Source organism: Pituophis catenifer, unplaced genomic scaffold (assembly GCF_029215685.1).
Source record: "Pituophis catenifer annectens isolate HBS135680 unplaced genomic scaffold, rPitCat1.0.hap2 SCAF_54, whole genome shotgun sequence".
NCBI classification, from domain to species: Eukaryota; Metazoa; Chordata; class Lepidosauria; order Squamata; family Colubridae; genus Pituophis; species Pituophis catenifer.
In genome coordinates, this window is record NW_027256934.1 from 118,505 (window position 1) to 190,593 (window position 72,089).

A 72,089-nucleotide genomic window follows, 5' to 3' on the forward strand; every position below is an offset into this window, starting at 1 on the left:
AATCTCCATTCCCACCCACTCCAGGGAAAGGATACTGCAAAATCCCCATTTCCCGATCAGCTGGGACTTGGGAGGCAGAGAATAGATGGGGGCAGGGCCAGTCAGAATTTTTACTACCGGTTCTCCAAACTACTCAAAATTTCTGCTACCGGTTCTCCAGAACTGGTCAGAACCTGCTGAAACCCATCTCTGGTTGTCCCCCTCTTCTCTGTGACAGCCCCTTAAGTACTGGAAGGCTGCTATCATGTCACCTCTAGTTCCTTCTCTTTCTTAGACCAGGCATACCTGGTTCCCTCAATTGTTCATTGTATGGATTTTTGGGAAGTGACTAGACATTTTTTAGGCTAAATATACAGTAGTGGCCAAAATTGTGGAAAACTTTTGGGGAAAAGTGTATTTTCTAACACTAGCTAATAACACAACTTTTTTGGGGGGGAGTAGTACCATAAAATTATACATCAATGGCAAGATAATTTAATCAAGAATGCAATGCAATAACTTTTATGAAGGATTTGCTATTAGAATAGCAGTTATAAAGAAGTGAAATGAGATATACATAAATTATCACCACAGGAAAAAAATGAGATATACAAAAATTATCTCCAAGTCAGTGAATACTTAGTTGGGTAACCTTTAGCATGAATTACGGCCTTACAACGTCTTCCCATGGAGGGAACCGAGTCCTTTAGTTCTGCAGCTGTTATAATGTGAAACCAAGATTGAATGATGGCTTCTATTAACCAGGTTTTATTGCTGGGTCGCTTCTGACTAACAAGTTTCTTTAGTCGGCTCCATAGATTTTCAATTGGGTTAAGGTCTGGGCTACTCCCAGGCCATTCCAGCAGTGGAATAGGATTATCTTGAAACTCCCCCCAAAAAAGTGGTGTTATTAGCCACCAAACCTCAAAATTACACTTTCCCCAGGTTTCCACAATTTTGGCCACTACTGTAGACAAGCTTTAACAAAGAAACAGGAAACCAACCATGGCTGCTGTGATGACCAGGTCTTCACTGATGGTCACAAAATTGACCACCTGTTCATCACTCACTGAAGGGTTTCCAGCAGTAATGGTAGTGTTTTGAGTTATTGTGTGCGACGTCAAAGCTGTGTTAGATAGTTCATCTATGACAATGTTGTGGCCTGTCAGCGCCTGTGCGGCTAGTAGCTGATTCTGACAGCGAGGAGGCTGGTGTGGTGCTGCGCCAGCAGCCTGTGCAGCTGGCACTTGAGTCAGACAATGAGGAGGCTGGAGAAGATGTGGTGCCAGAGGCAGGGATTCAGCCAGGGCCTTCAGAACCTCCAGAAGCTCCCATAATTGAAGAGGAAGAAGAGGAGGAGCCTCTTCTCGATGCATGAGTGCGCAGAGCTGCCAAAAGGCAGGAGTGGCTCCTCAGGAGAAGGTCTCCTTGAGAGTACGGCTTGGGGCTAATTGGCCACTCCCTTAGCCTATTTAAAGAAGGACAACGACTGAGGCAATTTGCAGGGAGCAACTTCGTTCACTCTCCTTTGCGTCCTGATCTTAGTTCTCTGCAAATTGCTTCTGGGCTTTCTGCCAACCATAGTAAGATTACGATTATTTAGTCTTTGGATTCTTGTAGGCTGTTAAGAAAGTTAATTAACGGCCTTTGTTTGAAAAAGACTGATTTAATTTAGTAAACTAAGGTTTGTACAGACTTTGTGTGTGCTGCGTTCTTTGGGGTCCGTAGCTGGGGCAGAACAGACAAGCAGATTTACTCCCGCAAGCTACTGCAACATTGCAACCATCAAGCAATGACCAAAATAATAATAATAATAATAATAATAATAATAATAATAATAATAATAATAATAATACCTAAGAAAGATTTCACATTTTTAATCAACAAACGATAGGTTGGCTAGACAATATTTATACCTCATTTATACCAAAGATTTTACACCAGCTTGAATATGTGGTCGAGTGCATGGTGATGGTTGGCTTCTTCAGTGCTTTATAAAGGAATGGTATAAAGTTATGTTTAGCCCTTCTTTAAATAAATTAATACTGTAAGAAGTGGAGAGAACGGATAGCACAAATCTTGAGGTCAGATCTGGTGTCTAAATACAAGATCAAAACACTCCATAAAGCGAGGGTCTTTCACTGAGCAAGTCAAAACAAAAAAAAAACCTTCCTGCATCCTGCAAAAATTGTTGCTTTCCATTTTCTTTTTTCTTTTAATATTCCAAGACCATCTCGGAATTGCAGTCCAGATCCAGGAGAAAATGAAACTCCTCATCTCTTCAAGATCCTTAGCTCCCTCTTTTCACAGTGGAAAGACGAGGATTCAAGTTTTGCCATGTGCTTTTGCTGCTTGTGAAAAAAAAAAACCACACAAAAAAACAATAATAGATCTTCACGAAATTGCTTTTTCCTGCAAAAGGAGGAAAAGAAGTCAAATCTGCAAGAAGAGACGAGCAAGACATTCTTTTGCCACAGTTTCTGGGCAATTATGAGAAAGTTTTTTGTGATAACCCAAAGGTTATACGTCGCCGTCGGAAGGCCCATGTGAAGATTTACTCTCCTGGAGATCAGAGGTGCCATTTTCGGAGACAGCCGAGCTGCTGTGGAGAGATTCTGGGGAAGGGGCTTTGTAGAGCATGCAGGCCAGTAGGAAGAAACACGAGCCCATCACCTGTAAGACATCCAAATTTTGGGTTTTAATCTTTCAGCAAGAACGCCGTTCCTACGTGTCCCCAGTTTCTCAGAATACAAAAAACAAACAAACAAAAAGATTTATTTATTTATTTATTTATTGGTTCGATTTATATGCCGCCCTCCTCTGGAGACTCAGGGCGGCTTACAATGCGTTAAGCAATAGCCTTCATACTTTTGTATATACCTGCTTAGTAGGGCTTTCGCCCCCCGCCCCCCAAGCGGTGTTCTTTTTTATACAAAGTCAGCTTATTTCCCCCACAATCCGGGTCCTCATAGATAATAGGAGCTGGAACTGATTGTCTCCTTGGATGAACTAAGCGAGTCTAAAACATTAGCACGATGCTTCCCCAGATTTCAAAGTACAGTTAGTCCTCAACATGAGTGGTCCTTGGTGCTCTCTGAGCTTGCTTGTTTTCTTGCAGATGTTTTATTACCAACTAGGTAACATCATCAATGCTAGTATTAGCTAGCTAGATGATAGATAGATAGATAGATAGATAGATAGATAGATAGATAGATAGATAGATAATGATACAGAAATATATAGCTAGACATAGCTAGATAATTAGATGATTATACAGATAGATGATAGATGGTTAAATAGATGATAGATAGATATGATATATATATAGATGATAGATAGATGATAGATAGAAGATAGATGATACAGAAATATATAGCTAGACATAGCTAGATAATTAGATTATAATTAGATAATTAGACAGATAGATGATAGATGATTAAATAGATGATAGATATGATATATATATAGATGATAGATAGATGATAGATAGAAGGTAGAGATAGATAGATGATACAGAAAAATATAGCTAGACATAGCTAGATAATTAGATGATTAGATGGATAGATGATTAAATAGATGATAGATAGATATGATATATGTATAGATGATAGATAGATGATAGATAGAAGGTAGAGATAGATAGATGATACAGAAATATATAGCTAGACATAGCTAGATAATTAGATGATTAGACAGACAGACAGACAGATAGACAGATAGATATGAAGGATTCTTGGTGCTCTCTGAGCGTGCTTGATTTCTTGCAGACATTTCATTACCCAACTAGGTAACATCATCAGCGCTAGTGCTAGCTAGCTAGATGATAGATAGATAGACAGACAGACAGACAGACAGACAGACAGACAGACAGACAGACAGATAGACAGACAGATAGATATGAAGGGTCTTTGGTGCTCTCTGAGCTTGCTTGTTTTGTTGCAGACATTTCATTACCCAACTAGGTAACATCATCAGGGCTAGTAGGGAGTGCTGTTTGCTGTCAGTTTGCTTGAAGGTCACCAAGGTCCCTTCCAGCTCTCTTCTGATTGACCGAACTACAGGTAGTCTTTGACTTGCAACCACAACTGAGTCCAAACTTTCCGCTGCTAAACACGACAGCTTTTAAGTGAGTTTTGCCCCATTGTACGACCTTTCTTGCCACAGTTCTTAAGTGAATCACTCCTGTTTGCTACCTTAGTAACACGGTTGTTAAATGAACCGGGCTTCCCCCATTGACTTTGCTTGTCGGGTTGCAAAAGGTGATGGATGACAAGACACTGCAACTGTCATAAGTATGTGCCAGCTGCCATGTCTCCGAATTTTGATCATGTGACTGTTGCAACGGTCATAAGTGAAACATGCTCATAAGCTGCTTCCCCCCCCCAGTGCTGTTCTAACTTCAAATGGTCACTAAATGAATGGTTGCAAGTCGAGGACTACCCTTTAGAAGAGTTCTGTATGGTGGACTTGCCGAGAGGCAATGAAATTTTGGAAGAGTATTCTGAAGTGGCTCCATGAAATGTTGGGGCAACATATACAATTGCGTCCTGAGGTATTTTTATTAGGGATAAGACCCGAAAATGTTAATAGAACGACATGGTACCTGCTGCTGCATATAACAACAGCTGCAAGATTGGCATGGGCTCAATACTGGAAGATGGATGTTAGCCCACCCGAACAAGTAGTAATTCAAAAAATAATGAATTGTGCGGAATCAGATCGACTTACTATGTTACTGAAAGGACAGGGGGGACACAGTTTACTATATATCTTGGAGTCAATGGTATAATTGGATGTCAAATCGAGCTATAAATAGAGATATTGGATAAGCATGTCAATTGGTATATGTAATAGACTTTTGTACATTATCCTATATATGTAATGGGACAAGTTTATTTCCTTCTCGCGTTGTGATGTAGACCGCTATAGATTTAATGTTTGTTGGATGTATAAGATAAAAAAAAAAGAAAAAGAAGAAGAGTTTTGTATCGAGGTCTCCCTAAATGAGCCGCCATAATCTACATGGCAGCTCAGTTTAAGGGACATTTTATTTAACGTTAATTAAGCTATAGTGATATATGAGCAGAATTAGAATCCGTGGTGGTTAGAATGCAGTATTGCAGGCTAACTTCTGCCTGCAGCCAGGAATACGATCCTGACTGGCTCAAGATTAACTCAGCCTTCCATGGTCGGTAAAATGAGGACCCAGATTGTTGGGAGAAATATGATGACTCTGTAAAACAGTCGAGAGGGTGTTGAAGCAGGGGTGCCCAACATGTGGGCCATGGGACATTATCAGGCCGTGGCCTATTCACAACCAGGCATGAGTGGAGGGCCCCTCTTTCTCCCCAGCCAGGCTGCCAACCAACAAAAGTTAGGGACCCCTTTTGTAAAGCACTAAGGTAAAGGTAAAGATTCCCCTCGCACATATGTGCTAGTCGTTCCCGACTCTAGGGGGCGGTGCTCATCTCCGTTTCAAAGCCGAAGAGCCAGCGCTGTCCAAAGATGTCTCTGTGTTCATGTGGCCAGCAGGACTAAATGCCAAAGGTGCACGGAACGCTGTTACCTTCCCACCAAAGGTGGTCCCTATTTTTCTACTTGCATTTTCTTTTACGTGCTTTCGAACTGCTAGGTTGGCAGAAGCTGGGACAAGTAACAAGAGCTCACCCCATTACGTGATGCTAGGGATTCGAACCGCTAAACTGCTGACCTTTCGATCGACAAGCTTAGCCACTGAGCCACCGTGTCTCATTTGTAAAGCACTATGAAGTGGTATATAAATCTATACAGTAGAAGTCTGCTATTGTTGCTATAATCCAGAATTACCTTAAATATCAGACCAGCGATCAGGGTATATCGACTCATGGAGGAGTTTTGATAGACATAACAAGATCCTTGTTCACCACATTGACTCTGCCACAGAAGACACGACTTGTCAATCATCGACCCAAAAGCAATGGGGCCGGGGATGCTCCCTATCAAAGGACAAGAAACGAGAGGTGTCGTATACGTCAAGCATTTCATATTACACAAATTACTTCTGGAATAGCTGGAGTGTTTGATTCTGTGGTGTCAATTGTATTTCATCTTGTCTTTGTTGGAACCAGATTTATTTTGAAAGTCTCCACTGGCCAATTTCATAAATGGGAAAAAATTACTCCAAAAGAATAAGCGGTAAGACAATATTAACTCAGAAAGGTTCACAACCTCTTTCAAAAAAAATACCAGTTCCAAGATCAACCTTATATGTGATCCCAGTGATAGCATAACAGCAAAAGTGTCATTCTACACAAAATGAGCATTTCTAGCTCGGCGTCTATACAGGCAGTCCTCGACTTATGACCACAACGGAGCTCCAAATTTCCACTGCAAAGTAAGTGAGTTATGCCCCATTTTACTACCTTTTGGCCACAGTTCTGAAGCGAATCACAGCAGGTGTTATATGAATAACGCAGGCGTTCAGTGAACCTGGTTTCCCCTACTGACTTTGCTTGTCAGAAACTGGTTGGGAAGGTCAGTAATGGTGATCACATGATCCCCGGATATGGCAGCCGTCATAAATACATGCCAGTTGCCAAGCATCCAAATTTTGACCACCTGACCATAAGGATGCTGCAATGGCCATACGTGTGAAAAATGGTCGTAGTCACAGTGTCGTCTCAACTTCAAATGGTCACTAAACGAATGGTGGTAAGTCAAGGACTACCTGGACCATATTCTGACATGCCAAAATTTCAGCAGTTTAGAGCAGGGGTCCCCAACTCCAGGTCTGTGGACTGGCACCAGTCCGTGGCATGCCAGCAACTGGGCTGTGCAAACAAGCCTCATCCGTGGGAGGCAGGCAGCACAGTAAACCACGTCCCCGCAGGTCCATGGAAAAACCTTTCTCCATGGAACTGGTCCTTGGTGCCCAAAAAGTTGGGAGCCATTGGTTTAGAGCAGAGGTGTCAAACTCCAGGCCCGCGGGCTGGATGTGGCCTGCTGTGGGAATGCAGTGGCCATAGTACATGTATAGACCAGTTTAACTGGTTGGACACGTGTATGGAGCTTAGCACCGAAATAAGCACTATGAAAAGCGGGTTCATATGGATACTCTCTGAAGGGCCCTATTCATTCTCTCTTTGTTCTTAACATAGACTGTATTAGCAAAGCCAGAAATATCTCTTCCTGCTACATTCCTGAGGGTTGAGGTAATCTCTGATAGCGGGGAGACGAGGAGATGGGCCTCTCGCCTGGTAGTAACTGGTACCAAATAGCCAGAGTTAAGTTTCGTTTTTTGCACCTTTAGTATCGCTTTCCTATCTCTTGTATGTAATATGAGATGTGTAGCCATAATAACGCCTTCTGATGACGCTGTATTTGGATAACTAATAAAAGAGATTGTAGCCTTTTGTTTGCTGCTCTCTCATCCCGAGAAAACGCTTGTCCTGTGTTTTCCTAAACTGGACCTCCCATGAGAAGCCCGCCAGAATGAATGCAATACCTGCGGGGTGCTTAGATCTGGCCTGCAGGGCCGACCTGGAAACAGCAAAGGACCGGCCCACGGTGTCAGGGTTCCAACAGATACCCTAATTAAATCATGAGCCCCGAGCCAAGCTTCAAAACAAATCCAGTTATTTATTAGGAGGTTCATGTCTGCACGTTCCCAAGTGAAGCCAGCTCTGACTCTACGTAATTTACACCCCAATCATGACCCTGTTTCTCCCCTCCTCCCAGGGTATGTCATTAATCACAATCTCCAACGGAGCAATTTTGCAGGTGGTAGAGACCACTCCTCTCTGGCCGCTGTGGGTAACCCTGGGATACAACCTTGAGAGAGATAAGTCTGGACTGTGCATCTGTCTTTGCCTGCCGTGCCGTTTAATCCCCCCTTGCTTATGGCAAATTGAGAGCAGGCCAGGGATGCTTTGCGAGTTGACACATGGTGCCTCTGCCAGTGAAAATGTCCCTCCCAAGCCCTAGTTTTGCTGGCAGAGGGTTGCAGGAGGCCGTCGCAGCAGAAAACACAGCTTGCAAGGGCTCCGTTTTCACTGGCAGAGGGTTGCAAGAAGAGGTTGCAGCCGAAAATGCAGTTCGGGACCTCGTTTTTTGCTGGCAGAGCGCTCGGGCCACCACAGGCGCCCCCGACACAAGTGATCACTGGCCATGCCCACCCTGGCCACGCCCACCTCAGCCCCCTGAGGTCAAACACAACCCTAACGCGGCCCTCAATGAAATTGAGTTTGACACAGGGTGAAATGCTCCCGGTTCAGACCGGTTCAGCCAATCCCGTAGCGATGGCAGCCAGTGGTTCAGAGAACCGGTAGCGATAGCGGCACGAGGCTCCGCCCACCCACCCGGTCGTCGTTACTTCCTGGTTTTAACCAGGAAGTAACCTGTTTTTTACCCTCTGCGCATGCGTAGATGGTCCAAGTGCGCACATGATGTGCATGCGCGCGCGAGCGAAGGGTGGCACGTGCACTTCCAAAATGGTTGGGAAGGTAAGTAGATTTCACCCCTGGTTTGACACCCCTGGTTTAGAGTATCCTAATTAAGACAAAACATGGAGAAGGCTACAGATTTTGTCTGGATACTATACCTAGCGTTCTCACAACAATCCATTGGATTCCTAGTGCAAACGACCGCTGTCTGTCGGAAACACACCTAGGAGACATAAAACCAACATTTAGAAACAAAGGCAAGCAGGATCAGTTAAAGAGTGATTCCAACACAGCCATTCTGTATTTTCCCCCATAACATTAAGTGTGAGAGTGAATTAACTATACAAAGGATGAGTAAAACCAGGGGTGAAATGCTCCCGGTTCGGACCGGATCGCCCGATCCGGTAGCGATGGAGGCGGGTGGTTCGGAGAACCGGTAGCAAAAATCCCTGCCCCCCCCCACATGCCCAGCTGAACCGTGCGATCATCAGAGGCTTTTTTTTTTTTACTTTTAAAAGCATTTTCTCTACAACCTCTTCGGCAGAGCGAAGAGGTTGTAAAAAAATGCTTTCAAACGGCTCTGACGATCCCAGCTGAGTTGCCTAATTGGCAGAGGTTTTTTTTTTTCTTTTAAATGAAATTCTTTTTCTTTTAAAATTCTTTTTCTTTTAAAATTCTTTTTCTTTTAAAATTCTTTTTCTTTTAAAATTCTTTTTCTTTTAAAATTCTTTTTCTTTTAAATGAAGAGGTCGCCGAAGAGGTTGTAGAAAAAATGGTTTTAAATGTAAAAAAAAAAAAAATTGGCCACGCCCACCCAGTCACATTACCCCCACCACCACCACCACCAAGCCATGCCCACAGAACCGATAGTAACAAATTTTAGATTTCACCACTGAGTAAAACGTGCTGGACAAAAGCCAGTCATCTCTTGGAGAGGGGACAAGCAGAAAATGACAAATGTGTGTTGTAATGCAAATGCCATTTCTTATGTACAGGTAGTCCTCGACTTAAAGCAGTTCATTTAGTGACAGTTCGAAGTTACAATGGCACTGAAAAAAGTGACCATTTTTCACACTTACAACCGTTGCAGCAGCCCGATGGGCACATGATCAAAATTCAGACATTTGGCAACTGACTCACATTTATGACGGTTGCAATGTCCCGGGGGGTCACGTGATCCCCCTTTGCAACCTTCTGACAAGCCAAGTCAATGGGGGAAGCCAGATTCACTTAACAACCGTGTTACTAACTTAACAACTAAATGATTCACTTAACAACTGTGGCAAGCAAGGTTGTAAAACAGGGCAAAACTCACTTAACAGTTGTCTCACTTAGCAATGGACATTTCGGACTCAATTGTGGTCTTAAGTCAAAGCGTACCTGCACTTGTGCACACAGATAGTCCTCTACCTATGGCCATAATGGAAACAGCTCATTATAGTAGTTTGCCATAACGGTTGTAAAACAGGTTGGTCACAGGACTGTAAGTTAACAGTAACAAAGTTGGAAGGGACCTTAGAGGACATCTAGTCCAAACCCCTGCTCACGCAGGAGACCTGTACAAGGGATTTGAACTGCCGAACTGCCGACCTTTCTGATCAACAAGCTCAGTGTCTCAGCCACTGAGCCACCTAGTCAGGGTGACTGACCCCATTTTGCAATGTTTTTGCAGCAGTCATTAAGCGAAGGCCATGGTTGTTAAGCGAACCAGTGGCTCACCATGGGTAGAGTTTTGCTGAAAAGCAGAACTGCCAGTTTTGGGCCAAACTGTCATAGAACGTGGTCACATGACGGTGGGACATTGCAAATGGCTGTGAATGTGGCTGTGTGGCCAAGCGCCTGAAATTTGGTCACAGGACAATGGAGGGGATCCAACTGCTGGAACTTTGAAAACTTCATAAGTCCCCTTTTTCAGCTCGGTTATTATTTCAAATGATGGCTGAGCTACCAGTCGTAAATCGAGGACTACGTGTACAAGCAGGAAAGGGTCTATCCTGAATTATGACATGATTATGCAGGTTCCATCCTTTAGAATAGGGGTCCCAAACCTGTGGGCTGCAGCCCACTAGCGGTCCGCAGCCTACCATGTTTTCCCGAAAATATGACCTACTCCAAAAGTAAGACCCAGCTTGATTTTTACACATGCACCAGTGGTGAAATGTAAAATTTGTTACTACCGGTTCTGTGGATGTGGCTTGGTGTGTGTGTGTGTGTGGGGGTAATATGACTGAGTGGGCGTGGCCAACTTTTTTTTTTTAACTTTTAAAACCATTTTTTCTACAACCTCTTCGGCTGAACCAAACTGAAACTATAACCAAAGTTTTTTGCCCATGGTATCATTGTTTCTTAGCCATGCAGGCTGGGGAATTCTGGGAGTTGAAGTCCCCAAGTCTTAAAGTGGCCACGTTTGGAGACCCCTGATTTAGATGGCTTAAAAAACATCCTTTTTGGCTCAGCTTTGAGAAAATAAGTCTGATTTCCCTGTAGCTTACCGCAATGTAGCTGTTAACGCAGGAATGCTACTTAGGAATGTGAAGAGAATGATAACAAACATGAAAACCAAGAGAAGAGTCCTTCTTTCACATGAAGATGTACACTTCCCTGCCATAGCCAGGCTGGAGACCGGAGTGTTGGGTCCAATAATGCAGCTGCATTCATGATAAACCTTGGGAAACAAGGAGACTAGTCAGTGGTGAAATCTGAACTGGTTTCCTACTGGTTTGCTGCTTGCGCATGTGCGCTGTGCACCAAGCGCACACTGTGTGCACACACGCAGTGTGTGCCAAACGCACGCTGCATGCGCCTGCACACTACACGCCAAAAGGAGGCTTGGGTAAGTAGAACAGTGAGAGGGGGATCAGTTGTGCTGCGCGATTTAGCTTCGCTAGAAAGCAAGATTTCCTGCTGTCTAGCAAAGCTAAACCGCATGGCACAGCTGATCGTTGGAAGTACCGGTTCGTCTGAACCGGTAGCTTTTTTAAACTACTGATTCGCCCAAACCGGTAGTTTTTATCACTACCGGTTCACCCGAACCGGAATGAACCGGTAGCATTTCACCCGATAGTAGTTTAGAACAGCCACTACACACTGTAACACAGTGGTGTCTATTTCTTTTGTCTGGCCAATGTTACTCAGGGGAAACAAACCACAGGTGAGCGGTACAGCTCATATTTTGCATGCAAATATTCCAAAATTCAGTCCACAATATCCGGTTGTACGTGTACAGCATCTGGTCTGTACATGACTGAAGGAACTGTTATGTCTAATCCAGGGGTAGGCAACCTTAAATACTCAAAGAGCCACAAAGGTCCTAACCAGGAGCCCCCCCGTTCAATTCTGGAGCCGACCAGAAATCCGGTTCCTCCATCATAGAGTCTCCTCCTAGAGCAGCATCCTTTTTCCTCTACTTGTCCTAACCGAAAGCCCTATCAATTGTGGAGCTGACCGGTGACAGGGAGCCACAGCAGAGGGATGAAAGAGCCACATGCGGCTCCAGAGCCACAGGTTGCTGACCCCTGGTCTAGTCTAATGAAGAGAAAGACTAGGGATGATCTATCAATCAATCAATCAATCAATCAATCAATCAGAAGAGAGCTGGAAGGGACCTTAGAGATCTTCTAGTGCAGACCCCTGCTCAAGCAGGAGACCCTATGCCATTTCAGACAAGTGGCAGTCCAGCCCCTTCTTAAAAATTCATTAAATTCATTAAATTCATTCTTTTGTTATAATGCATCCTAATTTACAATTTACATATTCATCCTAATATTCACACCATCTCATCTCTCTCCCTTATTCGGTTATCAATCCATCTATACCAAAGTTCCCACACCGTAGAGTATTCCGAGTCCTCTTTCTCGTTCTGCTCTAGAGTCAGTTTATTCAAAGTCAGTTTATTTTGTCTTCTGCAACAAAACAGAGGTTGTGTACAAACGGGGAAGAAATCCCATCCGTCACAAAGTCTTTTTGTTTTTTTTTTTTAAAAAATCTTTGTCAAGGACAAATCTGCCTATTTGGTTTTGCTATCATAACTGCAAGTGAAACTATGTCAAACAAATCGGGCACTGCAATAACACCCATTTTCCCACGAAGGACTATCTCTTCCCAGCAAACCAGTCTGGCTGCGTTAGATCCCATGCAGAAAGTCCAAAAGATGCTTTATCAAGTGTTTTTTCAAAGGTGCTTTTGCAAGCGTTTTTGAATTCCGTTCAGTTCAGAATAGAGTTGGAAGGGACCTTGGAGGCTTTCTAATCCAACCCCCTGATCAAGCAGGAGACCAGACAAGTGGCTGTCCAGTCTCTTTTTACAAACCTCCAGTGATGAAGCACCCACAACTTCTGAAGGCAAGTTGTTCCACCGGTTAAATTGTCCTCACTGTTAGGAAGTTTCTCCTTAATTCCAGGTTGCTTATGGCAGTGTTCCAGTATTTAAGGGGCTGCCACAAAGAAAAGTGGGGGTGGGAGTGGGGGGTCAACCTATTTTCCAAAGCACCCGAGGGCAGGACAAGAAGCAATAGATGGAAACTAATCAAGGAGAGAAGCAACTTAGAACTAAGGAGAAACTTCCTGACAGTTAGAACAATTAATCAGTGGAACGACTTGCCTCCAAAAGTTGTGAATGCTGTAACACTGGAAGTTTTTAAGAAGATGTTGGATAACCATTTGTCTAAAATGGTGTAGGGTTTCCTGCCTAAGCAAGGGGTTGGACTATAAGACCTCCAAGGTCCCTTCCAAGTTCTAGTTCTAGTTCTAGTTCTAGTTCTAGTTCTAGTTCTAGTTCTAGTTCTAGTTCTAGTTCTAGTTCTAGTTCTATCCTATCCTATCCTATCCTATCCTATCCTATCCTATCCTATCCTATCCTATCCTATCCTATCCTATCCTATCCTATCCTATCTCCATAGACATAAACACAGAGAGTCAACCTCAGTTCTTTGGTTAAACATCAACAGGGTTTGGATATGAGAAGGACTTGGAGAACAAGCGAAGGCTGACATCCCACACGCACCTTTTCCCCGCTATCGTGGTTTATTGATGCTTTCTTGCAACCAGCATGGCAGGGCGAGTAATAAGTGATGCCATCGTTCCCACACACGGGATTGTAGGTCTCACGCAGGCAATGGCAGTCCATGTTGCAGGGGTCAGACAAGTTGAGGTGACCTTGCGGGAGGATGCTAAACAAAACAGATCATTGGTCAATGTCTTTTCTTTCTAGCATCATCAGTTGGGGGACGCTTGAAAACAACATGCAAGGCAAGAAGGAGATTTACCCAGCGAAGGGTTACTGATATATCTCAATAGTCATTCAATGCTAGTTTGAGACCAGCAAGAAGTGGCATTCTTGAGCTGTGGTGGTGCAGTGGTTAGAATGCAGTATTGCAGGCTGACTCTGCCCACTGCCAGCAGTTCGATCCTGACCGACTCAAGGTTGACTCAGCCTTCCATCCTTCTGAGGTTGGTAAAATGAGGACCCAGATTGTTGGGGGGAAATATGCTGACTCTGTAAACCGCTTAGAGAGGGCTGTAAAGCACTATGAAGCGGTATGTAAGTCTACTCATGTCAGTCATGAGTGTACAGCATCCTTGGGCACCTACTGTATCAAAGTCTCATACCTCAACTGTAATATCTGTCCTGCCCCCTCCCCCTTCCCATACATTTATTTTAGTGGTCAGAATTGAGCATAAGGCAGTGTCTGTATACTTCCAAAATACCTCTCTGGAAGACTGTAAGGAAAATCCAAATATTATAGTATTTGTGGATTATTTATTAAAAATCTAATGTCTGTTACACAGTTGATCTTCTCTGGCTGCCACTCTTCCATAGAACAGGAGATGGATGGATGGATAAATGGAAAGTTTGATAAAGTAGATGATAGGGAGTAGGTGATGGATAGATATAGTACCGTATATGCAATAGATGATAAAGGATAGCTAGATAGACAGACAGACAGACAACAATGATAGATGGACATAGATATTGTGGATAGGATGGATGGATGGATGGATGGATGGATGGATGGATGGATGGACAGATAGATATGGGTAATATCTATATCCAGCACAGCTAGCTTGGTGGCACAGCAGACTAAAGTGCTGTTAAATAGCACCAGCTGCCTGCAATTACTGCAAGTTCGAATCTCACCAGGCTCAAGGTTGACTCAGCCTTCCATCCTTTCAAGGTAGGTAAAATGAGGACCCAGATTGTGGGGGCAATAAGATGACTTTGTATAAAAAAGAAAACTGCTTAGGGGGCCCCAAAAGCCCTACTAAGCAGGTATATACAAAAGTATGAAGGCTATTGCTTAACGCATTGTAAGCCACCCTGAGTCTCCGGAGAAGGGCGGCATATAAATCAAACCAATAAATAAATAAATAAATAAATATACCGTAGTTACAGCAGGTTAAGACAAATGATAGAAAAACAGATAGATGACTGATGGATACAGACAGACAACACAGATATATGGACATAGATACTGTAGATAGGGCAGGGATGGGTGAGTGGATACTATGGATGAATGGATAGATAGATGTATGGATACTATGGATGGGATGAATAGATGGATACTGTGGATGGATGGATGGAGAGAAAGATACAGATAACACAGCTAGATAGATATAATTTTAGTAGATAAGGTGATAGATGATAGACCGACCGACCGACCGACAGGCAATGTGATATTATTCTTTTGTAGATTTTTTTTGGAGTAGCCTCCTTTGCAAAGAGATTGTTCTTCCCCAGCTTACCTTCCGTCATGCATCTGGGTTACTCCAGCCATGGGCATATTGGGGCAATCAATAAAAAAGATGAAAATTGCCAGCAGACTCGACATGGTGCACATGAAACAAAACTTGATGATCCCTGAGCAGCGCAGCTTAAACTTGTTCACGATGAACCCTCCGAGGAAAGTGCCTCCTCCTCCTGCCGGAACCACAAGGTAGCCTTCCAAGGGAGAGGAAACAGGTCTGTCGTTTTTCCAATCTAATTCTTTGTGATTTAAATCATATTCAATTTCCTTTAGAAGCTTATTATTAAATTAAAATTTAAGCCATCGTATTAACCTGCCATTCATTGGGATCCCAGTCAAAACGCAAGGATGGTTAAGAACTGCAAAGAATTGCAGACAAGTCTCTACAGGTAGTCCTCGACTTACAACAGTTCACTTAGTGACCGTTCAGAGTTACAACAGCACTGAGAAAAGTGACTTGATTTAGGACTATTTTTCACATTGATGACTGTTGCGGCATCCCCATGGCCACGTGATTTAACATTCAGATGATTGACAACTGACTCAATTTATGACTTCAATTGCACCCCAAATTTCTGTTGCTAAGCAGGATAGTTGTTAAGTGGGTTTTGCCCCATTGTACGACCTTTCTTGCCACAGTCATTGAGTGAATCACTGCAGTTGCTAACTTAACAACATTATTTTAATTAGATATGGGCCAAATTATTTAATATTTCTTAAATTGTTTTTTAAATTTTATATCTGTGTGTTTTATTTTGGCTGTACACCGCCCTGAGTCATTCTGGGAGAAGGGCGGTATATAAATTAAATAAATAAATAAATAAATAAATAAATAAATAAACAAACAAACAAACAAACAAACAAACAAACAAACATGGTTGCTAAGTGAATCTGGCTCCCCCATTGACATTGCTTGTCAGAAGGTCGCAAATGGGGATCCCATGACCCCGGGACACTGCAACCGTCATAAGTAGGAGTCAGTTGTCAAGCATCTGAATTTTGATCATGTGGCCATAGGGTTGCTGCAATGGCTGTAAGTGTGAAAAAAATGGTCATAAGTCCCTTTTTACTGTTGTGCTGTTGTCACTTCGAACGTCACTAAATGAACTGTTGTAAGTCGAGGACTACCTGTACTTGGCCTGACAGTACTTAGAACCTTCTGGGGGAAAAATATTTTAAGAGTTCAACAGTGCTGAATAAATGAACAATCGACACTTTCAGCAGGGGGCAGCATCTGGCCAGCTGTGAGTCGGCTAAGTTGAATCTGGTTAGTATTGGGAGGGAACCAGGAAGCCAAGACTCTGGACTAAATTTGTAAATTGAAAAGAGCTTATTAGAAAATTTGCAATAGCAAACCAATATACGGGGGCAGTTTTGGGGGCCCCCAAGAATGGCCCCTTTAACACCACTTCTCCGTGACCTGCATTGGTTGTGGGTCTGCTTCCAGGTGCAATTCAAGGTATTAGTAATCACCTTTAATGCCCTTGGTGGCATGGGTCCAGATCAGTGGTGGGTTGCCCCCAGTTCGGACCAGTTCGCAAGAACCAGTAGTAAAAGTGAGGGGAGGCTCTGCCCACTGACCTGGACATCATCAGATGTGATCTGCGCATGCAGCTGGCACTCGAGTCAGACAATGAGGAGGCTGGAGAAGATGTGGTGCCAGAGGCGGGGATTCAGCCAAGGCCTTCAGAACCTCCAGAAGCTCCCATAAATGAAGAGGAAGAAGAGGAGGAGCCTCTTCTCGATGCAGGACGCGCAGAGCTGCCAAAAGGCAGGAGTGGCTCCTCAGGAGGAGGTCTCCTTATGAGTAAGGTTTGGGGCTAATTGGCCACTCCGTTAGCCTATTTAAGAAAAATGACGACTGAGGCAATTTGCAGGAAACAACTTCGTTCACTCTCCTTCGTATCCTGATCTTCGTTCTCTTATCAATTTCCTGCAAATTGCTTCTGGGCTTTCTGCCAACCATAGTAAGATTACGATTATTTATTCTTTGGATTCTTGTAGGCTGTTAAGAAAGTTAATTAACAGCCTTTACAGTTGCAAGAAAAAGTATGCGAACCCCTTGGGATTACATGAATTTGTACAACACTGGAAAAATGAGGAAACTCTTACAGATGAAAATATAATTTAAAAGATATTAGACTGTGGAAATGGATAGGTTAACATTAAAGATAAAGAAGACACAGAATATGTTTTAACATGGGATTTGTTTTACCAATGGTTAGATAATAGAGGTAGAAATTAGAAGCTGGAAGAATACCACTATGTACAAGTAAATAATATTATTATTACTATTATTATGTATAAGTAAATTGACCCAGACAATACAGTGTTTACTAAGCACTTATGTATGTTAAGAGAAAATGTATAAATATTTTTTTTCCAAAAAAAGAAGTTGTGGGAGCTTCACCACTGGAAGCTTTCAAGAAGAGACTGTGCTGCCATCTGTCAGAAATGGTGTGGGGTCTCCTACTTGGGCAGGCGGGGTTGGACTAGATGACCTACGAGGTCCCTTCCAACTCTGTTAATCTGTAATCCCACCTCCCTCTACTCCATCCCCATCCTCCCCACTTGTCATCAGATTTTAATGTTTTCATTTTAATTTATTTATGTTTTAATGTACTGCATAAATACATTTTTGCAACCGAAAGCCTCCCAGAGTTACCCTGTGGTAAAATGGGCGGCCAATAAATTTTATAAATCAATTTTAGTGCCTAGGAAACGACAGGTAGTCCTCGACTTACAGCAATTCCTTTAGTGATCATTCAAAGTTACAACGGAACTGAAAAAAAGTGACTGATGACCATTTTTCGCAGTGACAACCATTGCAGCATCCCTGTGGTCAAAATTCAGACGCTTGGCAACTGGCATGTACTTATGACGGTTGCAGTGTCCTAGGGTTAGGTGATTCCCTTCTGACAAGCAAAGTCGGTGGGGGAGACAGATTCACTGAACAATCAGGTTAGTAGCTTATCAACGGCAGTGATTCATTTAACAATGGTGAGAAAGGTTGTAAAATGGGGCAAAATTCACCTAACAAATGTCTCACTTAACAACAGATATTTTGGGCTCAATGGTACTCATAAGTCGAGGACTAGCTGCAGTGGTGGGATTCAAATAATTTAACAACTGGTTCTCTACCCTAATGACTGGCTGGGTGGGCGTGGGCGTGGCCATGGTGGGTGTGGCCAGGGGGTGTGACAGGCAGCATTCAGCCTTCTATACCCCCTTGGAAGCGAAAACAGGTCGTGGGGGGACATGCCGCCCCCCACCCGTGCCCCATTGTGGGCCTAGTAGGCCTCCCTGCATCCTCCTGGGAGTGAAAACAGGCTGGGGGGGGCATGCCACTCTCCCCGTGCCTCGTTTTGGGCCTAGTAGGTCTCCCTGCACTTACTTGGGAGCCAAAATGGGGCATGTGGGGGCTCCTGGAAGGGGTGGGGCGGGGCCTGTGGTGGGATTCAGCCAGTTCGCACCACTTCAGGAGAACCGGTTGTTAACTTTCTGAGCAGTTTGGTGAACTGGTTGTTGGAAGAAATCCATTAAGGCAGAGAACCGGTTGTTAAATTATTTGAATCCCACCACTGGGTGGGGCCACCCAGCAATTTAACTACCGGTTAAATTCAGGGCCGAACCAGCTGAATCCCACCACTGACTAGGTGTATATGGATGTGACCATGAAGCTGAGCTCAGCTAATGGGGATTAAACCCCCCCTAATAAAGCTTTATTCAACAATTTCTTTTTTTTTTCTTACCAAACAAAGTTGCTGCTTCAGAGGCACTTAGGCTGAATTGGGATTCAAGGAATTTGGGCCCAAAAGTTGACATCCCAGCAATCAAGGTAGCTTCTGTAGCTCCAGCTAAGCAAAGGAAGATGAAAGTTGGGTTCTTCAGTAGCAGCCAAAGTGACCTTTAGGATCCCAAAAAACAAAAGCGAACAAATTATTTAGTGTAGATCCTATGTTCCAACCCAGGTGTGCAAGCATTAATAAGGTGATTTCTTTTTATTTTAGTTAATTCTTTTTCCTTTTTTTAACAAGGTTTTCCTGAGGATTATAATCCCATATCCCTCATGGCATGTTCTCCCAATTTCTTCTAATTAAAGAGAAATGATTGTTATCTTTCAAAAGATTGTTATCTCTCCACTGTGATTAATTTTTCTCTGTATTTATTTATTTATTCCGTTATATTATGTAGTGTATATTGGAGGTGGTGACCCTTTGAGAGCTTATGCCACGAAATTTCACTTTAATGTATGCCGATTAGTGTACATTCAAAGTGACAATAAAGTTATTATTCTAGTATTCTATTCTATTCTAGCTGGACATGAATAGCTAGTACAGGGATGGTCAACCTTGGCCACTTGAAGACTTGTGGACTTCAACTCCCAGAATTCCCCAGCCATCATCATGGCTGGCTGTGGAATTCTGGAAATTGAAGCCCTCAAATCATAAACTTGCTAAGGTTGGACAACCCTGTTCTAAAAGAATATTAGGACAAAGAATGAAATAGAATTCAGGCAAAGTAGGACAGATTTTCACAACTTTCGAGTCAAGATTACAAAATTTAAGAGTTAACAAAATTTCATTGAGAAGCCTAAAAATTGCAGTCCCAAAATATTTATGATTGCCCAATTGGAAAGCACTGATAGGAGGCAGGAAGGAATTCTGAAAGAGATGGAGAGCAAACGAAATTCCAACAAATCTCACATCTGGGAATTATTTGTGCATATTCTAGGTCCGTGATGGCGAACCTATGGCATGTGTGCCACAGGTAGCACGTGGAGCCATATCAGTGGGCACGTGAGCGTTGCCCTAGCTCAGCTCCAGCACATATGTGCACGCCAGCCAGCTGATTTTCGGGCCTTCTGGGCCCACTGGAAGTCGGAAAACAGGCTGTTTTTGGCCTCCGGAGGGTCTCCGGTGGGATAGGGAAGGCTGTTTTTGCCCTTCCCAGGCTCCAAGAAAGCCTCTGGAGCCTGGGGAGGGTGAAAAAACGGGCCTACCGGCCCATCATGTGCTAAAAGTGGGGGAAGTGCGGGGGCGGGGTCATGCGCGCAGGGGTGTGTGTGGCTGGCCAGCTGGTCTTTGGGTCTCTGCCGTGCATGCGCGGGGGCACATATGGGGGACTCATGAGGGCAAGCCTGGTGGGCGGGGCGCATACGCGGGGGCACTCGCATTGCATTTTGGGGGTTTGTGCATGCATGCCCCCCTGCACCCCATTTTGGGCCTGGAAAGCCTCCTGCACCAACCTGGAAGCCAAAATAGGGCGCGCAGGGGCCGGGGCACATGTGCAGTGGAAGCATGCACATGTGTGGGATGGGGCACATGCACGGGGGGCACTTGCCTTGCATTTGGGGGGTTCGGGCACGCATGCGTGCATTCGCATGCGCACACGCGCACTTTGGGCACTTGGCACCAAAAAGGTTAACCATCACTGTCCTAGGGAGTTGCAAACATCGAAGCTTAATAATGGATGTATTTGCTTGAACATAGTACAGCTGTCAACTTGCAAAGCTTTCAAGTTGCCATGAGCAGGAGGGAGGGAGAACTGAAGTGAATTCCATACATTCTTTCTGACCGCAATCAGAAGGAAGGTTTCACAGCCAGCCAAAGTGGATAATTGGAGAATGTGATTTATGACATGGCCAGGGAGGAGGGGAGAGACAGGGTCATAGGGGGACGTAAATCTGCGTGGGGTCAGTCCTGACTGCATCCCAGTATTGCCGGAATGGTGCTCCTAATAAATCACTATATTTCCTTTGAAGTTTGGATCATGGCTCATGAATTAATTAGGGCATCTTTCGGAAACTTGACAACAGCAACTGTATTTTAGTTTGTGTGTTGTACAAAATCAATCTCTTTTTTTTACGAAAGTGTATTATTGTGCCTCCTCCTCCTCCTTCTCCTCCTCCTCATCCATCAAAAATCATTAGCTCCAAGAAAAATCCCTAAATCCAAGAAAAATGCCCCTCCAAAAATCATCTTTGGATGAGGTGGACTGTACAATCAAAAACTACCTAACTACCTAACAAACTAACTGAATGAAGGAAGGAAGGAAGGAAGGAAGGAAGGAAGGAAGGAAGGAAGGAAAGAAAGAAAGAAAGAAAGAAAGAAAGAAAGAAAGAAAGAAAGAAAGAAAGAAAAATAGTCTTTATTATTGAAGTGTTAAGGGAAAAAAACACAGTCCTGGGAACAGAGAAATGTCCCTAACAGAAAATTGGTTCCTAAAAAAAAAATCTATTAGAGACAATAATTTGAATTCCCTTGTGATATACTGTAGCAGCTGCTCAGCAATGTTTTCTCACAGAGGCACTTTCCCAGAAGTGAGAATGACCTAGGAACTCACCAGTTAGTAAGGTATCTATATTTCTAGACAGTTAAATCTGGTGAAGAAGGGGGAAAAAAAAACAACTAATCTAAAATGCAATTTGTGGTAATTTCTTCTGCTTTACTTATGGTTCCCCGCCCCCGTTCACTACCAGGAAATTAGAAAGGGAACAAAATTAACCAGACAATGTATGTCACACAATAGCTCTTTCTGTTTGAATAGTCAAGGGTATCAGGAAAGGGAGAATTTTAACTGAGGGGTATTTTTGGTGCTCTCTGAGCTTGTTTTTTTTTTTTTTCTTTCTTTCTTGCAGACGTTTTATTACCCAAACTAGGTAACTTTTTCAGTGCTAGAATGTGAGCTATTAGTAGGAAACGTGGTTGAGTTCATGCCAGCTAAACCTATTTTGTGTATATTCGATACTAGCGGGATGCCCTACGAAACTATGTGATCGGGCGTGATAAATTGACACTTAAAGCCTGAAACTTAATGTAGAATAAGGCAACTGGCAGTTGGAACAGAGGGGGAGAGGGAGTAGACTGTCCCAGCCCGCAGGATGGATGAGTCACGTGCTGGCCACACCCACACCCAGTTTAGTGAAGGGGTAGCATCAGAGCATGTTAATATGTCAACTGGCAGTTGGAACAGAGTTCTTTTCAGGTGGGGAGGGGGAGTAGAATGTCTAGCTCCTTAGCATCAGAGCATGTAAATATAATACTGTATATGAAATACTAATGATCTGATGGTCGTTTTGAAAAATCCTTTCTTAGCGAGCACCTAGAAGTCAAGAGGAACATACGTGCCAAATTTCAAGTTTGTAGGCTTTACCGTTCTGGAGATTTCGTGATGAGTGAGTGGTATTTGGCTTTTATATACAGGTGAAACTTGAAAAATTAGAATATCATGCAAAAGTTCATTTATTTCAGTAATGCAACTTAAAAGGTGAAACTAATATATGAGATAGACTCATTACATGCAAAGCGAGATAGTTGTAATGAGTATATCTCATATATTAGTTTCACCTTTTAAGTTGCATTACTGAAATTAAAGAACTTTTGCACAATACTCTAATTTTTCGATTTTCACCTGTATATGGATTGTGGGAAACAAGCAACTATCTTAGCATCTTGTGTGGATCAGGCCATATTAAACCACAATGAGGTATATTTGTTTATGGACATCATGTGAAAGGAATAAAACTGTATATAGTTAAGATTAAACATGATGTATAAACCCAACTGCATAGTTAGTATTGGCATAAGGAAATAATTTAGAGTGGTTTTGCAGATGGTTTCTTAATGCAAAGATCTCAGTTTCATCCATTCAATAAAAGTTGGGTTAATATTTGGAGGAAAAGGAAGTTAAAGTCACAACATAGTTTAAACTTCTGCTTTTATTTCATTTTTGTTCGCTGAGTTGGTCACACTTTGCCTGGCTTTTAAATGTTATTTCTGAATGTAATTGTCTTATGCAGAATAACTGTGTCATGGTCTTGAAAAGTGGCATATGGTCAATTTTTTTTTTTACTTTCCATATATATTTTACTGTTAACAGTTCTTAGATTAACAATGGCTGCTGTGTACTTGCTTTTATCAAGAGACCTCAGAGAAAATGCCATTTTCTTTGCAAAGATGGGTTCAGAACAATTAAAACTCGGACCATACATTTTCTGAATAGTTTTTAATCCCAGAGCTCTAATTGCACTCAACAATGAACTAAAGGGCCACCATCAGTGAGCTGTTGGACAGCATTACTTGGTCTGTTGTGTGGATGTTTGGGTGGTTTAGGGGTGGGGAATTTGTGGTGGGTGGGAGTGTGTTTGGGGATTGTTATGTGTGTTGGGCCTGGTCTTTGGGTGTTATGTGAATTTCATTGTATGGGTATACTGTGTATACACGTACAATGACAATAAAGTTATGCTATATATACTATTGTAAGTATAATAGATTCAACTTCACGATTCCCAACAGGTTAACCCTAGCATTAACCAAACTACTGTTCCTCCTCTAAAGTTTATGTTTCTGAGTTTAGATCAGTACATATTTCTGGGGTAGCCTATTTTGCCCCTCCAAAAATTAAAATACTGTTGATTCTCTGTCTTTAGGAACGGCAGCTAACAATTTGTGTACAATGAAGATACAGCACTGCATTATATCAGTCTGTTTTGAAGGCAGCACAAGGGCCTCCGAAATGAAGGGTGCATTTGTTTGGATCCTCTTTAGAAGACAATTCAAGAACTGTTTTCAGTTTGGTAGCAGACTCATCAAAGGAATAAAACAACAAATGAGACTAGACTAAAGAGACGTCAAAGAGGGACGTGGTGGCTCAGTGGCTAAGACGCTTAGCTTGTCGATCGAAAGGTCGGCAGTTCAGCGGTTCGAATCCCTACCGCCGCGTAACGGGGTGAGCTCCCGTTCCTTGTCCCAGCTTCTGCCAACTTCGCAGTTCAAAAGCACATAAAAAATGCAAGTAGAAAAATAGGGACCACCTTTGGTGGGAAGGTAACAGTGTTCCGTGCGCCTTTGGCGTTGAGTCATGCCAGACACATGACCACAGAGACGTCTTCAGACAGCGCTGGCTCTTTGGCTTTGAAATGGAGATGAGCACCGCCCCCTAGAGTCGGGAACGACTAGCACATATGTGCAAGGGGGAACCTTTACCTTTACCTTTAAAGGGACATCATAACTCAGCATGTTGAAGGAACCCAACCACTGGCTATGCTTATACAACTGTAGACGTTCAATAAATGAATAAACTTGTCACCCTACACTTTTTGGGGTTTTTTTAAGAAGGGACTGATTCCTATCAGATCAGTCGAGTTTACTTGTCAATAAGCTACTGTACATTTGTTCATGATTTAAACTAATCGGTGTCAGCATAGCAATAGCAATTAGACTTATATACCGCTTCATGGTGCTTTACAGCCCTCTCTAAGCAGTTTACAGAGTCAGCCTATGGCCCCCCCAATAATCTGGGTCCTCATTTTACCGACCTCGGAAGGATGGAAGGCTGAGTCAACCTTGAGCCTGTCAGGATCGAACTGCTGGCAGTTGGCAGATTTAGACAGCAATACTGCATTCTAACCACTACACCACTACGGCTCTTGGTCGCACAACATGTTGTATTCCTGCTACCTCTGGTTTGTAAGTGATCTGCGAGACCGCCTTCTGCTACCAATAGCCTCTCACCGACTAGTACGCTCCCATAGAAAGGGGCTTCTCAGGGTGCCATCGGCCAAACAGTGTCGACTGGCGGCCCCCAGGGGGAGAGCCTTCTCTGTGGGGGCACCTACCATCTGGAACGAGCTCCCCCCAGAGATACGGAGGATCCTGGATCTGCACACGTTTCGTCGTGCTCTCAAAACATTTTTATTTCAGCAGGCTGGCCTGGCCTAACTCTCCCTTTTAAATTTTTAAATCGTTTAATCTGTTTTATAAATTGGGTGTTTTAAATTTGTTTTCAGCCAAAATATTTAATAATTTTAATGGACTTTTAATGTTTGTATTATCTGTATTTTATCTGGGCTGTTCACCGCCCTGAGTCCTCCGGGAGTAGGGCGGTATAGAAATTTGATAAATAAATAAAATAAATAAATAAATCTGGCTAAACATTTTATAGTCATAACAACTGGAAATCAAGGTTATTAACATAAACTCTGTGATTTATTCTGGGAACATAATATATCACGGGTTGTCTGAATACCGTATCTGGCTTATGAATACACTTGCTTAAAGGAACAAAGACAGCGTTGGAGTAATTTTCCTCACACCCCAAAGTCACATTCAATTCAAATGTTTATAAATGATTAAAAAGGGAAGTTCTTACTGCGGCAGATCTTTGACTGTCTTTCCAAAATCAGGATCCGAGGCTGTTTTATGGCTGCCATCTTTTGATTGATGGGTTTCCGAAACTCGCATGACTATGTAACGCTGTGATCCTAGGACAGGAAATGCTTCAATAAGATCATTGATTCGTGACTTATCAGTTGGATCATCTGAACATATCACTGCTCCCATCAACAAACAATGTCCTATGCCTTCTCTTAAAATAAGGTTGTCAACTCTTTAACAATGATTCTTTATTTCTTATTATTTGGATTTCTTAGCTAAACTTCGACTTTAATCATTTAAGAGTAATCCCTTTGAAAGAGCTATATCAGTAAGATATAGCTCTTTCAAAGGTGGTGGACGTGTCCAGAAAGAGCTTGTTTCTGGACACGTCCACCACATATGATAATACGATCCTTAGAACATGGCTAGAGGAAATGATACAACAACGTATTGATTTAAAACCTGAACTGTTCCTATTGGGTAATTTACCAGAGAAATATAGTAAAGAGAATAATATTTGATTATACATATTGTAACTGCAGTGAGAATTGAATTTGTGCAAAATTGGAAAGCAGAGAAAATCCCTTTAGAGAGAGAAGTAATTAAGAAAATATTGGAATGTGCAGAAATGAATAGATTAACATTGGTAATTAAAAAAAAGGAAGAATCGGAGAATTTTAAAGTATGGGGGCAATTATATCAATGGTTAGAGAAGAGATATATATATAAAAATTTAGATAATTGATGAATTAATATAAACATAAGAAATTTGGGAAGAATGATGTAACAATCTAAATGAAAATATAAAGGTATGATAGAAATATAATATGAAAATGATGGAGGAGGGAGTAGGAGACACAAAATATGTACTCAGATGAAACACTGAATGATTAAGGATGTATTGTCTGTATGTTTGTTTGTTTTAATGAAAATAAAAAAACTTATTTTAAAAAAAAGAAAAAAAAAAGAGCTATATCAGTATTTGGACTTTAGCCAGTCACAATTTACCAACAGTCAAACACCCCAAGTATTTTGTGTAGTTTGTCTTAGCAGATTACGAGTTAAGCTAATGTGCTTTGTAAAATTTGATTTTTAGTGTCAGCTTTGGAAGCCATATTAGGCCGGAAGCTTCCATGCTGCCACCTTTTCATGTGTGGGAAAGTAGGAGGGGGGATTTAGTAGAGGGGTTGTCTGTAGACATAATAGCATTCTTCCTGTCGGTCAAGGTCAGGGCGATCCTGCATCTGGAGAAGGAGTGGTCGGAGTGATGTCTCGAGATGGAACGGGTGGTGATTGGAGCATGTGATCGACTGAGGAGTGAGGGGATGGGTTTGGGGTTTTGATTTAATGAGGGAAAATCCGGACCTCTCAGATTCTGGTTTTTCCAGATGTGCCAGTTTACCTATTCTAGTAAATAGAACTTTGAAAATGCTTGCTTCAGAGTCTTTACTTGAAGAGGATTTTTTTCTGGAACACTGCCATATAGCTTATTATGCTCAGTAAATAAAACTTTTCTCTGGTGATATATTCAGCAAATTATGCTTGTAATTAGAACTATTTATTGCAACCTGTATACTCTGACTTGGTCTATGTTGCATTCTGATGCACAAAGGATTTAGCAAAGTGAGCTATATACCATCTGTTTCTACTCAGGGTACTATTTGATAGGCTGATCATTTGTAAGGGTACTATACTCCTGCAAACTTATGCCATCATTGTCCCCCTAAGGTAGTCCAGCTATAAATATTTATACTTTTTCCAATCTTATCATCTTGAGAACTTTTAACTGAAGAGCTCAGGAACAAACTTACAATCCTTGGCAAGCAAAAGTAATAATCTTGTGTAGCAGTCCTTTTTTGAACGTTATACTCAATTTTGAACAAAAATGTTAATTAATTTTACACTTGCAATAGAGATAGTCCTCGACCTACTGTATGACCACTGCAAAAAAATAGAATGGAATGGAATGCTTTGGATTGGAACAGAACAGAATAGAATAGAGTAACATAGTTGGAAGGGACCTTGGAAGTCCTAGTCCAACTCTCTGCTCAAGCAGGAGACCTCATACCCATGATGGCGAACCTATGGCACAGGTGGCACGTAGAGCCGTGTCTGTGGGCACGCAAGCGTTGCCCTAGCTCAGCTCCAGCGGGCACGTGCGTGCCGGCCAGCTGATTTTCGGGCCTTCTGGGCCCACCAGAATTCAGGAAATGGGCCGTTTCCGGTCTCCAGAAGGCCTTCGGGGGTGGAGGAGTGGGGAAGGACGTTTTTCGCCCTCCCCAGGCTCCTAGAAAGCCTCTGGAGGCTGGGGGGGGGTGTGAAAAACGGGCCTACCTGGCCCACTGTGCCATTGCATGCCAAAAGTGTGGGGAGCATGGGGGGGTCGTGCATGCACGGGGGGGAAACGCATTGAATTATGGGTGTGGGTACACACGAGAGAGACCATCCCACACTCCCCACGCTTCTGGCATGCGATGGCAAAAAGGTTAGCCATCACTGCCTTATACCATTCCAGACAAATGGCTATCCAATCTCTTCTTAAAAACTGCCAATGATGGAGCATCCACAACTTCTGGAGGCAAGTTGTCCCACTGACTAATTGTTCTCACTGTCAGGAAATTTCTCCTTAATTCTAAGTTGCTTCTCTCCTTGATTAGTTTCCACCCATTGTTTCTTGTTCTGTTTTCAGATGCTTTGGAGAATAAAATAGAATAGAATAGAATAGAATAGAATAGAATAGAATAGAATAGAATAGAATAGAATAGAATAGAATAGAATAGAGCGGGAAGGGAGGCCTTCTTGTCCAACCTCTTGCTCAACAGGAGACCCTTTACCATTTTTTTAAAAAATTTGATTTATATGCCGCCCTTCTCCGGAGACTCAGGGCGGCTTACAATGCGTTAAGCAATAGCCTTCATTCTTTTGTATATTTTATACAAAGTCAGCTTATTGCCCCCACAAACTGGGTCCTCATTTCACCTACCTTAGAAAGGATGGAAGGCTGAGTCAACCTTGAGCCTTGGAAAGATTCGAACCAGCAGAAATTGCAGGCAGTTGTGTTAATAACAGGGTGCACTAAACCACTGTACTATCAAGGCTCTTTCAGACAAGTGTCTTCCAATCTCTTTTTAAAAACTCCAGATGGAGCACCCATCGTTCAAAGGTTGTGATGGTGCTGAAAAAAGTGTCTTATGATCGATGCTCAGGATTACGACTGTCTCGGTGTCCCCACGGACACATGATCCAAATCCAAGAGCTTGGCAACTAGCATGTATTTACAATGATTGCAACATCCCTGGGTCATATGATTGTCATTTGTGACCTTCCCAGCTGGCTTCTAACAGGCATGGAAAAAGGATGTGAAATCAAGGAGAAATTAAAGTTAGCGACCACATTATTTGGTGATGGAAGTTTCAGTCTTAATTGTGGTCGTAAGTTGAGGAACATCTGTATTAACATCCTTAAAATACAATTGATAGAATTATTTTCTTCTTCTTCTCCTCCTCCTCTTCCTCCCCCCTTCTTCTTCTCCTCCTCCTCCTCCTCCATCTCTTCTCCTTCTCCTCCTCCTCCTCCTCCTCCTCCTCCTCCTCCCCTCCTCCTCCTCCTCCATACTCTAACCTTTCTAAATAACAGAATGTCCATAAGGTTTAACTCCATTACATAAATAGTATTGCATTAAAATCTGCATTGAATACTATAACGCATCAAGATTCAAAACACTGCAATTTTAAATAAAGGAAAATTATTATAGTGCCTTGTACCCTTGATGGGAAGTCAACAGAGGAGAAGCAGCTACTTTGGCAGGTTTCCAAAATCCTGAAAAGAAGCTCAAAGAATTTGGTTGGGATTCAGTTCACGTACCTGGGAGACGATGAGGGTACCCCAAAATGGGTACCGAAATCAAGAGGGAACCGGCGCCAGCGCCTAAGAATCCAATCCACCATGCTCCGACCCACAGGGAATTATCGGGTATAAGATCAATTCTGGGAATAAAACCAGGAAAAAAAGCTGTAAACTTTCAGAAATCTAATCAAATCGGTCTCTCTGGCTTTTGAGACAACGCTAATTCACACAAGCGTGAAATGTAGCTGTTTTTTCCTTCAAAGATATATTACTTCCTTAATTGCTTGGGAGAAATTTTTCAAGAGGGACATGCTTTTGTAAGGGTAACAAACCAGGCACCACCAGAAAAAATAAATCAGTCATTGTGCTTTGCTTTAGGCAGGGTTAAAGGATAATGACAATAACAACAATAAAGCGTGCACACACACATGCACACAAACAAAATGAGTCTCAGAGTAGCTTTTCCCACCCAGTCTGAGACTTTCTGGTTTGTTGGGACTGCATTTGACAAACTGAGACAGAAATAACAATCATGTTAATGATAACCACAGTTCCAAGGATAAGCAAAAAAGAGAACTAGCTGTGTAAAGTTTCCAGATGGACATCTAGGGCTCCCTTAATTTGGCGTAGAGTCAGGGTGACTGGATGGAACTGAGCATTTACTGGCTGGATGCCCTTCCCGATGCCTATGTGGAGTTCACAGCAGATATTTTTTCTTTGTGCCCAAAGAGAGAAAAATCTGCCGCCACCTAGGATTGAACTCTCAACCTTCGAGTGGGAAGCGAGTGTCTTCACCACTAGGCTACCATGCCGCTCAGATGGGCATCTAGAACTAAACTGATCATTGTAAAGATCTTCTTGCTGGATCTTAAGCTACTCATCAAGTGGGAGAAACAGATGAGATCTTTAAATGGCATCCAATAAACAACTCAAGTGGCTACTCTGTAGGGAAGTGAGAGCGACAAAGTACAAAAAGAAAGGAAAATGAAAGATGACAAACAGGGAAAGCTCCTAAGGCTAATTGGAGAACTTTAAATTTACAGGTAATCCTCAAATTACGACCATTTGTTTAATGACTGTTTGAAGTTACACCCGCACTGAAAAAAAGTGACTTATAACCAGTCCTTGCACTTTATGATCATTGCACTGCTCCCCAAAATTTGGGGGCTTGGCAACTGGCATGTATTTATGACAGCTGAGGTATCCTGGGGTCAGGTAATTGCCATTTGTGATTTTCCTAGCCAGCCTCTGACAAGCAAAGTCAGTGGGAAACAGATTCAGTTAACAGCCCTGTAATTCACTTAACATCTGTAGTGATTCGTTTAACGGATGCAGCAAAAAGGACAATGAGATTGGTGTTCTGTCCCCGTCTCACACACACACACAAACAGACAGCCGGGGGTTAAATAAACTGGCAGACATCCAATTCTTCCGATAAGACGCTTGGCAGCAACCCAGTAGCTGCTTGCCAAGAACTTTTACTCAATAAACAAAATACCCACAGTCAAGAATTGTCCAGTTCGTAAAATAAATCCAAGGCCGATAATGTTGTTTCCAAAGATGCAATGTGACTCGATAGTAGTTAGTTTTGTCCGTCAGAGTCTGAATGGCCACCTCACCCCCTTTTATACCGTGAGGTGTGGTCCAGTGACTCAGCCTAATCTCTGGCACGCCTTTTCTTCTGTTGTGCGCGTTTATCTCTGCGACGCTGCCGAGGATCCAGCCAAGACTCATCTCCCTCATCACTGTCCACCTGTGGCTGTGTGGACGTGCTTGGCCCCGGCCCTATCTCTTGCCCTTCGGCGGACACCGAAGGCATTGCCAGAGAGGAGGGTCCTGGAGAGGGAGGCCTTGCCAACTCCTCCCCTTCACTCTCGGAGTCCTCTCCTGACGATGACACAGGCTCCGGTAACGGAGCCACAACAATTGGGCGTGACTCATTTCCCAACTGCCTCGCTTAGCAACAGAAGTTCTGGTCTGAATTGCAGTCGTAAGTCGAGGACTAGTGTCATGAATGAATGAATGTCATTCTATATAACGCTGCATAAATGCCAACAGAGTTCTAACCAGTGAATCGGCTGAAGAATTGAATGGAGTGGTTTAGCTCTCTTGTAACATTCTGCTGACTCACATCACCATAGGATACCTTTATTGTATTCTAAATTAAACCTTGCTCAGGAGTTATTACCATAGTTACCATCATAGTTCAAATGGTGCCCTTTTCCTTTTAACAAAACTATCCACCTGGTGATGAAAACTTAATAACAAGGCTACAAATTTCTCATGGCAACAACAGTAATAGGGAGGGACCAAGTCAGAAGTGGACATGCTTTTTAAAAAATATATAAAAGAATGAGGCCTGGAGAATTATGGGTTCCCCCCCCAAAAAAATTATATTTTAACTAAAAATTGAGTGTAGAATTTTAGGAGCTCAAAGGTGCTCTAAATTGGGGATGAGTGAGTTGCTGCAGGGAGTGAAATGTAAAATTTGTTACTACCGGTTCTGTGGGCGTGGCTTGGTGGTGGTGGGGTAATGTGACTGGGTGGGCGTGGCCAACTTTTTTTTTTTTTAACTTTTCAAAGCATTTTTTCTAATGCTTTGAAAAGCCTCTGCCGATCAGGCAACTCAGCTGGAATCATCAGAGACTTTTCAAAGCATTTTTTTTAACCACCTCTTCAGCCAAGAGGTTGCAGAAAAAAATACTTTGAAAAGCCTCTGACAATCCCAGCTGAGCCGCACGATCATCAGAGGCTTTTTTTTTTAACTTTTAAAAGCATTTTTTCGTCGGAAGAGGTTGTAGATAAAATGCTTTTAAAAGTTTTTTTTAAAAAAGCCTCTGAGATTGTGTGGCTCAGTTGGGCATGGTGGGGGGGGGCGCAGGGATTTTTGCTACTGGTTCTCCGAAGCACCTGCCACCATCGCTACCGGATCGGGCAATCCGGTCCGAACCGGGAGCATTTCACCCCTGAGTTGCTGCCAACTGCCATCCCCAGATTGGTGTTTTTCCCTTGACAACTGAATTCTAGATGAGTGGACTTCAACTCCCAGGATTCTCTAGCCAACCCTGCTGGTTAGGAATTTCTGGGAGTTGAAGTCCACTCATCTTCAAATGTTAGTGTTGAGAAACACTGCCTAGAACTGTGATAGCGAACCTATGGCACGCGTGCCAGAAGTAGCACGCAGAGTCCTCTCTGTGGGCACAAGCACCATCACCAGCTGCTCTTCTGATTTTCGGCCAGCTATTCTTTGTGGGTGCCGGAGCACCGGCAAACAGCCCAAAAGCAGGCATGCACATGCCAGCCAGCTAGTCTCCGGGTTTCTGGTGCTCTGGCACGTGCAAAGCCCAGCTGGCAGGTGCATATGTGCATGCCGGAAACCCGAAGACCAGCTGGCATGTGCACCAGCCAGCTGGTCTTCGGGTTTATGGCACTCCAGTGCGCGCGCATGCATGTGGTTTGGGCACTTGGTGTTGAAAAGGTTCGCTATCACTGGCCTAGAACCATGATGGTGAACCTATGGCACGCGTGCCCGAAGTGGCATGCAGAGCCATGTTGCCTGGCATGTGTAGCATCACCAGTTCCTCTTCCATGTTTCTGGCTCATATACAAATGCAACAATCAGCTGGTCTTTGTGTGTGCGGCAGTGCTGGAAACAGGAAGAGCTGGTCTTCCATTTTCCGGTGTGAGCATGCACGATGGCCAGCTGATAGGCATGTGCACATGCGTGGCAGTAACCAGAAGACTTGTTGGCCGGCGCACATGCGTGCTCCGGAAACCAGAAGTACTTTATCCGGCGTGCGCATGCCTTCTGGGCAGCTCCTCTTCCTGGTCGCAGTCCTAACAAGTTCACCAGTGGTGGGTTGCTTCTGGTTCAGACCGGTTCGCAAGAACTTGGTAGTACAGTGGTCTAAGGCACCCTGTTATTAAGCTGGTTATTAAGACCAGCTGCCTGCAATTACTGCAGGTTCGAATCTCGCCAAGGCTCAAGGTTGACTCAGCCTTCCATCCTTTCTAAGGTAGGTGAAATGAGGACCCAGTTGTGGGGGCAATAAGCTGACTTTGTATAAATATACAAAAAGGATGAAGGCTATTGCTGAGCACATTGTAAGCCGCCCTGAGTCTCCGGAGAAGGGCGGCATATAAATCAAATTAAAAAAAAAAAAACTGGTAGTAAAACCGGCGGGAAGCTCCGCCCACTGACCCCGATCTCATCAGGAAGCTTCTGTGCAGCCCCGTTGCAAACTGGTAGTAAAGGTAAATAGAACCCACCCTTGAAGTGGACATGCGTGCGCAAAGCGTGCTCTCTTTTCGGCACTCGGTGCCGTAAAGGTTGCCATCGCTGGCCTAGAAGATGCTTGAACTTGCATAATGAATGTCCGGATATCCAGATTTACATTGAAATATCTCACTTGAAATACCTGTCTGAAAACACTGACATTTATTGAAGCTAAATCCCTGTTGATACTGACTTTGGTTCTACCTGATGGAAGTATTTTTTTTTTTAAATTTGATTTTATATGCCGCCCTTCTCCGGAGACTCAGGGCGGCTTACAATGCTTTTATTTATTTATTTATTTATTTATTTATTTATTTATTTATTTATTTATTTATTTATTTATTTATTTATTTATATGCCGCCCTTCTCTGGAGACTCAGGGTGGCTTACAATGCTTTTATTTATTTATTTATTTATTTATTTATTTATTTATTTATATGCCGCCCTTCTCTGGAGACTCAGGGCGGCTTACAATGCTTTTATTTATTTATTTATTTATTTATTTATTTATTTATTTATTTATTTATTTATTTATTTATTTATATATATGCCGCCCTTCTCTGGAGACTCAGGGCGGCTTACAATGCGTTAAGCAATAGCCTTCATACTTTTGTATATTTATACAAAGTCAGCTTATTGCCCCCAAAAACTGGGTCCTCAATTTACCTACCTTAGAAAGGATGGAAGGCTGAGTCAGCCTTGAGCCTGGGGAGATTCGAACCTGCAGTAATTGTAGGCAGCTGGTCTTAATAACAGGGTGCTTTAGACCACTGTACTACCAAGGCTCATATTGAAATGGGGGCAGAAGGTTCCCTGGGAATTTTGGAAGGGCTGACGGAAGGAAAGAGAAAGTGGGCCAGGAACTTACTGTCTCCCAATTTCAGTGTAAATATTGAGAAAGATGCCTCCAACCAAGTAGCCAGCTGCTGGGCCCAATATGGCAGCGGTGTAGAAAACAGCTGGAAAGAGAAAGACACAACTATGATATTGGGCAAACTTCAACATGGAAGATTTTGGCATTTGCTTAGGCTCAAATTAGGACAAAGAAGGCCACCGCAGGAGCCTATAACCTTCTCCAAGTTTCGTTCAGTCATTAAGTTGAAAGGGATTCAACTGGTCCTCTACTCCAGGAGTCTCCAAACCTGGCAACTTTAAGACTTGTGGACTTCAACTCCCAGAATTCTCCAGCCATCATGGCTGACTGGGGATTTCTGGGAATTGAAGTCCACAAGTCTGAAAGTTGCCAGGTTTGGAGACCTTTGCTCTAATCCAGTGTTTCTCAACCTTGGCCGCTGGACAATGTGTGGACTTCAACTCCCAGAATTCTCCAGCCATCATGGCTGACTGGGGATTTCTGGGAATTGAAGTCCACAAGTCTGAAAGTTGCCAGGTTTGGAGATCTTTGCTCTAATCCAGTGTTTCTCAACCTTGGCCGCTGGACGATGTGTGGACTTCAACTCCCAGAATTCTCCAGCCATCATGGCTGACTGGGGATTTCTGGGAATTGAAGTCCACAAGTCTGAAAGTTGCCAGGTTTGGAGATCTTTGCTCTAATCCAGTGTTTCTCAACCTTGGCCGCTGGACAATGTGTGGACTTCAACTCCCAGAATTCTCCAGCCATCATGGCTGACTGGGGATTTCTGGGAATTGAAGTCCACAAGTCTGAAAGTTGCCAGGTTTGGAGATCTTTGCTCTAATCCAGTGTTTCTCAACCTTGGCCGCTGGACGATGTGTGGACTTCAACTCCCAGAATTCTCCAGCCATCATGGCTGACTGGGGATTTCTGGGAATTGAAGTCCACAAGTCTGAAAGTTGCCAGGTTTGGAGATCTTTGCTCTAATCCAGTGTTTCTCAAGCTTGGCCGCTGGACGATGTGTGGACTTCAACTCCCAGAATTCCCCAGCCATCATGGCTGACTGGGGATTTCTGGGAATTGAAGTCCACAAGTCTGAAAGTTGCCAGGTTTGGAGACCTTTGCTCTAATCCAGTGTTTCTCAACCTTGGCCGCTGGACGATGTGTGGACTTCAACTCCCAAAATTCCTCAGCCAGCAGAGCTGGCTGGGGAATTCTAGGAGTTGAAGTCCACACATCATCCAGCGGCCAAGGTTGAGAAACACTGCTCTAATCCAACCTCCTGGACAATTTAAGGATTGGACTACATGACCCAGAGGATTCATTCCCAATAGGTGACCATCAACTGGAGAACCTCGACCATGGTTTCTTCTCTTGGACTGTTTCGCCAATTACCGTATTTTTCGGAGTATAAGACGCACCTTTTTCCCCCTAAAAGGGGGTGAAAATTTAGGTGCATCTTATACACCGAATGTAGCCCCGCCCACCCACCTTGCTGCTCTTCTTGCAGACATTTCATTATCTTATAAGCGAGGAAATGAAGTTTTAAAACCTGTAAATTACCATTCTACCCTTGTATCCTTATATCTGGCAAGACCCCTGCAGCTAGTGGGCTCCAGAAGAGGAGACTTTTTGGCTGTGACCCCCATCCTCTGGAACATCTTGTCCTTCAAGGTCAGATCCACTCCCACCATTTAATCTCACCAGTAATCAAGGACTACTTGCACAAGGTTGACTCAGCCTTCCATCCTTCCGTGGTGGGTCAAATGTGAACCCCGATTGTTGGGGGCAAGAGGCTGACTCTGTAAACTGCTCAGAGAGGGCTGCAAAGGGGTATATAAGTAGGTGCTATTGCTATTTCATTCAATGTCTATAAGCTGCCTTAGATGATAGCTAGCTAGCTAGATGATAGATCGATAGATAGATCGATAGATAGATCGATAGATCGATAGATAGATAGATAGATAGATAGATAGATAGATAGATAGATAGATGATGTCAGTGTGTTAGCGCTGACATAGAAAAGGGAGGATGAAGCTTGAACTTTTGCCTGCTAAATCCCTTTGAAGATTCGGTCTCCTTGGAGATGAGGAGGGGGGAAGCATTCCTGTGAACTGACGGGAAAAGGAATCAGGAGAGTGACTTGGAAGATAGCCAATGAGAAGCAGAGAATTGGCGATCGGAAAGGGAGGGATTGGGGGGCAAAGGTCAGTATTGACCGCGAAGAGCCAGGATCCGGTTACTGTACTCGAATAAAGAGAAAATTTCCTTAAAGATTGGCAGTTTGAAAGTTCATTTATTTTGAGATAGCATCGAAGCCTGACAGATAGATAGATAGATAGATAGATAGATAGATAGATAGATAGATAGATAGATAGTCAAATATTTTGACCACCTAATAAGAAGGAAGGACACACTGGAGAAGAGCTTAATGCTGGGAAAGACTGAGGGCAAAAGAAGGAGGGGACAACAGGGAATGAGGTGGATGGATGGAGTCACTGAAGCAGAAGGCGTGAGCTTAAATGGACTCCAGAGGATGGTAGAGGACAGGAAAGCTTGGAGTAACATTGTCCATGGGGTTGCAATGGGTCGGACACGACTTCGCAACTAACAACAAAATAGATAGATAGCAATAGCAATAGAACTTAGACTCATATACCGCTTTACAGTCCTCTCTAAGTGGTTTATAGAATCAGCCTGTTGTCCCCAACAATTTGGGCCCTCAATTTACCCACCTCTGAAGGATGGAAGGCTGAGTCAACCTTGAGCCTGGTGAGATTCGATTTGCCAAATTGCTGGCAGCCGGTGATCAGCAGAAGTAGCCTGCAGTACTGCACTCTAATTGCTGCATCACCGTGGTAGGTAGGTAGGTAGGTAGGTAGGTAGGTAGGTAGGTAGATAGATAGATAGATAGATAGATAGATAGATAGATGATAGATAAATAGATAGATAGATAGATAGATAGATAGATAGATAGATAGATAGTAAATAAAATTTGTTGGATGGCATCCTCCTACCCATTCCATCATTCTGTAGACCACAGGACTTACCAATATACACAGGAGAATAGTTGGACTTGACATTTTCATCTAGGTAGGTCACCCCAAGGGTGTAGAGTGGCGTTGCTCCAATCCCATGTAGAAACTGACCAAGCATGAAGACAAACTGATAATTAGAGAGGGTGGAGACACTTTCTGAGCACCACGCGCTCTGATTGGAGGAGCACGTGCCAATCTCCTCCGAAAAATGGACTTCATATTGGCTGGTGGTGAAATGAGGCAGGGCAAAAATGAGGGAGCCAATCCCCATGATCAAAACTCCCCAGCCCAGCCACCGCGGTTTATGCCCGTTGCCCCCAAAGTAACTGACGAACGTCAAACACACGCAGGCCGCGATGTCGTAGGAACTGGCAATCAATCCGCTTTGGTAGCTCTGGAGGTCGAAGCGCCGTTCGATCGACGTAATGACGGTGTTAACAAAGCCGTTGACGGTCATGCCTTGCAAGAAGGAAGCCACGCACAAAAAGAAGAGAACCCCTTTGGGGGTGTTGAAAAACTGTAGACAACTTGGGGTGAAGCCTCCCCACCCGCACACCAGGACCTCCCGATCGGTGGAGACGTATTTAATGCCGCCATTGAACCCGTTTTCGTTGGGGGACGTGGCCTCACAGAGAGGCTTCATGCAGGAATCCGAAGGACTGTTTGTGTTGGAGTAGAAGGTCCCATTGCTCAAAGGAGTGGGGCAGGATTCCTGGGGACTGGGGCTGTCAAAAGGAGGGCTGTTCTCCACGGAATTGGGCGCGTTGGAGAAAATAAGCTTGTGGGTGCAGTGGAAGCCATTTTCTCCCACCATCTTCTGAGACATTTCTATCAAACAGGGCCAGTTGATGTTCTCAGATGTCTCTCTGTCTCTCTCTCTTTCTCTTGTCCTTCCTCAAGCTGGCTTGGATCCTTGTGGTTGAAGGCTGAAATTTTGGTCTTCAGTAGAAAGGATTTTGTGGGACAGAAATAAATTAATAGATGGGCCAAGGAGAGATTCTGAGACACTTCATTCTGGAAAAAAAAAGAACATAAGAGAAATCAGCAGAATATCTTAGAATAACAGTCTTCCAGTTCTTGAGGGACCACCACACAGAAGAGAGGATTGACTTATTCTCCAAAGCACCAGAGGGCAGGAAAAAGAAGTAACAGGTGGAAGCTTGTCAGGGAGAGATCCAACCTAGAATTGAGGAGAATTTTCCTGACGGTGGGAACAATTAATCAGTGGAATAGCTTACCTCCAAGTTGTGAGTGCTCCATCAATGGAGGTTTTCAAAAATAGACTGGGCAACCATTTGACTGGGATGGAATACAGTTTTTCACCTTGAACAGGAGGTTGGACCAGAAGACCTCCAAGGTGCCTTCCAGCCTTATGATTTATTTATTTATTTATTTTATCAAATTTATATGCCGCCCTTCTCCCGTAGGACTCGGGGCAGCTCACAGAATAGAAACAACATAACAATAAAATAGTGCTAAAACAAGCCAATTTAAAATCCCCAGACAATTAAAACCTCGCGGCAGATCAGGGAATTTGCTGAAAAAGCCATGTCTTCAGGTCGGCGTGGAAAGTGCGGAGGTCGGGGGCCATCCAGAGCCTGGCGGGTAACCCATTCCAGAGGGTCGGTGCGACCACAGAGAACGCCCTCATCCTGGGGGCCGCCAGCCGACATTGTCTGGCCGACGGCACCTGGAGGAGGGCAGTCCTATGTGAGCACACTGGGCGGTGGGAGGCTGGTAGGAGGTGGTCTTGCAAGTACCCTGGGCCCATGCCATGAAGGGCTTTATAGGTAAGTACCAGCACCTTGAAGCGGATATGAAGGGCCACCGGCAGCCAGTGCAGCTTGCGCAGGAGAGGTGTTACACAGGAGTAACAGGAAGCTCCCGTAACAACCCGCGCGGCCGCATTCTGGACCACCTGGAGCCTCCGGGTGCACCCTAAGGGCAGCCCCATGTAGAGGGCATTGCAGTAATCCAACCGAGAAATAATGAGAGCATGAATGACTGTACGGAGGGCATCCCTGTCTAGGAAAGGGCGCAACTGGCGCACCAGGCGAACCTATGCAAAAGCCCCCCTTGTCACAGCCGTCAGATGATCCACCAAGGACAGCCGTGAATCAAGGAGGACACCAAGATTCTATGTTCTATGTTCTAAGTAGCATTCCTGTTTATTATACAAAACTCATAACATGTTCAAGCCAGTTCACTGGTGGCCCAGTTCTGCTTGAACACATGACCTACTTTGGATCCTGATTCTGTCTGAGCCCTTCCAATTCCATCATCCAAAACGTGGTCTACAAAATGAGTCAAAATAATATCTTCATGGCTTTTTGATTGACCGTCTTGGTCATGAGCTGTCATGGCCAATTCCCTCATGTCAGCAGTGCTGTATCAAGAGCACTTAGTCATTTGGACAGCCGCCATTTTCTGAGGTCTCCCAACCTCTATAAAGAAGGTTGAGAAGTTGTCAACTCCTAGCTGTCGGTTTTGTACTCTGAGAGGGTGAAAAAGAATCAGAATACAGAATAGAATACAAAATAACAGAGTTGGAAGGGACCTTGGAGGTCTTCTAATCCAACCCCCGATCAAGCAGGAGAGCCTATATCAATGTTGGCAAACCTTTTTGCCATCGCGTGCCAAAAGCAGGGGGAACGCGGGGGGGAGTTGCATCCATGCGTGCCCACACCCATAATGCAATGTTCCCGCATGCCCCGCCACCCCATGCATGCATGTGCGATGCCCCTGTGCTGCCCCGCCCCCCGTGCATGCACCCATACCCCCCCTGAGCCCTGCTTTAGGCCTAGCAGGCCTCCCTGAAGCCTCCGGAGACAGGAACTGGCCCATTTCCAGACTTCTGGTTGGCCCGTTTTTTGCCCTCTGGAGGCTCCGGAGGGTCCAGAGTCTTCCTGGAGCCTTCCAGGAGGGCAAAAACGGCCTTCCCCGGCCCTCCAGAAGCCAGAAACGGCCCATTTCCAGACTTCCAGTAGGCCCGTTTTTCGCCCTCCCAGAGCCTCCATGCAAGCCCTGTACTTACCTGGCATCCAAAACGGGCCGCATGAAGACTCCTGGGAGGGATGGGGTGGCATGGCCATGCACGCACGTCTCCCACATGCGCGGCAGAGACCCAAAAAATAAGCTGGCCGGCAGGAAGTGCGCGCACATGTTCGGTGGAGCTAATTTAGGGTGACGGCTCGTGTGCCTGCAGAAATGGCTCCATGTGCCACCTGTGGCACGTGTGCCATAGATCCGCCATCACAGGCCTATACCATTCCATACACATGGCTGTTCAAATTCTTCCTCCAGTGATGGAGCACCCACAACTTCTGTAGGCAAGTTGTTTCATTGATTGTTCTCAACATGAAGGTTTAATACCACTTTATAATGCCTTGGTAAGGCCACACTTGGAATATTGCATCCAGTTTTGGTCGCCACAATGTAAAAAAGATGTGGAGACTCTAGAAAGAGTGCAGAGTGCAGAGAAGAGCAACCAAGATGATTAAGGGACTGGAGGCTAAAACTGGAGGGTATGTCTAGTTTAATGGAAAAAAAAGGAGTAGGGGAGACATGATAGCAGTGTTCCAATATCTCAGGGGCTGCCACAAAGAAGAGGGACTCAAGCTATTCTCCAAAGCACCTGAGGGCAGGACAAGAAGCAGTGGGTGGAAACTCATCAAGGAGAGAAGCAACTTAGAACTAAGGAAGAATTTCCTGACAGTGAGAACAATTAACCAGTGGAACAACTTGCCTCCAGAAGTTGTGGATAGTCCAACACTGGAGGTTTTTAAGAAGATGTTGGATAACCATTTGTCTGGAGTGGTGTAGGGTTTCTTGCCTAAGCAGGGGGTTGGACTAGAAGACCTCCAAGGTCCCTTCCAATTCTGTTATTCTATTCTATTCTATTCTATTCTATTCTATTCTATTCTATTCTATTCTATTCTATTCTATTCTCCTCTCCTCTCCTCTCCTCTCCTCTCCCTCTATTCTATTCTATTCTATTCTATTCTATTCTATTCTATTCTATTCTATTCTATTCTATTCTATTCTATTCTATCCTATCCTATCCTATCCTATCCTATCCTATCCTATCCTATCCTAATGTTTTCAGTTCTCTAAATCCAACAAAAGGATCCGTTATTCATCGTCCTTTATTTCCAGCAATACAATAAGTGGGGAAATGCATTCGTTCTGCTTCCTCTTTTGCCAAGTTTCCATTTTCCCTCTTAGGAGGAAAGTGAAATGCCTCAACTGAGAACGTCCTTGGCTTCAGAACTTTTCCCATAGGAGATGTCCTGTTTCAGAGGAGAATTAATGAAACATTCTCTACAGTCAATCCTCAATATGAATAAACGTATACAGCAGTACTACTTCTTATCATTAGTCGCTTCTAATTGGATTATATGTTACTGTTCTGACCCAGCTCTCCAAACACAACAAACTGAGTCAGGATCAGATTGCTGTGCTCGAATAAAGAGAAAATTTCCTTAAAGATCGGCAGTTTGGAAATTCATTTATTTTGAGATAGCATCGAAACCTGACACAAACTTTCTGAAGTTAACTCAAAGATTCCTTTATTTGGAGTGCCGGCAGCCCCGGCAAAAAGTTTCTCTCTCACCGCAAGCTAACAAGTCTGTCCGGCTGGAAGATTAATAGTTGTCTGCCACACCTATTCATCTCCACCCCCCTGCCTTTTATCCCCAGAGCTAGGGTGGGGCTTTGCTAGCAGCGGTGGCTCTTCCTTCCCAAGGATCGGCCCATGGATTTCCACTGCTCTCCTCTCCTCTGCCTTCTGTGCATCCGCGCATCAGGCACTGGACCCAGCTGTTCCTCCTCTTCCTCATCAGCCACCTCCAGACCTATGGGCTGTTGACTCTCCATCTGAGGGCTGACGGATGGCCCAGGCTCTGCCCCCCCCCTCTCTTCCAGCTCCATCCCTCTTCCCCCCTCAGAGCTCTCAGGTTGCCTGACCCTGACTCCCACACCTCCTCCATCTCTGATTTGGCTGCTGGTGGGGCCGGCGGCCGACAGGCCACAACAGTTACTTGGAAATAGAAATAGAATAACAGAGTTGGAAGGTTTATCAAAGAGAGATCCCAACCTAGAATTGAGGAGAAATTTCCTGACATGAATAAAATAACAGAATTGGAAGGTTTGTTTTGAGAGAATATTCTGATTCTACAAGCACAGGTAGTCCTTGACTTACAACAGTTCATTTAGTGACCGTTCAAAGTTACAATACTGAAAAAAAGGGGATTTATGCCCATTTTTTTCACACTTATGGCCATTGCACCAACCCTATATGGTCACATGGTCAAAATTCGGACACTTGGCAACTGACTCATGTTTATGACGGTTGCTATGTCCCCGGGGTCACGTGATCCCCTTTTGCGACCTTCTAACCAGCAAAGTCAGTGGGGAAGCCAGATTCACTTAACAACCGTGTCACTAACTTAACAACCACAGTGATTCACTTAACAAATGTGGCAGGAAAGATCATACAATGGAGCAAAATTCACTTAACACATTTCTCACTTAGCAACAGAAATTTTGAGTTCAATTACGGTTGTAAGTCGAGGACTACTTGCATTCAATAAGGTCTAGTTTTTTTACAATGATAAAGAACAGTATCAAAGAAGTTACAATCTGAAAAATCTTTGATGTCTTTCTTTAAGGGGAAGTTAAAAACAGCCTTGGTAGTACAGTGGTCTAAAGCACCCTGTTATTAAGACCAGCTGCCTGCAATTACTGCAGGTTCGAATCTCGCCAGGCTCAAGGTTGACTCAGCCTTCCATCCTTTCTAAGGTAGGTAAATTGAGGACCCAGATTGTGGGGGCAATAAGCTGACTTTGTATAAATATATACAAAAGGATGAAGGTTATTGCTTAGCACATTGTAAGCCGCCCTGAGTCTCCGGAGAAGGGCGGCATATAAATCAAATTAAAAAAAAAAGTGATATAGAAACGTTTTCAATAGGTAAATAAATACTATTTTAAAAAATCAAAAAGTCATTTGAAAACTGAATGATGTATCAGAAAGCTAAATGTGTATTAGTCTGGAATGAATGTGCTGAGTAATTAGTGCAAGCTTGTGAAACATACCAACTTTTTTAGAATTATGAATGATAACGAATCTACAGAAAGACCACTCTGTAGGACTATCACAGAAATGGCAGGATTCCATGAAAAATTATCTCTTGAGGGTGGACTGGATTCCTATCCAAAATTTGCAGTGTTTATTTCCTGGAAACCCCAATAAATCTTTCATTTATACCTTGAATAAAATGAATCCAGTTTTGCTCACCACGTTACAAAAAAGATGTTGAGACTTTGGAAAAAAGTGCAGAGAAGAGCAACTAAGAAGATCAAAGGCCTGAAGACCAAAACATGAAGAACATTTGCATGAATTGGATTTGGCTAATCTAGAGAAAAGAAGGACTAGGTGGAACATGATAGCAGTATTCCAGTATTTGAGGGGCTGCCACGAAGAGGAGGAGGGTCAAGCTATTTTCCAAAGCATCAGAAGGCAAGACAAGAAACAATGGATGGAAATCGATCAAGGAGAGAAGCAACCTGGAATTAAGGAAAAACTTCCTAACAGTGAGGACAATTAACCTGCGGAACAGCTTGCCTTCAAAAGTTGTGGGTGCTTCACAGTGGTGAAATCCAAATTTTTTTACTACCGGTTTTGTGGACGTGGCTTGGTGGGCGTGGCTTGGGCATGGCAGGGGAAGGATACTGCAAAATATCCATTCCCACCCCACTCCAGGGGAAGGATACTGCAAAATCCCCATTCCGTCCCCACTCTGGGGTCAGCCAGAGGTGGTATTTGCCGGTTCTCCGAACTACTCAAAATTTCTGCTACTGGTTCTCCAAACTACTCAAAATTTCCGCTACTGGTTCTCTGAACTTCTCAAAATTTCCGCTACCGGTTCTTCAAAACCTGTCAGGACCTGCTGGATTTCATCCCTGGAGGTTTTAAGAAGAGACTGGACAGCCATTTGTCTAAAGTTGGTCTCTTGCTTAAGGAATAGTTGGACTAAAAGACCTCCAAGGTTCCTTCCAGCTCTAGTCTGTTTGATTGATTGATCGTAAATCTACTTTTGTCAGATGTGAAACCACTCAAAAATGTATTACTACCGTAATATCCAACTATGTTTAATTTGCCACTGCGGAGACTTCCTACCTACTTCTCTAAAGTCCTCATTATGCTCGGTGAAGTAGGATGTCAAAAGGAAGATTACAACGTCTCAAGGAATAGTTAAGAGAGTTTAAATTGGGTGAATCCAATTTACACCGTTATCTTTGAGCTTAGGGTAATATGCTCAATCGTTCCACTGTTCACAGGATAACATTTCAGGACAAGGAGACCATTGAGAGAAATCTTATTAAAACTGGCAACGATGAGCCAGCGTGAAAGAGAAGTTGAAACGGAGACAAGAAAAGCATAACCATTTACGATCTCAGTGCCAGGGCTTCTCTTCCTTCCTTCAGAAGTGGGAGATAATATTCATGTTGGATAAAGTGGAACATCAAAATCCCCTCTGTGAATTCAGCTGCATAAATTGCTGTGACCTTATTCAGTTCAAACAAATGAGATGTTAATAAGGGAGAATAATATTTGTAGCTCAGGGTTGACATGAGGGGGTCCTTGGGGCTCTCTGAGCTTGGTTGTTTTCTTGCAGATGTTTCATTACCCAAAATAGGTAATATCATCACATCTAGAAGAAAAAAGTGTTTGTGGAGAGGAGGAGGAGGAGGAGGAGAGGGGAGGAGGAGGAGGAGGAGGAGGAGGAGAAGAGGAGGAGGAGGAGGAGGGGGGGGAAGGAGGAGGAGAAGGAGGTGGAAGAGGAGGAGGAGGAGAAGAGAAGGAGGAGGAGGAGAAGAGGAGGAGGAAGAGGAGGAGGAGGAGAAGAAGAAGAGGAGGAGAAGGAGGTGGAAGAGGAGGAGGAGAAAGAGAAGGAGAAGAAGAAGGTGAAGGAGGAGGAGAAGAGGAGGAGGAAAAGAAGAAGAAGAAGGGGAGGAAGAGGAGGAGGAGGAAAAGAAGAAGAGGAGGAGGAGGAGGTGGAAGAGGAGGAGGAGGAGAAGGAGAAAGAGAAGGAGGAGGAGGAGGAGGAGGAGAAGAGGAGGAGGAGAAGAGGAAGAGGAAAAGAAGAGGAGGAGGAGGAGAAGAGGAGGAGGATGTGGAAGATGAGGAGGAGGAGAAGGAGAAAGAGAAGGAGAAGAAGAAGAAGGAGAAGGAGGAGGAGGGGGGAAGAGAGGAGGAGGAAGACTAGGTAGCACCAATTATGTTATCTAGTTTGAATAATGAAACGTCTCCAAGAAAACAACCAAGCTCAGAGAGCACCAAGGACCCCAAATGAGATATTATATACAGATTGATTTACAACCATAATGGAGCCTGTCCATTATGGTCGTAAGTCATGAAAGTCGTAAGTCGGGCCATTACTTGACCAACCTGATTTTATGACCATTTTTGCAGCAGTCGTTAAGCAAATCACCAAAGTGGTTAAGGGAATGTGTCTTTGTTAAACTAGAGCAAAGTTATTGTTCACTAGGGGGCCTTTTTTGATGAAAACTGGAAGTAAATGCCATTTTCCGGCCAAAATATTGTAAATCATAGTCATGTGATCACGGGACACAGAAAACGGGGATAAATGTGAGCTGATTGCTGAGTGATTGAAATACAGTCACATGACCTCACAGCGAAATCTAGTCACATGACCACCTTCCCTGCAGCCATTGGAATTTCAGAATCGGGTCATAAGTACCTTTTGGGGGAGTCTGTCATAACTTTCGAACAGTCACCAAGTGACCAGTCATAAATTGAGGTTTACTTATAGTGATATGTTGGGGATTATTTCAGAAGCTGCTCTGAAACTCCCTTATTGGAAAATGAAAAAAATGGGTCTCCAATAAACATCAAAACACAAAGACTGTAGGATTTAGAACAGGGGTGTCAAACTCAAGGCCGGGGGCTGGATCCGGCCCAGGGGATGGTTAGATCTGGCCGGTGGGGCCACTCTGGAAACAGCAAAGGACCGGCCCATGGTGCCTCTGCCAGCGAAAATGGAGCTCGCGGGCCGCGGGCAGTACCTCCCAAACTCCGTTTTCACTGGCAGAGGGTTTCAGGAAGCTGTCACAGCCAAAAAGGAGCTCAGGAGCCCATTTTCGCTGGCAAAGTGCTAGGGCCACCACAGGCACACCCAACACGAGTGATATTGAGCTTGGCCACGCCCACCCTGGCCATGATTTGACACCCCTGTTCTAGATGTACTAAGCCAGGGATCCTTAATCTTTCTGGGTTGGTGGCCCAAAGCAGGGAAAGAGGGGATGATTTTGTGGGAGGGGCAAGCGCAGGTGCATGTGTGTAGGCGCGCACACCTGCGATGCTCACAGTGCAGAGCTGCCAAAAGGCAGGAGTGGCTCCTCAGGAGGAGGTCTCCTTGAGAGTAAGGCTTGGGGCTAATTGGCCACTCCCTTAGCTTATTTAAGGAGGAACGCCGACTGAAGCAATTTGCAGGGAACAACTTCATTCACATACCTTTGTGTCTTGTCTTGCTTATCTTATCAGCTTCCTGCACATTGCTTCTGGGCATTCTGCCAACCACAGTAAGCTTTCAGTATTATTCTTTGAATTCTTGGCGGCTGTTAATGCAGTTAATGAACAGCCGTTGTTGTAAAAAAACTGGTTTATTTAGTAAACTAAGGTTTGAACAGACTTTGTGTGTGCTGCGTTTTTTGGGGTCCGTAGCTGGAGCAGAACAAGGTTGGGGATCCCTGTACTATATGATATTTTTACTTAAGTACAGGGAGTCCTCAAGTTTATCTGAGAAGATCACTTGACAGCTGTAAGCAGGGGGGCTTTTGCACAGGTACGCCTGGTGCGCCAGTTGTGCCCTTTCCTAGACTGGGATGCCTTCGCCACGGTCACTCATGCCCTTGTTACTTCTCGGTTGGATTACTGTAACGCCCTCTACATGGGGCTCCCCTTGGGATGCACCCGGAGGCATCCAGAATGCGGCCACGCGGGTTGTTACGGGAGCCTCTTGTTACTCCCGTGTAACACCTCTCCTGCGCGAGCTGCACTGGCTGCCGGTGGTCCTCCGGGTTCGTTTCAAGGTGCTGGTGTTCACCTATAAAGCCCTACATGGCTTAGGCCCGGGGTACTTGCAGGACCATCTTCTGCCATCCTCCCATTGTTCTGTGCGCTCTCACAGAGCGGGCCTCCTCAGGGTGCCGTCAGTCAGACAATGTCGGCTGGCGGCCCCCAGGGGGAGAGCGTTCTCTGTGGGAGCGCCGACCCTCTGGAACAGTTTGCCCACCGGGCTTAGGACAGCCTCTCCTTCCGCTGCGAACTGAAGACGTAGCTTTTTCATCAAATGGACTGACCCGTTGAGGGGTTTTTTTTTACATTGTAATAATTTTAATTAATTTTAATTGGATTTTAATTTATATTTAATTCATATTGTTGAATTTTTATCTTGTAAGCCGCCCTGAGTCCTTCGGGAGAAGGGTGGCATATAAATTGCAATAAAATAAAATAAAAATAAATCACGTGACCCCGGCACACTGCAAACGTCATAAGTACAAGTCAGTTGCCAAGCATCTGAATTTTGATCACATGACCACGGGGATGCTGCAACGGTCGTAAGTATGAAAAACATTTTTCAGTGCCGTTGTAACTTTGAACACTCACTCAACAAAGTGTTTAAATCGAGGACTACCTGTATTATCTTCTATTAATGGCCAGGGGTCGGCTTCAAAAGATTTAGCAAGGGGTTCTCTGCCCGGTTGCTGAGTGGGCGTGGCCATGGTGGGTGCGGCCTAGTCAGCCTTTTGCACCACTGTGTGTGTGTGGGGGGGGTTGTTTTTGCCCTCCCTAGACTCTGGAGGCTTTTCTTGAGCCTCCAGGAGGGTGAAAATGGCCTCCCCAGGCTCCGGAGGCCCTCTGCAGGCCGGAAACAGGCCCATTTCTGGCCTTCCCGATCTTCCGGTAGACCTGTTTTTCACCCTCCCCGAGCCTCTGCATGTGCCCTGCACTTACCTGGCATCCAAAACGGGCCACGTGGGGACTCCTGGGAGGGGAGGGGCGAGGTAGGCGGGGCCAGCCAGGAGTGGCATCTGTGGGTTCTCCAAACTGCACAGATTCTTAGCTAGAGGTTCTCCCGAACCCCTGCAAACCCCCATAAGCCCACCCCTGTTAATGGCCCTACCCCTTAACTGCAATAAGAACAGGATTTGCAGCTTACCTCTTGTTAAGAATGGGGTTAAGGTCTTTCTAACAACCATAAAGCAATTTATTTTAAATAATAGCGCCATCGTACCACTCTAAGCCACCAACCCTCAAATTAAAAAAAGAAAGAAAGAAAGGATAAAAGCATGCCTAAAAAGAGATTAAAGGATTTCAGGAACCACTAAAAGAGTAAGCGAAACCAATCTAACAGTTCTCATCCCCAATCATAATCTATCGTTGATGCCCTAGCTAGAATAAGCAGAACCTCAAATGAGATGCTGGAATTCAGATGCTTTCCTGTTCGTGCTTCACCAGAGCACTTTGGCAGCCAGTACAATAATAGCAAAGGACTCAAAATCCATTTCTGGCTTGATTCCACAAGGATCCATTCAGGCTCTAAATGGAGTTTTACATCTGCATCCATCAATGCAGCAGTCAATTATGGTTTTAAGGAAAAAGCAAAGCAGAAAAAGGAGGGCGCCTCATTTTGTGGGAGCAAAAAAAAAAATCACTTGGCTGATTTGGAAAGCTTTTTACACATTTGGAAGTCACAGATCAAGCCCTGGAGTTATTTGAATCACTCTTTGGGGCAATCCTGCCCAGAACACAAAGTAAATTGAAGGTTGAAGTGTCAGCAGAGATAATCTCACCCTTTAATAAATAATATTGTACACAGAAATGCTTAATGGACTTTTAGTGACATCAGGACTGAATTGGTGATACTTTGTAGATTTGTTTGTGGATAAGAGAATCTGGGATGAATGCTTGTAATCTTGAAGTAACTAAATGTGTTTAACTTGTGATATTTCCTTCCTTCCTTCCTTCCTTCCTTCCTTCCTTCCTTCCTTCCTTCCTTCCTTCCCCCTCCCTCCCCTCCCTTTCTTTCTTTCTTTCTTTCTTTCTTTCTTTCTTTCTTTCTTTCTTTCTTTCTTTCTTTCTTTCTTTCTTTCTTTCTTTCTTCTTTCTTTCTTTCTCTCCTTCCTTCCCATTCATTCATTCATTCATTCTCCCTCCATTTCATTTTGTTTTTGGAATTAACTGGTTATCTTTCAAGTACAACGTCTGACATTCAAGTCACTCATACATTTTCTCCCTAAAGTCATGCTAAAATTTCCCACAAAAAGAGAAACAGAAAGGATATCTTGCTAAGTACAAGAATGGGAAACATTTTTTGCTACAGATATTAGCAGCAGGCTGAAAGTTTTGCACAAAATTTGTGAAGTGAAACATTTGCACGACGCCTTGACCTTGGTTAGTGATAATCTAGGTTCATTCTAATGTTGCTGTTTTCTTTTGCATACATGGCTTTACATGTTGTGCGAACTGGACCCATTTGGTTATTTTATGTTTGAATGCGTAGGGTAAATCCAGAAAATGGATTATTTCATCTCTTCTTTGCCTCAGGCCCCTAACCTTAAAAAATCATAAGCAATTTTCCCCCACTGTGTTTGAATTGAATAATCTTTATTGACATTTTCCTGTATACACAATGGCATATATTAAAATGAAATTCCAATGCACTGTATGTATCAGATGAATTAATTCTGGCGGAAGGAGATGATCTTGAAAGTAAGTTGCAATCAAACAACCCTGTTTCCCCAAAAATAAGCCCTCCCCGAAAATATTTAAACCCATGCGCAGCCAGTTCCCGCCATTTCGTCTGGTTAGGATTAGGGAGACAGAGCTGGAAATCAGGTAAGATGGCAAGAGGAGCCCCGTCTTGCTCCATGTGCCCCAAAATAATAAGACCTCCCCGAAAATAAGGCCAAGTGCTTATTTCGGGGTTCAAAAAATATTTTTGAACTTATTTTTGGGGAAACACGGGTATAAGTTTATAGTTCAGTGTGTTGTACAAACTTGGACCATTAGATAAATTCAGAAAATCATTATATCCTTTAACTACAGGACTGTATTTTGTGTGCTCCTGTCTTGGACACCGGAAAATCAAAACCAGTCAGATTAGACAACACACAATGGGGTGAAACAATATCCTCACCTATTGTATGACAGCATTCCAAAAACTAATTTGAACTAATAGGAAAGGCACCAAGTCCAGAAAAATTTGGGAGTAGACTATGCCAAAAAAATGTTTAGGAAACAGCTCCAAGAAGCCTCTGGAAAGGAAAGGGAGCTTTTGAGCTCGGAAGTAATTCCCTGGTCCAAGAACAAAAAAAAAAAAAAAAAAGAAAGAAAGAAAGAAAACATGATCAAGTGGAAGTGGCATTTCTTTCCATGATAAAGGGCAAAAAAAAGGAAGATTGTGTTACCATTGTAGGCCCAAATGTCTTGGCACCAGTTGCGGCTTATTTCCTGCCAGGAGAGCGAGACGGGCCATTAACAAATCAGCTCTCCGAGTTGGCAGGGGCAGCTGTTCCTAAGGGCAGGCCGAGGAATAAGTTTCCTGGGAAATTGCAAATCCTTCAAAAGAGCTTTGGAGGCCATGAAACTGAGAACATTCTGCAGATCTGGCTGAAGGACCCTCAATTGATGCTTCCTCTACATATTTGTGATGATTCGGGGCAAGGCACGGAGGCAACACAGTCAGCTGACAGTTCCAACTCCGCTTTATTGCTCCAACTTTCCCCCAAATGCTCCCATGTTTATGGCCAGTCACAAGCAAAGCGCTCACACACACACACACACACACACATACATATTTCCAGCAGCCTCTGGCTGCAAGTAGTCCAGCAAAACACTGTTAGCACAACGGCTTCAAGGCAAGAAGTCCAACATGTTGTCTGGGGAATTCTGGGAATTGAAGTCCCACCATCTTGAAGTTGCTACAGTTGGGGAACAATGTTCCAGAGGAGAAATGGGGTACGAATGCAAGAAACAACTGTATATCATGGCTTAAAGGTAGAGATCAGGAGGAAACCTACTTACCTTCCCTACCTGTTCGGAAGTGCAGGTGTCACATGCACACACGGACCCTCTGTGCATGTGCAAACCCTTCTGGACATGCGCAGAGGGTAAAAAAAGGTTACTTCCTGCTTAAAACCAGGAAGTAACAATGACCGGGCAGGTGGGTGGAGCCTCACGCTGACATAGCTACCGGTTCTCCGAATCACCCGCCACCATCGCTACCGGTTCAGTCGAACCGGTCTAAACCAATAGCATTTCACCCCTGATACAGACTTCTTTATGCAACTCAAAAAAAAAAAATGTAGTTTTTCAGGCAAAGGAGCTGCCAATCCCCATTTCCTGTGTTCTACCTTTTTTGAGATGCTGTCAGTTATTCCGTGACCTTCGTGGGTCAATACGAGAATGCAACAGATTTATCTTAAAACTGGGGCATGTCCGTTGCCTCTTGTGTGTTCTTGAGGACTTGTTCTACCTGAGCTTCACATCTGCAATGTTGGCGAGAGTGGAAAGTTTCTGGAAATTCTGCAAATGTTTGTGATTAGTCATCAAATTTGCCATCAGCGGTTGCAGATCATCATGAAAGAGGCGATGAAAAGATTCTGTAAATACCCATATTAACTTCATGCCAGATTTGGGGGGTGGGGTGGGAGAAGGCAGATGGAGGCCAGGTCATATCCTTTTCCTTTTTTGGTTGCCACTTTTAACTCCAGAATACACAGAATCGAGACCTTGTAGAGCAGTATTTATTTATTTCTTCCTCTTTTATACCTGCTTTCCTCTGAAATCTCTTGGTGTCAAGTAACCAGGTTCCTACAACATGGCAGTTTAGGCAAAAGGGGAATTGAGTTACATATGTTTCAGTGTGCTGTTTGAATTGGCCCACTTTTGTGCTTGAGAGGATGTACTTCCGTGGTTACAACACCTTATAGTAAGAGAGTCACTGTGGTTTGATTTTCTAATCTGAGAGTTGTGTGGTGCAGGAATTTATGTTCTGCTACTGACACCAAGATCATCTTTATCCTTAGACTGACCTTAAGAGAAGCCAACTGGCTCAAAGTCATTTTTTGAATTCTGTGGTTGAACTTGGATTTTTTCCCAGCCATATTACATGATTTATGATAAACTTTTGGAATTAAGAAAAGAGAAAAGTGATTTTTGTTGGAAAAAAAATAGAGTGAAGAACATACCGTTTCCCTGAAAATAAGAGCCAAATGGAAAATAAGCCCTAGCATGATTTTTCAGGATGCTTGTATTATAAGCCCTACCTCCAAAATAAGCCCCCGTTGTCAGCCAGATGGATGCATTTAGTACCATATTTTCCCCAAAATAAGACCTAACCAGAAAATAAGCCCTAATGCGTCTTTTGGAGCAAAAATTAATACAAGACCTGGTCTTGTTTTCGGGGAAACATGGTAGAAGGCAAATAAAGTATTGGCTTTTCTTCCTTTCTCAGTATTTCTGTGCTCTAAATGGTGCTTCACAAAAAAAGGGAAGGCAAAATCAACACCTATATTTCTATTCTTGATGCTGGAATCCCCTCATCATCTTTGCAGAACTCTTCCAACTGAGAATTATTTGTAGGCCTCTTTGCATAGAGGGCATATTTGAGATCTTCCCACGGGTTTTGAATTTAGAATCTTATTCAACCACCTTTCAGCTTCAATTTCTTCACTGCCTGTGGGACATTAGCTTGAAAACCAGCCAGGATCTCTGCTAGAAGTGTGTGAGATTGGCAAATAAGATTGACAAATAGAGGAGAATATTTGCAGCTCAGGGTTGAAATGAGAGGTCCTTGGTGATTTCTGAGCTTGGTTGTTTTCTTGCAGACATTTCATTGCCTGACTAGGTAACATCATCAGTGTGAGTGATTAGTTTGGGTAATGAAACATCTGCAAGAAAACAACCAAGCTCAGAGAGCACCAAGGACCCTTCAAATAAGAATCCATATAAGGTAAAGGTAAAGGTTCCTCTCGCACATATATGCTAGTCTTTCCCGACTCTAGGGGGCAGTGCTCATCTCCATTTCTAAGCCAAAGAGCCAGCGCTGTCCAAAGACATCTCCGTGGTCATGTGGCCGGCACGATTAAACACCGAAGGCGCATGGAACGCTGTTACCTTCCCACCAAAGGTGGTCCCTATTTTTCTACTTGCATTTTTTTTTACGTGTTTTCGAACTGCTAGGTTGGCAGAAGCTGGGACAAGTAACGGGAGCTCACCCCATTACACGGCACTAGGGATTCAAACTGCTGAACTGTCAACCTTTCGATCGACAAGCTCAGCATCTTAGCCACTGAGCCACCGCATCCCAACCATAAATCACTACAAACCGCCTGCTTTAAAAAAAATAGCCAAGCCTGGAGTAGTTATCCAAAGATCCGGTGCACAGTTTTGTGCATCAGAATGATGTATGTGGGATGATGGTGAGAAAGTGTCTTTTTCGCTGATCACATCACAGAAGTTAATTGTCTAAAGACAACTACGATAAGCCTGCAACATTTTGGAACAAAAGGCTTGGGACTGATCTGGGGAAAAAAATGAATTGTTTAGTCATAACCACACAAAATACTTTTGGAATAAAAAGTTTGAAGGCGAAGAAGGAGAGAACATCTTGCTAACTGATAAGCATGGGAAGGACTGTATTGTGTTTTGGAGTTGTGTGAAAAATCCCACCAAAAAATGATGGGCAGACTTGAATGTGCCAAGTCTTATAGGACAGGTGGAGCTAACAGAATAACAGAGTTGGAAGGGACCTTGGAGGTCTTCTAGTCCACCCCCCTGCTCAAGCAGGAGACCCTATACAAGTCCAGACAAGAGGTTGTCCAGTCTCTTCTTGAAAACCTCCAGCCACAACTCCTGAAGGCAAGCCACTCCATTGTTTAATTATTCTCACTCTTAGGAAATTTCTCCTTAGTTCTAGGTTGCTTCTCTCTTTAATTAGTTTCCATCGATCGCTTCTTGTCCTGCCTTCAGGTGCTTTGGAGACTAGGTTGTCCCCCTCTTCTTTAGGACAGTCCCTGAAATATTGGAACACTGCTATCATGTCACTCCTAGTCCTTCTTTTTACTAGACTTAGACAAACCCAGTTCCTGCAATCTATTTTAGCCTCGAGCCCCCTAATCATCTTTCTTGCTCTTTAGATATTTTAGGACTTAAAAGTCCAGAATCTTGGAAAAGATGATAGGGTTTTCCAGCCCTCATTTTGTCAACTTGCAAAGCTTTCAAGTTGCCATGAGCAGGAGGGAGGGAGAACTGATAGAGCTGATTGATTTCCCTAACTGAAGCTACATTCCATACATGCTTTCTTACCGCAATCAGGAGGAGGGTGTTGGATTTCACAGCCAGCCAAAGTGGAGAATGTGATTTATGACATGGCCAGGGAGGAGAGGAGAGACAGGGTCATAGGGGAACAAAAATCTACGTGGGATTAGTTCTTACTGCATCCGAATATTGCCAAAATGGTACTCCTAATAAATGACTGTATTTCTTTTGAAGTTTGGCTCATGGCTCATGAATTAATTAGGGCATCTTTCGGAAACTGCACACATTTATTATTGAGTTTGTTAAGATTGGGTTTCTTTTTGAAAAATTGGCATTTCTTCTTTCATGCTTTCCATACCTTGGGCTAACCTGATACTTCTTAGCAAAGCCATGAACAATTTTTGATATCCCTTGGTTGCTCACATCTACAATCTTCCTAGAGATTAGGAAGAAGGCAAGAAGATTGTCTTCTTCCCAATCTTTCACCTAAAGAGTTTAATGAAGTACAGATAGTCCTCGATTTACAACCCCAACTGAGCCCCACATTTCTGTTGCTAAGTGAGACAGATGTTAAGTGAACTTTGCCCCATTTTTCTTGCCATAGTTGTTAAGTGAAGCACTGCAGTTGTTAATAACACAGTTAAGTGTTAAGTTAGTAACATGGTTAGTAACACAGTTAAGTAAGTTAGTAACATGGTTGTTAAGTGAATCTGGCCTCCCTCTTGACAGTTTTTTTTTTTTAATTTGATTTATATGCCGCCCTTCTCCGGAGACTCAGGGCAGCTTACAATGCGTTAAGCAATAGCCTTCATACTTTTGTATATTTATACAAAGTCAGCTTATTGCCCCCACAAACTGGGTCCTCATTTCACCTACCTTAGAAAGGATGGAAGGCTGAGTCAACCTTGAGCCTTGGAGAGATTTGAACCAGCAGTAAATTGCAGGCAGCTGTGTTAATAACAGGGTGTGTAGACCACTGTACTATCAAGGCTCTTTCTTAACAGTTGTTAAGTTAGTAACATAGTTGTTAAGTGAATCTGGCTTTCCCACTGACTTTGCTTGTCAGAAGATCGCAAAAAGGGATCACATGACCCCGGGACATTGCAACCGTCATAAATACATGCCATTTGCTAAGGGTCGAAATTTTGATCATGTGACCAAGTAACAGATATAAGTGTGAAAACGGCCATAAATCAGCACCGTTGTAACTTCAATCACCTAAACAAATGGTTATAACTTAGGGTATTGCCTGTATCTTCAAATTGCCCCAAATTGAGAAACGCTAGTCTATTTCATCCTCAGGGTCACTCCAGGTGAATCAAAAGTGAGTCTTAAACCAAATTTGAAGTTTCTTCGTGCGGTTGATAATTTGCGGGAAGGAGAAGAAGGGGGCAGATTCAGGAAAGTTTTAGAGAAACAAAAGTCTTTACAACTCTCAATCTACCCATTCCAACTTTCCAAGATAATGGGGAAGATAATTGGAGGCCTCTGAACGTAGGCAGAAGATAAAGTTTAAGCCACAGAGGCTGTCATTGAAAAGTAAGATGAAATAATTGGCTTAGCTCGCCTTAGAAAAACATGTTGGCTTGTACGGATATTGTTCTGTGCATGCTATTTTCGCCTTCAAGCTTTAGCTTCTGAGAGGTCAATGTTCTTTCTAGTTTCACTGAATATTCTGATGCTTTTTTTAATTATTAAATAGGTTGTTTTTTTTACTGCTTTCCCCAAGCTAGCATGCGTCAGAAGCGTTGAGATGACAACTCCAAATTTCCTAGTCATGCATCTTACACATGTGATTGTTCCACAAACTCTTACTCACGCTACAAATTCATCACCTCTGAGTTACTATTTTATCAAACCTACGAACTCATCTCCTTTAAGGATCTGGGTTTTCAGTCTGAATGAGAAAATTCGGCTTGAGTCATCCACATGAGCCACAAACACAAGGGACCATAAAGAGTTGATAGAGGCAAGAGGTTGGGGAAACCCCCACCCCACCCCCAGAATGGACTTGCGTGACGAATCTCACAGATTTTTTTCTAGACTAGGAGAAGCGAGTAAACCTGATGGAGGGCTACATATTTTTGTAACACACAGGGCTTAATGAGGTCCACAAACATCTAATTCTGCAGAAAACCCTTGATTTAGTTGCATCATAAATAAATACAATTGCAAATGGAAATTCAACTTCAAAAAAAAATAAAAAATAAAAAAACAGAGCAAAAATCAGCCTGAAACTGAAACAGACACAGAAATGATGAAAAAATAAAATCCTTTTCTATGTGCCCCCCCCCCCCCATCCTTCCTGTCGTTTAAATTAAAGGACAGAGGAAAAACTCTTCTCGTCTGAATTGTTTTTTTTTTCCAAGAAGTCTTAAACAGAGACAGCATGAAAGAGGAAAAGGAGCTGCTTTAACCAGATGCCTTTTAAACTGGCTTTTGGATCACAACTCCCATAATCCACAGCACAGGTGGAATGGATGGAAGGCGATGTCCAGATGTTGCGCAGGGACCGAAACTCCCATTTCTGCAAAACATGAAGGCATGCCATACCCTTTCTCTCATGTGCCTTTCCTTTTTTACAAAAAAATAAAACCGAATAGAATAGCAATAGCACTTAGACTTATATACCGCTTCATAGTGCTTTATAGCCCTCTCTAAGCAGTTTGCAGAGTCAGTGTATTGCCTCCAACAATCTGGGTCCTCATTTTACCCACCTCGGAAGGAAGGAAGGAAGGCTGAGTCCACCTTGAGCCGGTCAGAATCGAACTGCTGGCAGTCGGCCGAATTAGCCTGCAATACTGCATTCCAACCACTGTGCCAGCACGGCTCTTTTAACACAGAATAATAGAGTTGGAAGGGACCTTGGAGGTCTTCTAGTCCAACCCCCTGCTCAGACAGGAGACCCTATACCCTATACCATTTTTGGCAAATGGCTGTCCAGTCTCTTCTCAAAAGCCTCCAGTGATGGAGCATCCACAACTTCTGGAGGCAAGGAGTTCCACTGGTTAATTGTTCTCACTGTCAGGAAATTTCTCCTTAGTTCTAAGTTGCTTCTCTCCTTGATTAGTTTCCATCCGTTGCTTCTTTTTTTTTTTTTTTTTTTTATATACTTTATTGAGTTTTCCAATATTTAAAAAGACAAAATACAATCTCAATCTTGATCCGGGGTACGGTGTTTACACATTTCATAAGTCAAATATTGGATGGATTCCATCCATAACTATCACTATACATTATATTATACAATACTATATAATCCTCTACATTTCTATACAATTGAGTCCATTTCTGGTGTTTAAGCAACTATAGCCTATTATCATACTTTTATCCTATTCTTTAACCAATTATACCAAATTCCCCATACTTCATAGTGCTTAGAATTTTCTTCATTTTTTAGCTCGTTTGTCAGTTTAGCCATCTCTGCGCACTCTAGGATTTTATTTATTAATGTTTCCTCAGAGGGGGTAGATTTAGATTTCCAAAGTTTCGCAAAGGCTATTCTAGCCGCAGTAATAATTTGAATTGCCAAATGGGTTTTATTATTGTTGAGACCATCTTCCGTCATACCTAAGAGAAAGAATTCCGGGGCCAGGACTATCTCCTGTCCCATTATTTCAGAGAGCCAGAGTCGGATCTTTAACCAAAACTTCTTGGTCTCGGGACAAGTCCACCAAAGATGATAAAAGGTGCCGACCGTTTTTCCACATTTCCAGCATAAAGCAGAAGAGTTTGGGAATATTTTAGCCAGCCTGTCCGGGGCTAGATACCACCTATGCAACATTTTGTAGTGGTTTTCCCTGAATGTTGACGATTTTGTTATTTTGAGATTCCTATTCCAAGCTGTCTCCCAGTCATTGAAATTAAGGCCATATCCTAAGTTTTTCTCCCAAATGCTTAACTGTTTTTTAGCTATCATCTCCGCTCTATCCTCATCTAATATAAAGTTATAAATTTTGGATAGCATTTTCTTATCTGGACCCCAAATAATTTTATCAAAATATCCATATTTCATTTCAATACCCCTTCTATCTCTATCTTCTTGAAATCTAGACTTAATTTGGAGATAGTTCCACCAATCCAGATTGAACCCCTGGTCCCTCAATGCTTCCAAAGGTTTGAGCTTCCCTTCTTCGTCCAAGATATCCTTATATGTGCCCATTTTATAGTTTCCTCTCCTATTTGGGACCACTAGAGCTTCCATAATCGACAACCAGCTAGGAACCTTGGTATATATCTTCTGTCTAATTTCCCGCCACGTACAAATTTGAAATTTGTATGCTAGGGGACTTTAATGGAATTGTGGATCCAAAGCTTGATTATAAGAGCGATATAACAAAAAAGAATAAAAGATCTCCCCTACCAAAGACCTTCTTTGACTTAGTAGATGAGATAAATTTAATTGACATGTGGCGTACCTTACATCCCCAGGACAGACAATTCACATTTTATTCCATCCCACAGAACTCCTGGTCCCGAATCGATATGGTTTGGGCTACCAGAAAATTGGCGTTAGAAATAAAGAAAGTTAATATGGCCTCTAATACTTGGGCAGATCATAAGCTCCTAGAAATCAGTTGGTCCCACGATATGAAGAAAATACAACAGAGATGGAGTTTAAGGACCAATCTCTTAAACGAAAAAGAGTTTACACTAAAATTGAATGAAGAAATTAAACGCTTCTTCTTAGAAAATGGGAATCGAGAGACAGCCAAAGAAATTGTGTGGGACACTATGAAGGCGTATGTCAGGGGAATAGCTATTTCATATACTGCCTTTAAAAATAAGGAAAAAAGAAAGAGTAGAGAAGAACTTACTCAAAAATTAATACAAACTGAGGCCGAATTACAGCAACGACCGGGAGACGAGGAGACGAAACAACAGTGGTTGATGTTGAGACACCGATTGAATTTATTGGACCAGGAGGAGATGGCTCAAAAAATAAGAAGATCTAAGCATTATTGTTTCGAGAATGCTAACAAGTCGGGGAGATGGTTGGCGTATAAATTAAAAAAAGAGAAGGAAAAAAACCAAATATTAGCTTTAGAAGACCCGCAGGGCAACTTGTTGACAAAGGAAGAAGATAAATTAGAAAGTATAAGAAAATTTTATGAGTGTCTTTACAAAAACGAAGGAATTGAGTTAAATAAGGTAGAACAGTATTTGTTGGAAGCCAACCTCCCTCAAATTTCGGAAGAAGAAAAGGAAATGTTAAATGAAAAGATCACCATAGAGGAGTTAAGATCTGCCTTATCTAAAATAAAGAAGAATAAAACCCCAGGCCCTGATGGTCTCCCTGGGGAACTATATCAAAAATTTGATGATGCCCTGAAATTGGAACTGCTAGAAATTTTAAATGATGTTATTGCTGGTATAACAATCCCAGACTCCTGGAGGGAAGCCTACCTGACGATCATTCTGAAAGAAGCTGCCGACCCGAAACAGATTTCCAACTATAGACCCATCTCACTGCTTAACGCAGATTATAAATTATTTATGACTATAATTGCGGAGAGATTTAAGAAAATCTTAAACCGATGGATACACAAGGATCAAAATGGTTTTCTCCCTGGGAGACAGATTAGAGACAACTTGAGAACAGTCTTAAATACTATTGAATACTATGAACAACACCCTGAAAAGCAGATGGCTTTAATGTTTGTTGATGCCCAAAAGGCATTCGACAATTTAAATTGGACCTTCATGATAAATCAAATAGATCTAATGGGATTCGGGACTAACTTTAGGAGGATGATAGAGAATATCTATCATAATCAAAGGGCAAACATACTAGTGAATGGAGACAGAACTCGGACATTTCAGATCCAAAGAGGAGTCAGGCAGGGATGTCCCCTATCCCCCTTACTTTACATTCTAGCACTAGAGGTCCTACTTAGAAAGATTAGAGCAAATGAAGATATCAAAGGCTTAAAGATTAGGAAGGAATCATTTAAAACCCAGGCTTTTGCGGACGGCGTCGCCTTTATAATTGAAGACCCATTAGACACCGGCTCAAAATTAATGCAGGAAGTTCAGAACTATGGAGAAGTCGCGGGCCTTAAACTTAATAAGAACAAAACTAAAATAATCGTGAAAAATATGACAAACCTACAAACGAAAGAATTAGAAGATCTACTAGGCCTCCAGGTAGTTAAGAAAACAAAATATCTGGGAATATGGATTACCGCAAGACTATCTTCATTAAAAGATGATAATTATACTCCCTTATTGCAGAAAACCAATCAAGACCTCGATAGGTGGAGGAGACTTAAATTGTCCCTGACCGGGAAAATTGCGGCGATCAAAATGAATATTCTACCGAAATTTCTATTTTTATTTCAAAACATACCGGTATCACTGGATAAAAAATTCTTCCTGGATTTGAATAAATATATCAGGAATTTCTTGTGGGAGGGTAAGAAATCAAGGATATCTCTTAAGACATTTCAAGGGAAAAGAAATTTGGGAGGGTTTGGGCTCCCTGATTGGGAATTATACCAAAAGGCGGCAAAAATAATTTGGATAAAGGAGTGGATTAAATTAAAAGAAGGGAGAACTCTGACACTAGAAGGACATGACCTCCACGAAGGATGGCATGCTTACCTCTGGGATATAAAGGATAGGAGGAAAACGTATTTTCATAAACATAAAATAAGAGATCCATCCGTTGCTTCTTGTCCTGCCCTCAGGACAATTGTGGTCACCCTCCCTTGTTTAGATCAATGGTCAAGGAGATGGTCCTGTACATGGACCTCAAACAAAGAGGACAGTTGCTAGCCAGGTTATAAACTCAGCAGGAGGCCTACCATTCATACAACACAATGCCTGGCGGCAGCAGCTCCCTAAATCACCAATTCCCCCCCACACATTTAGTCAGGTTATTTATTCATTTTTTTATTCCACCGTTATTCCTCTGTAAGTAATTCAAGATGGCGAACATACATAATAATACTCTTTCTTTTTCCTACTGTGAACAACAACCCTGTGAGGGTGGGTTGGGTTGAAAGAGAGAGGCTGGCCCAGAGTCACCTAGCCAGCTTTCATGCCTAAAGCGGGGCTAGAACTCCCAGTATCTTGGTGATTGGCTCAAAATCTCCCAGCTAGCTTTCATGCCTAAGGCAGAACTAGAACTCCCAGTCTCCTGGTGATTGGCTCAAAATCTCCCAGCTGGCTTTCATGCTTTAAGTGGGACTAGAACTCCCAATCTCCTGGTGATTGGCTCAAAATCTCCCAGCTGGCTTTCATGCCTAAGGCAGAACTAGAACTCCCAGTCTCCTGGTGATTGGCTCAAAATCTCCCAGCTGGCTTTCATGCTTTAAGTGGGACTAGAACTCCCAGTCTCCTAGTGATTGGCTCAAAATCTCCCAGCTGGCTTTCATGCCTAAAGCAGAACTAGAACTCCCAATCTCCTGGTGATTGGGTCAAAATCTCCCAGCTGGCTTTCATGCCTAAGGCAGAACTAGAACTCCCAGTCTTCTGGTGATTGGCTCAAAATCTCCCAGCTGGCTTTCATGCCTAAAGCAGAACTAGAACTCCCAATCTCCTGGTGATTGGCTCAAAATCTCCCAGCTGGCTTTCATGCCTAAGGCAGAACTAGAACTCCCAGTCTCCTGGTGATTGGCTCAAAATCTCCCAGATGGCTTTCATGCTTTAAGTGGGACTAGAACTCCCAGTCTCCTGGTGATTGGCTCAAAATCTCCCAGATGGCTTTCATGCCTAAGGCAGAACTAGAACTCCCAGTCTCCTGGTGATTGGCTCAAAATCTCCCAGCTGGCTTTCATGCCTAAGGCAGAACTAGAACTCCCAGTCTCCTGGTGATTGGCTCAAAATCTCCCAGATGGCTTTCATGCTTTAAGTGGGACTAGAACTCCCAGTCTCCTGGTGATTGGCTCAAAATCTCCCAGATGGCTTTCATGCCTAAGGCAGAACTAGAACTCCCAGTCTCCTGGTGATTGGCTCAAAATCTCCCAGCTGGCTTTCATGCCTAAGGCAGAACTAGAACTCCCAGTCTCCTGGTGATTGGCTCAAAATCTCCCAGCTGGCTTTCATGCCTAAGGCAGAACTATGATAGTACTCAGGGTCTCATTTCTAGGCCAGCACCTTAATCACTACACAAACTGATTATCTAAGATCAGCTGCCTCCTTAGCTGTCACATACACACAAGGTCACCTTAGCTAGGTTTTGGATGATTCCCTGCTCCTGTGGGTTGGGTTCTGTTTGACCGCACTCCACAAAACCAGAGAAGGGTTAACTTAGTCCCCAGGGCCAGAATGTCGTGTGAAGCCAACCAACAAGCGTCTCGTGGTGCCTTAAAACCCCTCGAGGGCTACAATCCCCTCCATGCCAGTTTGTTCTGCGGGCCAACCAGGGATTAACCCCCCCTCTCCTTGACCCCCTCCTCTAACCTACGGGATCCCCTCTGCTGTACGCCTGCTGCCAAACCAGCGGCTCAGAAGCCCAGGTGGCGTCAGCAGAGAAGTGGGGGGTGGGGGTAAAGCTGCGGTCGCGTCTCCCCAGAGCGTCTGCGGCGAGAGAGTGACTTCGCTGGAAGAGGGTGGGTCTCTCTCTCCTCCTCCTCCTCCTCTCTTTCTTTCCTGCCCTCTTCTTCCCCTTCCTTCTCTCTCCCCCTTTTTTCCCTCCCCTCTTTCTCTCCCCCTTTTTTCTTCCCCTCTTCTTCCCTTCCTTCTCTCTCGCTCTCCTTCCCTCCCTCCTTCCCTCCCCTTCTTTCTTTCCTTCCCTTTCCTTCCCTCCTTCCTTCTCTCTCCTTCCCTGTCTCTCCCTCCTTTCCTCCCTCCCCTTCCCTCCCTTTCTTTCCTTCCCTCGTTCCTTCTCTCCCTCCTTCCCTCCCTCCCTCTTCCCTCCCCTCCCCCTTTCTTTCCTTTCCTCTTCTTCCCTCCTTCCTTCTCTCTCGCTCTCCTTCCCTCCCTCCTTCCCTCCCCTCTTTCTCTCCCCTTCTTTCTTTCCTTCCCTTTCCTTCCCTCCTTCCTTCTCTCTCCTTCCCTCAGTCTCTCCCTCCTTTCCTCCCTCTCCTTCCCTCCCTCCCCCTCTTCCCTCCCTTTCTTTCCTTCCCTCGTTCCTTCTCTCCCTCCTTCCCTCCCTCCCTCTTCCCTCCCCTCCCCCTTTCTCTCCCCCTTTCTTTCCTTTCCTCTTCTTCCCTCCTTCCTTCTCTCTCCTTCCCTCCCATCTATCTGTCTCTCCCTCCTTTCCTCCCTCCCCCTCTCCTTCCCTCCCTCCCCCTTTCTTCCCTTTTTCTTTCCTTCCCTCTTCCTCCCTCGTTCCTTCTCTCTCCCCTTCCCTCCCGCTCTCTCTCTCTCCTTCCTTCCCTCCCCCCTCTTTCTCTCCCCCTCTCTTTCCTTCCCTCTTCCTCCCTCCTTCCTTCTCTTTCTGTCTCGCTTATCCTCCTCCTCTCTTCTTCCTTTCCTTTCCTCTCTCTCTTTCTCTCTCTCCCTTCCTCCTCTCCGTGAGATTGGAAAGATGACCGAAGGTAACCCCGGGTAGCCAGACGCGCGCTCGCCCGCCCGTCCGCCCCAGCGCGACGGTTGTCCCCGCACGCCAACCCCCTTGTGCCACCCACATCCTGCAGGCGCGTCTCCGCTTCTCGCTCCAGAAGACAGCTGCGCCCGCCGCTCGCGGAGACCGAAGGGGAATCTACGGCGCAGGGAGGCTGCCTTCGCACAACCCCGTTGGCAGACTTCAGTCATTGTTTGGGGAAGAGGAGGGGAAACTAAACCCAGAGCTGGCTTCCCTCCAGAGTTCAGCCGCCCTCCCTTGGCCGCCAAAACCGGCCCCAACCTGAGCGTTTTGGGGAGAATCTCCGGCCGAGAGCTTTGCACCTGACCAAGTTAAGCGAGTCGTGTGAAGACAAAACAAGGTCTTTTCTCTAGGGCAGGAAAGGTGTTTTCTCTCATCTCCGGGGTGTGGAGGTGAGGGGTGGGGTGGGGTGGATAGGAAGAATGACTCCTCGGTTTTTTAGACAAAGACTCTTAATTTGCGCAGATTTGATTTTTTTTACAAATCACCCTTGACTTGGTCACAATCTTTTTTCTGGACAAGATCACGCGTGGTTCGCTCACTGCCGGACAACCTGCGTTCCCTAAACCCCGCTTTTGAGGCTCTCCTGGGAAGAAATCCCCTCCTCTTTTCTCTCCTAGACAAGGACCCCCGAAACTTCAGAAGGAACCCCGACAATTTCAAGAAAAAGCACCGGCCGAAGAACCGGTGTTTTGGGTTCTCTGGGGGAATCAGCTGCCCCCAGAGATAAGAAGAATCCAAGACCTCGGATCCCTTTAAGGATGCCCTTAAAACCTTCTTTTTCCAGCAAGCCGGGCTGGCCTAACACTTTTTAAAATGTTTTTAATTGTTTGTTATTGTTTTTAATCATGGGGCCAAGTTTATATATATATATTTTAATTGTATTTTAATGTTTGTAGTTTATGCTTTTACTTGGCTGTTCACCGCCCTGAGTCCTCAGGGAGAAGGGCGGTATACAAATGTAAAAATAAATAAATAAATAAATAAATAAATAAATAAATAAATAAATAAATAAATAAATAAACCTCCCACTCGTGGAGCCCCCGTGGACCGTGCCAAACGGCCCCAAGAACACGGATGGTGTTCTTTGGGGATAATGAAACGTCTGCAAGAAAACCCACCAAGCCTCCCAACGCACCAAGGAATCCCCCCCAGCCCCACCTTCTCCTCTTCTCCACAAACCCCACTACTTCCTTCTAGCATGGATGATGTTACCCAACTGGGTAATGAAACGTCTGTAAGAAAACCACCAAGGCTCCCAGAGCACCAAGGAATCCCCCTCAGTCCCCTTCTTCTTCTCCACAAACCCCACTACTTCCTTCTAGCATGGATGATGTTACCCAACTCGGTAATGAAACGTCTGCAAGAAAACCCACCAAGGCTCCCAGAGCACCAAGGAATCCCCCTCGGCCCCACTCCTCTTTTCCTCTTCTCCACAAACCCCACTACTTCCTTCTAGCATGGATGATGTTACCCAACTGGGTAATGAAACGTCTGCAAGAAAACCCACCAAGCCTCAGAGAGCACCGAAGAACCTCTCATCCTCGAGTTAGGAATATTCTCCTTTATGGCGTGGAGGGCAGGTGGGGGTTGGAGAATAGGAAACCCCCGTTCCCCCCCCCTTCCAGTTAATTTTCCCTAACGCGCCTGCACTCGGGTGTTTTTTTTTCAGCAAACACAGCCAGCCCGAGCAAAAGCTGCTTGGCTGCCGGGGAGATGTTTGGTCACACAAAGGAAGTCGCTTGCACGCGCGCCCACACATACACATACACACACAAACACACACACACACGCCCGCTCGTCTCGTTGCCAAGGGCTTTTCGCGCCCTTCTGCATCCTCACAACAACACCCGCCGCGTCCCCATTCATCTCTGCCACTGGGTCGCCAGCAAAGCCCCCCCCCCGCACCCCCCCCCCCCCCCACACACACACAACCGCTCTCCCGGCTTTGAAACGCTGAATCATCTCGGCGACGTTTGCAGCTGCAGCGTGCAAAAAAAAAAAAAAAAAAAAAAAAGTGGGGCTGTTCCCATCCAAAAAAATAAAATAAAATAAAATAAAATAAAATAAAATAAAATAAAATAAAATAAATTGGAGGCTCCGCAGGGAAACGACGAAGCAGAGTCTAAACCGGCCGAGTTACTGCTGCTTTTTTTTTTTTTTTTACACATCTGGATTTCCTCCCCCCCCCCCCGAATCCGCGCTTGTAATGGACGGGGATGACGACAAATCGAGGTATTTTCAAGAGGGGAATCTCCTCCAAGCCGCTTTCAACCCACCGCCACCCCCCTCCCCCCATTACAACGGCCGCCCCCACCCAGCCCGGATTCCCTTCCATTCTTACCTAGGCTGTAGGGTGACTGTATTCCACGTGTCACGGATGCTGCCCCGAGCTTGGGTGGATTCGCATCGCGCGCCTTCCGATCCTTAAGGAACCTTAAGGAACCGAGCCGATCAGCGGAAGGCTGCGCGGAAAACATCGTAATACACTCATCCCAGGTAGAGATCCCTTCCCGACGTTTCTTTCGAATCCCTGGATTTTCCTTCCTTCCTTCCTTCCTTCCTCCTTTCCTTCCTTCCTTCCTTCCTTCCTTCCTTCCTTCCTTCCTTCCTTCCTTCCTTCCTTCCCTAACTAATCTTCCTTCCGCGTCTTACAACTCGCTGCATCTCGCTTCACCTGTACCTGTTTCTATTTTGCCCTGATCGGAGAGCCTCGCCCTTCCCTATCCCCTCCCCTCCCTTCCCTCCCTCCCCTCCCTTCCCTCTCATTCAAGCCCTCTCGTTAAAACCCGCCTCCTTCGCCAGGATTAAGGTTTGGCCGGACCAACCCAAGCGCCTCTGACGTGATGGTCTTATCTCGGCTTAAGCCAATGGCGAGAAAACCGGGGCCCCAGCCGAAATGACAGCCGAGGAGATTGACGGGCAGGGAGGGAAAGGGTTAAAAACAAGCGAAAACGCGGGAAGGCGTGTCAAAACGGGGCGGGGCGGGGTGAGGTGTGGAGCGTGGGGGGGTGGGGGGGAAAGAAAGACAATGACGGGGAACAAAAAGAAATAGGAGGAACAATAGCTATCCGGTGCAAAGAATAAGAGGAAAACTTAAAGGAGGCATAGAGGTTTTGGGGAATATCCCCTCCATCACCCCAAGTTAAGTTTTAAACAGATGGAGTTGGAAGGGGGACCTTGTAGGTCATCTAGTACACACACACACACACCCAAGCGGGAGACTCTACCTCAGTGGTGAAATCCACATTTTTTTACTACCGGTTCTGTGGGCATGGCATTATTATTATTATTATTATTATTATTATTATTATTATTATTATTATTATTATTATTATTATTATTATTATTATTATTATTAAATCTTTAGTGAGATTCACAGCCTTTGAGGCTGGTTAATAGCTCAGCAGCTCGAGTCCTAACCAAGGACCTAGGAACTGTTAAGGTATCGTCGGAGGATGTAAGCTGTTCCGAGTAAGGTGGTTTTTTGCAGAGTCAAAATGCTCAAGTCTGGTAAATTTAGAATTTCTAAATAGCGGGGTAGCCCTTTGGGTATTGCTCCAAGGGCTCCAATTACAATCGGGACAACACACAATTTCTTTTTCCACAGTCGTTCAACTTCAATTTGCAAGTCCCGGTACTTTATGATTTTTTCTTGCTGATTATTATTATGATTATTATTATTGTTATTGTTATTGTTATTGTTATTATTATTAGTTAATCTTTAGTGAGATTCACAGCCTCTGAGGCTGGTTAATAGCTCAGCAGCTCGAGTCCTAACCAAGGACCTAGGAACTGTTAAGGTATCGTCGGAGGATGTAAGCTGTTCCGAGTAAGGTGGTTTTTTGCAGAGTCAAAATGTTCAAGTCTGGTAAATTTAGAATTTCTAAATAGCGGGGTAGCCCTTTGGGTATTGCTCCAAGGGCTCCAATTACAATCGGGACAACACACAATTTCTTTTTCCACAGTCGCTCAACTTCAATTTGCAAGTCCCGGTACTTTATGATTTTTTCTTGCTGATTATTATTATTATTGTTATTGTTATTGTTATTATTATTAGTTAATCTTTAGTGAGATTCACAGCCTCTGAGGCTGGTTAATAGCTCAGCAGCTCGAGTCCTAACCAAGGACCTAGGAACTGTTAAGGTATCGTCGGAGGATGTAAGCTGTTCCGAGTAAGGTGGTTTTTTGTAGAGTCAAAATGTTCAAGTCCGGCAAATTTAGAATTTCTAAATAGCGGGGTAGCCCTTTGGGTATTGCTCCAAGGGCTCCAATTACAATCGGGACAACACACGATTTCTTTTTCCACAGTCGCTCAACTTCAATTTGCAAATCTCGGTACTTTGTGATTTTTTCTTGCTGCTTATCTTCAATCCGTGCATCACCAGGTATTGCAATGTCAATGAACCATACTTTTTTTCTTTTCAACTATTGTTATGTCAGGTGTGTTGTGGACCAAGTGCCTCTCAGTCTGAATCCTAAAAGTCCCACAAGATCTTGAGTTTCTCATTCTCTAAAACTTTCTCAACCTGATGTTCCCAATGGTTTTTGCTGTATTCAAATCCAAACTTCTGGCACAATTTCCAGTGAATGATCTTAGCATTATTATTATTATTATTATTATTATTATTATTATTATTATTACTATTACTATTACTATTACTATTATTATTTATCGGACTTATATGCCGCCCTTTCTCCGCAGCGATTCAGGGCGGCTCACAACAACAAGTCCAGATTAAAATTCAAACAATAAAAGAAACTAAAATTCCCATTAAAACCCCATTCAGTCCAGGCCAGCCTGGCGAAACAACCATGTTTTAAGGTCACGGCGGAAAGAGCGAAGGTCAGGGGCCACACGGAGCTCCAAGAGGAGCTGATTCCAGAGGGTAGGTGCGCCTACAGAGAAGGCTCGGTTTCTAGGGGCCGTCAGCCGGCATTGCTTGGCTGACGGGACCCCAAGTAGGCCCTCTCTGTGTGAGCGCACCGGGCGATGGGGAGCTGTTGCTGGCCGCAGATGATCCGCCAAATACACCATGCATAGTGGGCGTGGTGTGGCATGGTGGGTGTGGCTTGGTGGGCATGGCAGGGGAAAGATACTGCAAAATCCCCATTCCCTCCCCGCTCTGGGACCAGCCAGAGGTGGTTTTTGCTGGTTCTCCGAACTGCTCAAAATTTCCGCTACCGGTTCTCCAGAACCTGTCGGAACCTGCTGGATTTCACCCCTGCCCTACCTACACCATTTCTGACAGATGGCAGTCCAGTCTCTTCTTGAAAGCTCCCAGGGATGAAGCTCCCACAATTTCTGAAGGCAACTTCTGTTCCATCGGTTGTCCCAAAGGTGCTTTTTTCAAGAGGCAACTGGAGCTTCCAGTTTCGTTGAAGACGTTTCTGGCTTCTCATCCAAGAAGCTTCTTCAGCTCTGACTGAATGGTGGAAACTTCTTAGATGAGAAGCGAAACGTCTTCAGAGAAAAATCAGAAACTCCAGTTGCCTCTTGAAAAAAAACACCTTTGGGACAATTGTGACCTGGATGACTTGAGAATCTCCATAGACATGTTCCATTGATTGGTTGATCTCACTGTCAGAAAATGTCTCCTTATTTCTGGGTTGAATCTCTCCTTGATCCATTTCCATCCATTAAAAGAACCCCGGTGGCACAGTGGTTGCAATGCTGTACTGCAGGTTAACTCACTGCTCACTCCAGGAGTTTGATTCTGAATGGCTCAAAGTTGACTTAGACTTCCATCCTTCTGAGGTCAATAAAATGAGGACTCAGACTGTTGGGGGCAATGTGCTGACTCTATAAACAGCTTAGAGAGGGCTGTAAAAGTACTGTGAATACAAGTCTAAGCGCTATTGCTATTCCTTGTCTGGCCTTTGGGTGCCTTTGGAAAATAGCTTCACCCCCTCCTCTCTGTGGCAGCCCCTCAAATATTGGAAGACTGCTATCATGTCTTCCCTGGTCCTTCTCTTCACTAGACTAGCCAAGCCCAGTTCCTGCAACTGTTCTTCATATGTTTTAGTCTCCAGTCCCCTAATCACAAAAAGCCCAGAAACTTGTGAATGAGATTTCACAGAACCAGAGCTGCATAACATCATAGCTTACGTAGGTAAAACCTGGCTAGAAAGAATATGCATATATATGTATGTATATATATAAAACCTGGCTAAAAGAAAAAAATATATACATACATACATACATATATATATATATATATATATATATATATATATATATATATATATATATATATATATATATATGAAATCTACATTATATACATATATATACATCTTCAACTTCCTTACAAACATTACCTATTTTTATTTCTGTTATCTATCCAACCATGTCATTTTTCCCACACCGCATAATATTCTGAATCATCTTTTTCTTTTAATTCTAAGGTTAATTTATTCATTTCGGCACATTCAGATATTGTGTGAATAATCAATCCCTCTGGTGGTAAGTTATGTTCTCTTCAAAGCATTTCTCATATGGAACAGAAGTTGCCTTCAGAAGTTGTAGGAGCTTCATCACTGGAAGCTTTCAAGAACAGACTGGACTGCCATCGGTCAGAAGTGGTGTAGAGCACTGATGGTGAACCTTTTGGGCACCGAGCGCACTTGTCTGGGCCGCAACCCAGAAGGGGAACTGTCCAGGGTGTATGCGCGCACCTGAAAATGAAGTTCTGGTTTCTGGCGCGCCAGCTAGACTTTTGGGTTTCTGGCAACCATGCGCACGCAACAATCAGCTGGCTGGCACGCATGCTCACCCAGGAAAACAGAAGACTAGCTCTTCCAGTTTCCGCACTGCTACACGCACGAAGGCCATCTTATCGTCACATGCACATGCACACCAGAAACCCGGAAGAGGAACAGGTGACGCTGTGCATGCCAGGCGACATGGCTCCCCGTGCCACTTTGGGCACGCTTGCCATAGGTTCACCATCATGGGTGTAGAGTCTCCTGTTTGGGGGGTTGGACTAGATGACCTACAAGATACCCCTTCCAACTCTGTTAATCTGTAAATACAGGTAGCCCTCCGCTAACAGCCCTCCTCATGGCTTAGGCCCGGGGTACTTGCAGGACCATCTCCAGCCGTTCTCCCATCGTCCTGTGCGCTCTCACAGAGTCGGCCTCCTCAGGGTGCCGTCGGCCAAACAATGTCGGCTGACGACCCCCAGGGGGAGGGCGTTCTCTGTGGGAGCCCCGACCCTCTGGAATGGATTGCCCACTGAGCTCAGGACAGCCCCCGATCTTCTTTCCTTCCGTCGCGAGCTGAAGACGTGGCTCTTCCGCCAATTAAACTGATCCGTTTGGGGGTACACTGGTATAATTTTAAATCGTTTTTAATTGGGTTACTGATTTTAATTTGGTATTGTATTGTGATTTGTATTGAAGTTGTCATTTTGTAAGCCGCCTTGAGTCCCTAGGGAGAAAGGCGGCATATAAATCGCAATAAATAAATAAATAAATAAATAAACAACCTTTCATTTAGGGACTGTTCGAAGTTACGACGACACTGAAAAAAAGACTGACTTTTACAATGATCCTTGCAGGATCCTCGTGATCTGTGACTGATAAAGTCTGTTATTGCAATTAACCCTTGGAAGGATTATTGTGTGGACTTTTCTGTGTGTGAATGCCATGAATTCACAGTAGCTAAATAAAGAGGGGGGTTGGGGTTGGGAAAGGAGTCTGTTTCTTGTACTGCTAAGATTGGGTCAGAACAACTAGTGACTTTCTCTTCTTCTGCATCCTAACCAGGGGTGAAATGCTCCCGGTTCGGACCGGATCACCTGATCCGGTAGCGATGGCGGCGGGTGGTTCGGGAAAACTGGTAGCAAAATCCCTGTCCCCCCATGCCCAGCTGAGCCACGCGATCATCAGAGGC

The 72,089-nt window shown here is 44.0% G+C and overlaps 1 protein-coding gene across 1 annotated transcript; it reads right to left on the reverse strand.

Annotated features, from left to right (window-relative positions):
* Positions 1-2,499: 2,499 nt before the first annotated feature.
* Positions 2,500-38,137, reverse strand: LOC139326544 (solute carrier organic anion transporter family member 4A1-like). Its single transcript, XM_070956534.1, has 11 exons — positions 37,324-38,137; positions 34,289-34,379; positions 29,163-29,284; positions 25,294-25,405; positions 18,894-19,048; positions 15,140-15,335; positions 13,401-13,566; positions 10,892-11,064; positions 8,558-8,622; positions 5,806-5,954; positions 2,500-2,652 (listed from the first exon to the last, which is right to left on the reverse strand). Exons 1-11 carry the CDS (start codon positions 38,135-38,137, stop codon positions 2,500-2,502), a joined length of 2,196 nt encoding a protein of 731 aa, XP_070812635.1.
* Between the last annotated feature and the right edge of the window lie 33,952 nt (positions 38,138-72,089).

Coding starts and splice junctions, on each gene's coding strand:
- LOC139326544 (XM_070956534.1), bottom strand. CDS start 38,137: ATGTCTCAGAAGATGGTGGGAGAAAATGGCTTCCACTGCACCCACAAG. Junction 25,406..29,162: donor GTACCCTCATCGTCTCCCAG/GTACGTGAACTG, acceptor TTCCTGTCCTAG/GATCACAGCGTTACATAGTC. Junction 2,653..5,805: donor TCGCTGGTCTGATATTTAAG/GTAATTCTGGAT, acceptor GATGTCTTACAG/GTGATGGGCTCGTGTTTCTT.